This window comes from Dermochelys coriacea, chromosome 3 (genome assembly GCF_009764565.3).
Source record: "Dermochelys coriacea isolate rDerCor1 chromosome 3, rDerCor1.pri.v4, whole genome shotgun sequence".
NCBI classification, from domain to species: domain Eukaryota; kingdom Metazoa; phylum Chordata; order Testudines; family Dermochelyidae; genus Dermochelys; species Dermochelys coriacea.
This window is the reverse complement of record NC_050070.1, coordinates 52,270,578-52,342,666: the sequence shown is the minus strand read 5'-3', so window position 1 is coordinate 52,342,666 and position 72,089 is coordinate 52,270,578. Positions and strand designations below refer to the sequence as shown.

At 40.2% G+C, this 72,089-nt stretch overlaps 1 protein-coding gene across 1 annotated transcript; it reads left to right on the top strand.

The window, feature by feature from the left end:
* Positions 1 to 24,854: 24,854 nt before the first annotated feature.
* On the top strand, positions 24,855 to 71,471 carry LOC122459437 (fibropellin-3-like). The gene is made up of 5 exons (XM_043511473.1): positions 24,855 to 25,146; positions 30,280 to 30,383; positions 30,703 to 30,842; positions 41,376 to 41,542; positions 71,207 to 71,471. Exons 2-5 carry the CDS (start codon positions 30,380 to 30,382, stop codon positions 71,469 to 71,471), a joined length of 576 nt encoding a protein of 191 aa, XP_043367408.1. The 5' UTR covers positions 24,855 to 25,146; positions 30,280 to 30,379.
* Positions 71,472 to 72,089: the final 618 nt, after the last annotated feature.

Here is a 72,089-nt window from a genome sequence, read left to right as displayed (position 1 = left end):
GGAATCTCTGGATCTGGGGATTTGGTTGGCACTCAATTCTAATAATAAATAGCAATAACAATAATTAATAATAAAAAGATTTCAGAGAAAACACAAAGTTCCCTAATAAACTACTTGGTAAATAATCATGGCTTGGAATCAGTGAATCTTCCTAATATTGAAAGATATTTTTTCTCCTGAAAAAAATATTATTGAAGCTGGACTTTAAATTCTAGCTAACAAGTTTGCATGGGATGCAATTAATTTTAACAGCAGTGAGATTATTTTAATTAAAGGATTTTTCTACTAACTAAATGAAGTGTCTAACATGCCCAATCAATTCCTGCCAATATGATTGCTCTACTCACAAGGCAAGATAGTATTTAATTAGAGGAAGCTTCTTCAAGGACAATTGGTCTACTGTGCACAACTTGAGAAAGAGCTGACATGGACTGTTTCTTTTTAGTGTCATAATCTGTGTTAATTATGTGTATTATTATGTATAAAATTGTATCCAATTTTACTGTCACTGTGGAGAATGGCTTGCACAGCAAAAGAAAACATACATTGTAGGATGAAATCAAAAGTAGAAAAGACATGGCTTAGAATATGTTTAAACTATTAACTAAAGAACATCTGTGTCTAATTTTATCCTTTTTGATTCTTTCCTTTTAACCACATGATTAGTAGTACACACAGCTACAACACAGATATACTTATTTTTTTAGAGTTAATTAACCAACATGTATAAGCAAATACCAATCCAATTTCAATTAATAAAATACTGTTAAGTGTTGGCACTGATGAGCTGTCAAAGCTAATTCATTATAAAATTAAAATACAGAACTTGACCAGTAGTTAGTGAAGGCAATTGTGTATAGTGACTGAAGGCCACAGGCAACAGACAGTACAAACCTTTAAACATATTTGCATAATTTCGTACGACTGAGTCAAATTTAAAATATCCATTACTGCTTCTAATAGGAAGGCAAAAAAAAAGTCACACTTGAAAGTAGGAAGACTTGCTAGTCATTTCTTATTTAGCTAACTAGATAAATAATAATAAAAAACCCTGAGACAATACTGTAAGATAGCATCTGTATGTGTAGATGTAGATTGGCTCTTTAAAAAAGTTTTCTTTTAAAAGCATGTTAATTTATTTTAATGTTAGAACTCCTATGACAGGTTCGGGGAGCACTGGGTAAAACTTTCAACCCTAACCACTCAGTTATGGAGTCACTTGTACTTTCTATCTGCCCCAGTACGTATTCAATTGTTTATATAAAGTGGAACAAACTACCAGAGGAGACATTGTGAGAGACCTGCCCTGGAACAGCCCATTGGCTAGGGCACTCTCCTGGAAGATGAGTTTCTATCTCATTGCTACATCAGGCAGTAGGGGGAATTAAACTCAGAGCTCCCATATCTTGGGTGAGTTGTCTGACCAAAGGGCTAAATATTATAAGAGAGGGCAACACCTTCTCTTTATCAGGTTTTATTTTATTTTTTAATAATAGGAGATTCCACCACCTCCCTAGGTAACACATTCCAGTGTTTCACCACCCTCCTAGTGAAAAAGGTTTTCCTAATATCCAATCTAAACCTCCCCCACTGCAACTCGAGACTATTACTCCTTGTTCTGTCATCTGCTATCACTGAGAACAGTCTAGATCCATCCTCTTTGGAACCCCATTTCAGGTAGTTGAAAGCAGCTATCAAATCCCCCCTCATACTTCTCTTCTGCAGACTAAACAATCCCAGTCCCCTCAGCCTCTCCTCATAAGTCATGTGTTCAGTCCCGTAATCATTTTTGTTGCCATCCACTGGACTCTTTCCAATTTTTCCACATCCTTCTTGTAGTGTGGGGACCTAAACTGGACAAAGTACTCCAGATGAGGCCTCACCAATGTCGAATAGAGGGGAACGATCACATCCCTCAATCTGCTGGCAATGCCCCTACTTATACATCCCAAATTGCCATTGGCCTTCTTGGCAATAACGGCACACTGTTGACTCATATCCAGCTTCTCATCCACTGTAACCTGTAGGTCCTTTTCTGCAGAACTGCTGCCTAGCCATTCGGTCCCTAGTCTGTAGTGGTGCCTCTCAAAGGGGTTCGGCATTTGGTTGGTGGCAGCATCTTCCAATCCAAGGTCAGAGAAAAGCTGTAACCTTGGGAGTTTAATACAAGCCTGGAGTGGCCAGTATTAACTTTTAGAATCTTTGTAGGCCCCCACCTTCTGCACTTGAAGTGCCCGAATGGGGAATTAGCCTTGACATGGAGGCAGAGCAGTGGGATCATTTTGAACCAGAAGCACAGACCTTAGGATTGTAAAAGGACACATTTTTCCTTTTGGCAGCCTGCAAAACCAGGGAGGTCTTTTCTTTTCTTTTCTTTTCTTTTCTTTTCTTTTCTTTTCTTTTCTTTCTTCCTGAGGGGGAATGAAATAGCTATGCTAGAGGAGGGCAGCCCTGTGCATGAGGTTGCAGTTGGGCACCAAAACCCTAGAGCAACCAGTCTTCCCAAAGTGGCACACCATGGAGAAGACAGACCCAGATCAAGCCCACACATCCAGGTCCATGACAGAAATGCAGAGAGGGGATGGGGGATCTCAGATTTCCCCAGAGGGAATGGTCAGCCCTCCCCAACCCAAGATCTGGGTGCCAAGATGGAGGGATGCCTGTAACCCAGACTGAGTTCTAACTGTGGAAGACAGGAATTTCTTCCTACAGATGAAGTGCTTGGCGGCAGAAGCAGAGGAGAAGTGCTTGGGGGAGGAGGAGAGGAGAGAGGCGAAGGGCTTGGAGGCAGGGAGAGGAGAGGGGTGAAGTGCTTAGAGGCGGAAATGGAGCCGATGCATTTAGAGCTGGAATGGGCTAAGCTGGGCTATCCAGGTAGCCCTAACAATCTTCCTCTAGGTACGGCTCCCCATTCCAAGAAATACATACAAAGTAGGTGATGATACAGAAGCCTTCTTAGAAAATTTTGAAAGGGCCTGCCTTGGGTACAACATCTCTACAGACCAGTATATGGTGAAGCTGAGCCCACAACTCAGTGGACCCTTAACAGAGGTGGCATCTGAAATGCCTAAAGAACACATGAATGAGTAAGAACTTTTTAAATAAAAGGCCAGTATTAGGATGCGGCTAACACCCGAGCATGCCTGTTGGCAGTTCAGAGCTCCAAGGTGGAAACCAGATGTGGCATTTTGCCGACACGTCTACCACATTATAAAAAATTGGGAATGCCTGGATATCAGGAGCACATGTTAAGTGTCTGAGAGATCTGTCTCTCCTAATACAAATGAAGCAGTTCTTAAAGGGTGTTCCTGAGGAAATAGAAAGGTACATCCTAGATGGGAAGCCCAAAACTGTAATCGGAGATTGGAGCCAAATGGAGGTGGTGGAGCAGAAAAAAAGCTAGTAGCAGTTGGTGGGGACACAAGAAGGGCAACCCGAGATGACACCTGACCATCAGAGTCAGCCCAAGACCCCACCTTTCAAGGAGGAGCCCTCCACACAGCCAGGGAGACCCCAGATGCCCTCATGTCCCACCACCCTACTCTCCAACCACCCACCTTGATCCAGCCCACAGTCAACTGGGCGATGCTTTAAATGTAATGAGCTGGGGCATGTGAAGATCAACTGCCCCAAGAGCACCAGCCGATTACAACCCATCACCCCAGGAGCCCACCGAGACCCTTCAGGACCAAATACCTCACAAATACCCCCAGAGCGAAGGGAAACTGTGAGTGTGGGTGGGAGGAAGATTACTGCGTGGAAAGACACTGGAGCACAGGTGTCAGCTATCCACCAATCCTTGGTGGACCCCAAATTCATTGACCCAGAGGCCCAAGTCATGGTGCAACTCTTTAAAGCCAACTCTTTTAATTGCCTACAGCCAAGTTGCCTGTCCAGTACACGGGTTGGTCAAGTATATGGACTTTTGCAGTCTATGACGATTATCCCATTCCCATGCTGCTGGGAGAAGACTTAGCCAACCATATGAGGCTAACAAAATGGGTGGGGATGGTCACCTGTAGCCAGGATAAACAGGCCTCCACACCTAACTCCATTCCTGAGCCTCCTACTAGGACCCAGACTGTGTCCCCTGATACCACAGGCTCGGGAACCCAGCCAGAGTGTTGGAACCAGACCCCAGACCAGAGTCTATGGCTACGGTTGTAGATCCAGTTCCTGGCACCCAACCAGAACCAGCCCAAGGATTGGAACTGGCGGAGCAGTCAGCACCATATCCCATGCTTACAACCCCACCAAGTCAGGGGAGCCAGCCCCAAAGGGCACCACACAGCCTGCACCTGCAGCAGCAGCTAAACCGGTGCAAGAAGGTCAACCAGAACCTGAAATACAACCTAGTGCACCAGTGAAGTGCGGTTTATAGTCAACAGAGATAGCCTGATCACCTGCATCGCTTCCAGTGGGACCAAGCCCAAGTCCACAACCCAGTGAGGAACTAATGTCTCCAGCATCAAGGGAGCAGTCCCAGGCAGAGCAGGAAGCGGATGAAAGCCTCAAGGGAGCTTGGACGGCAGCACGGAACAACCCACCGCCTCTCAGCTCTTCTAATATGTCCACATTTGTTGTAGAAGGAGGACTCTTATACAAAGAAACCCTTTGTAGTGGACACAAGGAAGACTGGCATCCTCAGAGACAGTTGGTAATTCCAACTAAGTATAGGGAAAAGCTCTTGAGCTTAGTCCATGATCACCCTAGTGGCCATGCTACGGTGAATAGGACCAAAGACCATTTGGGAAAGTCATTCCAGTGGGAGGGAATGGGCAGGGATGTTACTACCTATGTCCAGTCTTGTGAGGTGTGCCAGAGGGTGGGAAAGCCCCAAGACTAGGTCAAGGCCCCTCTCCAGCCACTCCCCAGAATTAAGGTTCCATTTCAGCATGTAGTTGTGGATATTCTGAGTCCTTTCCCTAAGAAGACACCCAGAGGAAAGCTGTACATACTGACTGTTAAGGAGCTTATTCCTTCACCCACTTACTTCCCTGATCCTTCTCGTATGAACAGAGAGCAACAATATCCAAAGTCCAAAGGTGCAAACAATTTGATGTTTACTGGGGTGAACTTCCAGGAAGCATGATTCCAGTTTCCTTCCTTAGTGTCCCCCTTCCCAGATCTGACACCACAGAGCCTTACCTGTGTCCCTTTTCTCATTCCTGCCCTTAGCAGGACATGATTCCAATTTCCCCACCCCCATTCCCTGTTCCCATTTCCCCCACCCACATACTTCCTGATTGACTGCAGACTATATAGTAAAACTTGAATTCTGCTTAGCTATACCTTAACTAATCATTTTATTGAAATTTAACTAACCAATTATAACATACTGTAACATGATTATGTAACCCACCCAATTATATCCCACCACCTTAATTAGTTTATGTCATGGAGTCCCTGGACAATGCTCTGGAACCGCTCCCTACCGAAGCCAGTCTCTAGGGAAGTCTCCTTTCTGTGAGCAGACTGTCTTCAGGACACACAGCTCACACAACTTCCACCTTCCTGGGTCTGACCTCGGAGCATTCAGCATCTTCTGCCCCTCTGCGCGCTTCCCACAGCGAGTTCACCCAGGTGGGCTCCTGGGGAAGACAGAGGGCCCTGCACCCCAACTCTGCAGTCAGACGTGACTCTCAGCTAGCCAGTAAAACAGAAGGTTTATTAGACGACAGGAACATGATCTAAAACAGAGCTTGTAGTACAGAGAACAGGACTCCTCAGCAGGGTCCATTTTGGGGGGCAGTGAGCCAGACAACCAGGTCTGCACTTCACTCCATGTCCCCAGCCAGCCCCAAACTTAAACTCTCTCCTGCTCCTCCTCCTCTGGGCTTTGTCCCTTTTCTGGGCCAGGAGGTCACCTGATTCCTTTGTTCTCCAACCCTTTAGCTCTCACCATGCAGACGGGAAGGGCCCAGGCCGTCAGTTGCCAGGAAACAGGGTGTTGGCCATTTTCTGTGTCCAGACCCCTGCACATACCTGCCCTCTAGGGCTCTGAAATGATCATGCACCCTTATCCCACCACCTAGATACTTAAGAACTGCATAGGGGAAACTGAGGCACCCCCACAATATTCAGAGGAAACATTAAGAACAATCCCGCTTCATCACAGTTTACACCCAGAAAAATTAATTATACAGCAGACAGAAACAATCACAGAACCAGACAGAGATTATACAGACAAAGAGAAATGGGGACTACAGTGATAGAACAAATACAGAAATGAGGATTTCACATCCCAGTTATTGATAAGTGAGTTCTTGCCAGACAGGATGCTATCAAACTAAGTTTCCTATTACATCCTCTAGGCTCTTCCCTTTCTCTGGAGGTGATAGGCATTATCAGGACAGGATTGTATTCCTAACAGCCCAATAGCACCTTATTACAATGTGATTAGTTTGGAATGTGAGAATCTGACGATTCGCTTCCCAGCTTATGGCTGCCTCTGCTGCTTAGCCAAAGATCTTAGCCTGAGCACAGGGCCTCAGACTGTCACAGTAAGAGAAGGACCTTACACTGGCAGACAGTGATTTTGATTCTTTCTTTTATACCTCTATAACTAGCCAAGTGATAAAATACACCTAAATTCTTAGAGTATAGGCCTTTACAGACAGGCCTGAATATCTATATCCTAACACTGACCTTCATGGATTTTCCCACCCAATGGCCGGAAGCAGTAGCTCTAAGCAACACCAGGGCTAAAAGTGTGAGCCAGGCATTGGCAGACATTTTTGCCAGGGTAGGCTGGCTCTCCGACATCCTTAGAATTCAGGAACTAACTTCCTGGCAGGGACCATGAAACATCTTTGGAAAGCTCATGGGGTGAACTACTTGGTTGCTACCCTTTACCACCATCAAATGAATGGTCTAGTGGAGAACTTTAATGGGATTTTGGGGGCCATGACACGTGAAATCATGAACGAGCACTTCAATGATTAGGACCTAGTGTTGCAGTAGTTGCTCTTTGCTTACAGGGCTATACCACAACCCAGTTTGGGGTTTTCATCCTTTGAACTTGTTTATGGCCAGGAAGTAAAGGGGTCATTACAGTTAGTGAAGCAGCAATGGGAGGGGGTTACATCTTCTCCATAAACTAACATTTTGGACTTTGTAACCAACCTGCAAAAAACCCTCAAAGACTCTCTAGCCCTTGCTCAAGAAAACCTACAGGATGCTCAACAAGAGCAAAGGCCTAATATGATAAACATGCCAGAGAGTGTTCCTTCAGAGTAGGTGACCAGGTCATGGTCCTGAAAGCACTCAAGCCCAATAAGATGGAAGTGTCATTAGAGGGGGCATTTATGGTCCAAGAGCACCTGGGATCTGTAAATTACCTCATAGCATTCCCAGACCCGACTTTAAAACCTAAAGTATACCATGTTAATTCTCTAAAGCCCTTTTATTCCTGAGAAATCAAGTTTACAGCCCAGGAGAGAGATAACGCTGAGTGCCCTGAAGGAAAAGGATGTTATGACATTGTGTATGCTCTGGAGAAGCTGCGCCAATACATTTGGGGATGGTGTTTCCACCTGCAGACTGACCATGTTGCACTGAAGTGGCTTTACACAGTCAAAGAGACTAACAAAAAAACTTCTTTGGCGGAGTTTAGCTCTTCAAGACTTTGATTTTGAAATACAACACATTTCAGGAGCCTCTAACAAAGTGGCTGATGCACTCTCCTGGGAAGGTTTCCCAGAATTAGCTGGTAAAAATTTCTCTGTATTCTAAGTCATTGTAGTCCTTAATATGTGGAAAATACTGTTTAGTTCTTCATGTAATTAGTAGTAAAATTAGAGGTGCATGTATCGTATTAGCTCTGTTTTCCTAAACCTCCAGGAAGAAATCCCAGCTGGTGTAGACCTGACTTGAACCAGGCTGGCCAACACCGTCTGTGATTTGTGGGGCATGTGATAAAGAAGGGGGGGGAAGCTCCCTTTTATGGAAACCCACCCAGCCAGTAGCTATAAAATCCCTCTTATTAGCTGTTCTCTAATTGCTCTACCTGTAAAGGGTTAAAAAGTCTCACTGCTATGCATACATAAAAGGAAGTGAGTGGGCACCTGGTCAAAAGAGGCAATGTGAAGGCTACAACTTTTTAAAATTGAAACAAGACTCCTCTTTTGTCTATCTGTTATTGTTTTCCTGGGGAGAGGCGAACATGGCTTGTGGATTCCTCTGTGCTAACCCCAGGTGCTTTTGTTTTGCCTTGTAACCTTTAAGCTGGACCTCAAGAAATCTATTTTTGGTGCTTATTCCTTGTAGTTGTTCTTTTTAAATCTAGAATAACCTGAGTTCCCAGGTGTATTACTTTTTTTTAATAAAATTTACACTTTTAAGAACGGGATTGGATTTTTGTGTTTTAAGAGGTTTGTGCAACTGTTGTTTATTTAGCTGGTGGCAACAGCTGATTTCCTTTCTTTTTTTTCTTTCTCAACTCTTCCCGGGGTGGTGGTGCGGGAGGATCTTGACGGTACCCCACAGGAAGGAATTCCCAAGTACACCTTCCTGGGCTCTCAAAGGGGTTCTATACTTGGGTGGTGGCAGCATCTACCAATCAAAGGTCTTATTTGTTTGGACTAATTTAGTCTCTCTGTGTCTCTTGTACTTGTTTATAACGTTCTTATTGGAAGCAACTTAACTTATTTTTATTGACATTTGTTATTTTTGTTATTGTGACATTTTATGAACTTCCATATACTTTTTACAATTGAGCTTACAATTAAAGTAAATTTATAAGCCCAGTTATCACAATATAATGCTTCCATTTTATGAGCCAATTCTGGGATTAGACATTGGTTCATAAAATCACAATCACAATTACAAACAAAAAATCTTATTTTAGTTGAAGCTTATAAAGGAAAGGAGTGGTGGGAAGTACTTGGTTAAAATATATTATGTTATATAGTAGCAACAAATATCTCCAATGGCCAGTGATGGGACACTAGATAGGGAGGGCTCCTAGTTACTACAGAGAATTATTTGCCAGGGATCTTGCTGGTGAGTCTTGCCCACATGCTCAGGGTCTAACTGGATTTCCTTATTTGGTATTGGGAAGGAAGTTTTCCGTGGGACAGATTGGCAGTCACCCTGCGGGTTTTCATCTTCTTGTGCAGCATGGGTAAAGGGTCACTTACAGGTTTAAACTGGAGAAAATGGTGGATTTTCTGTAACTTTAAGTATTTAAATCATGATTTGAGAACTTAAGTAACTGAGACAGAGGTTAGAGGTCTATTGCAAGAGTGGGTAGGTGAGGTTCTGTATCCTGCAATGTGCAGGAGGTCAGACTAGATGATCATGATGGTCCTTTCTGGTCTTAAAGTCTTTGAGTTTGCACATTTCTTATCCCAAAACTGGGATTTACACATTTTACTTGATTACATATTACACAAATTACAATTAAACCTTTCAAATGTTAACAAAACTTAAGAACTTACAACTCACTTCATTTGTAGCTAAAACAAAACTCAAAACTGCTGCTGTTATATGTTCGTGTGATGTTTAAGAACAAACCAGCTCTTATCACTTCTTTGGCTACCTTCCAAGAGTATGCAAAGATGGAAAAACTTCTGCTCTCTTTTGCCGCTTATATAGTTAAAGTTGTACATTGATGCAAACCATGACAATTTTATGCATTCGTGATTAAGCTTGCTCATTTGGAGAAAAACTTTAGCCCTGATGGCATTCTTACCCAAGTGTATTGCTTTCTTTAAAAAGAAGCACGAAATGGATGTTCTTTTGGAACCACTTTTGATTTGTGAGCCATTTGCTACTCCCAAAGATAGCAAAAACAACAAGGAAAAAAACATTAAAAACAAAACAAGAGAAAATAATTGCAAAAGCATAACAATCAGAAAAAAAAATCACTGAAAAAGTTTGATGTTGCAAGAGCTCTTGGTACTGATAGTTTCAGACTTAGTTAAAACTTAATGTGGTAGCAGCCCTAAGTTAAGCTGCTGTCTTGTTAATAAGAAGATTATTCAAGATTTTATTTCAGTAAAAGACTCTATTAGTAACTTAACATTCAGCAATGTAAAACTTCATTTTTAACACTTTTGCTTTTTTTCTAAAAATATACCTTTACATTAAACCTTCAAAATTATTACCCATCACAGAAATGACAAACATAAAAATTAAAAAAAAAGAAAAGAAAAGAAACGAAGCACTTGTTAAAAGACATTAAAAAATAATATAACTAGTATTATTGCTATTTTATTTCTGCTAAGTCAGCCCATCTGCTTACTCCAGAAAAAGAAGTATAAAAGAGCATCAAGTTTTTATTTTTCCTTCAAATGCCTGGTCCACATCTAAGCTCTACAAAAATAATAAAACCAAAACAATCACAATCCCTACCAACCAAGAGAAATAACCAGTTTCCTTTCCACCAGAATGTGGGTATATGTTAGGAATATGTTTATGTACGTTGCTGAATAAGGGCCTAGAATTTGCTTGCATTATTCAAGTCTCCCCATGAACTTCTCCCAGCTACTTGGTTTTATCACTGTACATTCTTTTATACCTTACTGCTTTTTTTTATGCACTTATATCTGTTACCTTCTGTGACTTACTTCTGCTCTCCCCTCTCCTCATCTCCTTTCCACTCCCTCTTTGTCAGCCAATAACTCCAAATTTTAAAAGAGTTAATTTCAAAGCAAATCTGTTAGACCAATAGCAATGTCAGTACTCAACACTATTGAAAACCAGGCCTGTTTTTTATGCACTGATATATGGGGTTTAGATGCCTAACTACAGGCACATTAGGGTTCTTCACCCTCCAGGATTATCCTGGAGTCTCCAGGAATTAAAGATTAAGAGGGCTGTCAAGATATTAACAAAATTAATCGCAATTAATCAACCAATTAATCACGCTGTTAAACAATAATAGAATATCATTTATTTAAATATTTTGGATGTTTTCTACATTTTTGAATATATTGATTTAAATTACAACTCAGAATACAAAGTGTACAGTGCTCATTTTATTTTTGATTACAAATATTTGCACTGTAAAAAACAAAAGAAATTGTATTTTTTTCAGTACACCTCATACAAATACTGTAGTGCAATCTCTTTACCATGAAATTTGAACTTACAAGTATAGAATTATGTACAACCTCCCCATCTAGATTTGCAAGTTACACTTTCACGATAAAGAGATTGCTCTACAATACTTGTATGAGGTGAACTGAAAAATACTATTTATTTGTTTATCATTTTTACAGTGCAAATGTTTGTAATCAAATAATAATATAAGTGAGCACTGTACTTTGTCTTCTGTATTGTAATATAAATCAATATTTGAAAATATAGAAAAACATCCAAAATATTTAATACATTTCAATTGATATTCTATTGCTTAAAAGTGCGATTAATTGCGATTTTTTTCCATCGTGAATAATTTTTTTAGTCAACTGCGTGAGTTAACTGCAATTAATTGACAGCCCTAAACATTAACATTTAATTAAAGCTTATGTCATGTGATTCATAGATTTAAAGATTCATAGATACTAAGGTCAGAAGGGACCATTATGATCGTCTAGTCTAACCTCCTGCACAATGCAGGCCACAGAATCTCACCCACCCACTCCTGCAAAAAACCTCACCTATGTCTGAGCTATTGAAGTCCTCAGATTGTGGTTTAAAGACTTCAAGGAGCAGAGAATCCTCCAGCAAGTGACCCATGCCCCATGCTACAGAGGAAGGCGAAAAACCTCCAGGGCCTCTTCCAATCTGCCCTGGAGGAAAATTCCTTCCCGACCCCAAATATGGCAATCAGCTAAACCCTGAGCATATGGGGCAAGATTCACCAGCCAGATACTACAGAAAATTCTTTCCTGGGTAACTCAGGTCCCATCTATCTAATATCCCATCACAGGCCATTAGGCCTATTTACCATGAATATTTAAAGATCAATTAATTACCAAAATCATGTTATCCCATCATACCATCTCCCTCATAAGCTTATCGAGTTTAATCTTAAAGCCAGATAGATCTTTTGCCCCCACTGCTTCCCTTGGAAGGCTATTCCAAAACTTCACTCCTCTGATGGTTAGAAACCTTCATCTAATTTCAAGTCTAAACTTCCTGGTGGCCAGTTTATATCCATTTGTTCCTGTGTCCACACTGGTACTGAGCTTAAATAATTCCTCTCCCTCTCCTATATTTATCCCTCTGATATATTTATAGAGAGCAATCATATCTCCCCTCAACCTTCTTTCACTTAGGCTAAACAAGCCAAGCTCCTTGAGTCTCCTTTCATAAGACTAGTTTTCCATTCCTTGGATCATCCTAGTAGCCCTTCTCTGTACTTGTTCCAGTTTGAATTAATCCTTCTTAAACATGGGAGACCAGAACTGCACACAGTATTCCAGGTGAGGTCTCACCAGTGCTTTGTAGAACGGTACTAAAATCTCCTTATCCCTACTGAAAATACCTCTCCTGATGAATCCCAAGACCAAATTAGCTTTTTTTACAGCCATACAGCCACATTGGCGGCTCATAGTCATCCTATGATCAACCAATACTCCAAGGTCCTTCTTCTCCTCCGTTACTTCTAATTGATGCAACCCCAGCTTATAATTAAAATTCTTGTTATTAATCCCTAAATGCATAACCTTACACTTCTCACTATTAAATTTCATCCTATTACTATTACTCCAGTTTACAAGAAGAAAAGGAGTACTTGTGGCACCTTAGAGACTAACAAATTTATTAGAGCATAAGCTTTCGTGAGCTACAGCTCACTTCATCGGATGCATTTGGTGGAAAAAACAGAGGAGAGATTTATATACACACACACAGAGAACATGAAACAATGGGTTTATCATACACACTGTAAGGAGAGTGATCACTTAAGATAAGCCATCACCAACAGCAGGGGGGGGAAGGAGGAAAACCTTTCATGGTGACAAGCAGGTAGGCTAATTCCAGCAGTTAACAAGAATATCAGAGGAACAGTGGGGGGTGGGGTGGGAGGGATAAATACCATGGGGAAATAGTTTTACTTTGTGTAATGGCTCATCCATTCCCAGTCTCTATTCAAGCCTAAGTTAATTGTATCCAGTTTGCAAATTAATTCCAATTCAGCAGTCTCTCGTTGGAGTCTGTTTTTGAAGATTTTTTGTTGAAGTATAGCCACTCTTAGGTCTGTGATCGAGTGACCAGAGAGACTGAAGTGTTCTCCAACTGGTTTTTGAATGTTATAATTCTTGACGTCTGATTTCTGTCCATTCATTCTTTTACGTAGAGACTGTCCAGTTTGGCCAATGTACATGGCAGAGGAGCATTGCTGGCACATGATGGCATATATCACATTGGTAGATGCGCAGGTGAACGAGCCTCTGATAGTGTGGCTGATGTGATTAGGCCCTATGATGGTATCCCCTGAATAGATATGTGGACAGAGTTGGCAACGGGCTTTGTTGCAAGGCTAGGTCCCTGAGTTAATAGTTCTGTTGTGTGGGGTGTGGTTGCTGGTGAGGATTTGCTTCAGATTGGGGGGCTGTCTGTAAGCAAGGACTGGTCTGTCTCCCAAGATCTGAAGAGCGATGGCTTGTCCTTCAGGATAGGTTGTAGATCCTTGATGATGCGTTGGAGAGGTTTTAGTTGGGGGCTGAAGGTGATGGCTAGTGGCGTTCTGTTGTTTTCTTTGTTGGGCCTGTCCTGTAGTAGGTGACTTCTGGGTACTCTTCTGGCTCTGTCAATCTGTTTCTTCACTTCAGCAGGTGGGTATTGTAGTTGTAGGAATGCATGATAGAGATCTTGTAGGTGTTTGTCTCTGTCTGAGGGGTTGGAGCAAATGCGGTTATATCGTAGCGCTTGGCTGTAGACAATGGATCGAGTGGTATGATCTGGATGAAAGCTAGAGGCATGTAGGTAGGAATAGCGGTCAGTAGCTTTCCGATATAGGGTGGTGTTTATGTGACCATCGCTTATTAGCACCGTAGTGTCCAGGAAGTGGATCTCTTGTGTGGACTGGTCCAGGCTGAGGTTAATGGTGGGATGGAAATTGTTGAAATCATGGTGGAATTCCTCAAGAGCTTCTTTTCCATGGGTCCAGATGATGAAGATGTCATCAATGTAGCGCAAGTAGAGTAGGGGCATTAGGGGACGAGAGATGAGGAAGCGTTGTTCTAAGTCAGCCATAAAAATGTTGGCATACTGTGGGGCCATGCGGGTACCCATCGCAGTGCCGCTGATTTGAAGGTATACATTGTCACCAAATGTGAAATAGTTATGGGTCAGGACAAAGTCACAAAGTTCTGCCACCAGGTTAGCCGTGACAGTATCGGGATACTGTTCCTGACGGCTTGTAGTCCATCTTTGTGTGGAATGTTGGTGTAGAGGGCTTCTACATCCATAGTGGCTAGGATGGTGTTTTTAGGAAGATCACCAATGGACTGTAGTTTCCTCAGGAAATCGGTGGTGTCTCGAAGATAGCTGGGAGTGCTGGTAACGAAGGGCCTGAGGAGGGAGTCTACATAGCCAGACAATCCTGCTGTCAGGGTGCCAATGCCGAAAGGTTTTCCTCCTTCCCCCCCTGCTGTTGGTGATGGCTTATCTTAAGTGATCACTCTCCTTACAGTATGTATGATAAACCCATTGTTTCATGTTCTCTGTGTGTGTGTGTGTATATAAATCTCTCCTCTGTTTTTTCCACAAAATACATCCGATGAAGTGAGCTGTAGCTCACGAAAGCTTATGCTCTAATAAATTTGTTAGTCTCTAAGGTGCCACAAGTACTCCTTTTATTTTTGCGAATACGGACTAACACGGCTGCTACTCTGAAACCTGTGATTATGCAAGGCACTGAATTTAGCCGTATAGAGTGGAAATCTGTCAACTTCATGAAAAAACTCGCACAGATACAGACAGACATCATCTTCCTCTCCAAATGCAAACAGATGGACATCATACCGAAAGGACTGAAGGTAAAAAATCCATTACAATCTACATACCACACAAACTATGCTGACAGCTTGTGCCACACACTCTCAAGGAAACTGCGGAACCACCTGATCAACATCCTCTACAGCAAACAGGGAAAGATTAAGAATGAGCTCTCAAAACTGGATACTCTCATAAAGAACCAACCTTCCACACAAACTTCCTCGTGGCTGGACTTTACAAAAACTAGACAAGCCATTTACAAAACACACTTTGATTCTCTACAAAAGAAAAAGGACACTAAGCTATCTAAACTACTATATGCCACAAGGGGCCACAACAAGGGTTCCCGTAACCCACCCAGCAATATTGTTAATCTATCCAACTATACTCTTAGCCCAGCGGAAGAATCTGTCCTATCTCGGGGCCTCTCCTTTTGCCCCTCCACCCCCACGAACATGATACAGTTCTGTGGTGACCTAGAATCCTATTTTCGACGTCTCAGACTCAAGGAATATTTCCAACACACCTCTGACCAACATATTAACCCACAGAGACCTTCCTGCCAACACTACAAAAAGAAGGATTCTGGGTGGACTCCTCCTGAAGGTTGAAACAGCAGCCTGGATTTCTACATAGACTGCTTCCGCCGACGTGCAAGAGCTGAAATTGTGGAAAAGCAGCATCGCTTACCCCATAACCTCAACCATGCAGAACACAGTGCCATCCACAGCCTCAGAAACAACTCTGACATCATAATCAAAAAGGCTGACAAAGGAGGTGCTGTCGTCATCATGAATAGGTCGGAGTATGAACAAGAGGCTACTAGGCAGCTCTCCAACACCACTTTCTACAAGCCATTACCCTCTGATCCCACTGAGAGTTACCAAAAGAAACTACAGCATTTGCTCAAGAAACTCCCTGAAAAAGCACAAGAACAAATCCGCACAGACACACCCCTGGAGCCCCGACCTGGGGTATTCTATCTGCTACCCAAGATCCATAAACCTGGAAATCCTGGACGCCCCATCATCTCAGGCATTGGCACCCTGACAGCAGGATTGTCTGGCTATGTAGACTCCCTCCTCAGGCCCTTCGTTACCAGCACTCCCAGCTATCTTCGAGACACCACCGATTTCCTGAGGAAACTACAGTCCTTTGGTGATCTTCCTAAAAACCATCCTAGCCACTATGGATGTAGAAGCCCTCTACACCAACATTCCACACAAAGATGGACTACAAGCCGTCAGGAACAGTATCCCCGATACTGTCACGGCTAACCTGGTGGCAGAACTTTGTGACTTTGTCCTGACCCATAACTATTTCACATTTGGTGACAATGTATACCTTCAAATCAGCGGCACTGCGATGGGTACCCGCATGGCCCCACAGTATGCCAACATTTTTATGGCTGACTTAGAACAACGCTTCCTCATCTCTCGTCCCCTAATGCCCCTACTCTACTTGCGCTACATTGATGACATCTTCATCATCTGGACCCATGGAAAAGAAGCTCTTGAGGAATTCCACCATGATTTCAACAATTTCCATCCCACCATCAACCTCAGCCTGGACCAGTCCACATAAGAGATCCACTTCCTGGACACTACGGTGCTAATAAGCGATGGTCACATAAACACCACCCTATATCGGAAACCTACTGACCGCTATTCCTACCTACATGCCTCTAGCTTTCATCCAGATCATACCACTCGATCCATTGTCTACAGCCAAGCGCTACGATATAACCGCATTTGCTCCAACCCCTCAGACAGAGACAAACACCTACAAGATCTCTATCATGCATTCCTACAACTACAATACCCACCTGCTGAAGTGAAGAAACAGATTGACAGAGCCAGAAGAGTACCCAGAAGTCACCTACTACAGGACAGGCCCAACAAAGAAAACAACAGAACGCCACTAGCCATCACCTTCAGCCCCCAACTAAAACCTCTCCAACGCATCATCAAGGATCTACAACCTATCCTGAAGGACAAGCCATCGCTCTCTCAGATCTTGGGAGACAGACCAGTCCTTGCTTACAGACAGCCCCCCAGTCTGAAGCAAATACTCACCAGCAACCACACACACACACAACACACACTAACCCAGGAACCTATCCTTGCAACAAAGCCCGTTGCCAACTCTGTCCACATATCTATTCAGGGGATACCATCATAGGGCCTAATCACATCAGCCACACTATCAGAGGCTCGTTCACCTGCGCATCTACCAATGTGATATATGCCATCATGTGCCAGCAATGCTCCTCTGCCATGTACATTGGCCAAACTGGACAGTCTCTACGTAAAAGAATGAATGGACAGAAATCAGACGTCAAGAATTATAACATTCAAAAACCAGTTGGAGAACACTTCAATCTCTCTGGTCACTCGATCACAGACCTAAGAGTGGCTATACTTCAACAAAAAATCTTCAAAAACAGACTCCAACGAGAGACTGCTGAATTGGAATTAATTTGCAAACTGGATACAATTAACTTAGGCTTGAATAGAGACTGGGAATGGATGAGCCATTACACAAAGTAAAACTATTTCCCCATGGTATTTATCCCTCCCACCCCACCCCCCACTGTTCCTCTGATATTCTTGTTAACTGCTGGAATTAGCCTACCTGCTTGTCACCATGAAAGGTTTTCCTCCTTCCCCCCCCTGCTGTTGGTGATGGCTTATCTTAAGTGATCACTCTCCTTACAGTGTGTATGATAAACCCATTGTTTCATGTTCTCTGTGTGTGTGTGTATATAAATCTCTCCTCTGTTTTTTTCCACCAAATGCATCCGATGAAGTGAGCTGTAGCTCACGAAAGCTTATGCTCTAATAAATTTGTTAGTCTCTAAGGTGCCACAAGTACTCCTTTTCTGTTTGCGAATACAGACTAACACGGCTGCTACTCTGAAACCTCCAGTTTACAAGGTCATCCAGATCCTCCTGTATGGTATCCCAGTCCTTCTCTAAATTGGCAATACCTCCAAGCTTTGTATCATCCGCAAACTTTATTAGCACACTCCCACTTTTTTTGCCGAGGTCAGTAATAAAAAGATTAAATAAGATTGGTCCCAAAACTGATCCAGGAATACATCCAACCAAAATTGGCAACCCTAAGGCAAAGTTTAAAATTTTTGATCTTGATAGCCAGATGCAGTACTATGATGCTAAATCCTGTTAGCCTGGCAATGAGATGTGCCAGGACCAGTCACTTAATTTATCATAACCTTAGTGGACTGGAGTTCTGATTTGTCTGTTCTCAGCAAAAGTGAGTCCTGAATGAAAAATAGTTTGTCTTCTGTGACCAAACCAAAAGGCTTGAGAAGTGGGGTAAAATGAAGTAACAGAAAAACAACAGTCAAGATCACAGTGCAGGAGACAATCAAAAAGGGAATATGCTATGCTCTCTGACTGCAAGTTATCATTCATACTAGACTAGTCCTACAAGTGGGTATAAGACCAATCATGTGTCAGTAGACCTCTCTTATCTTTCACATATTTTTTTAATTATTTTAATATTTTGGTATGCTACAGCATGGATACCTACTACGTCCTGCCTCCTTGTTCCACATACACGTTTGTACTAATGGATACACTCACGCATTTGCTAACCAGCCATTCTGACAGTTGTAAAATGTCTCTCTAGGTGGTCCCATTCCCTAAAGAAAAATCTAAGTCCTTCATTCTTCCTTCTTCCACTCTGATTCTAACACATGCATGCACATGTGCACACACATACATTTTATAGCCCTTTCTTTAAAGAATGACTCTTTCAAACAAAGGTTTGCAGCATTTCTATGTAGACCAAAGCTTTACTACCTGCTGAACTCAGAGGTTAATGGCAAATGTTTGTTTTTAACATGATTTTTACAGAGTGACAGTGGAGATTTGCTTCTTCTGAAGACCCTGAAAAAAGTGTCATTAAGCATGCCTAGAAAACAAACTTGTCTATGGCAAAAACCATCTGACTATCATTGCACTGCCCAAACTCTGTTCAGATTCTTGACACTCTTCTGGCTGGAACACAGTTTTCCTTTAAACATTCTATCTGACCTGATCTGAACCTGAGTGCAGTCCCAGCTGCAAACAAGGCCTAAGCCTTGTAGTAGTAATTGTTATTCCGTAGTTGTTTCACAGATTTTTTTAAAAAAAAGTTTGCAACATAAACATGGTTAACCCAGATTCTCAAATAAATATAACTAAGTTTATAATTATTAACCCTTGTCAATCACAAAGCAAGTATTTTCATATCTGGTTTAGTACTATATATTAGAGATAGTCACAAATTTCCTGGGAAAACTTTTTTTTTATGACAATGATGAAAAATAACCTTTTTCTTAGTGATTTTTTTTTTATTTGAAATTTTCCGGTTTGACAAAAAACTGGAAAAATGGCAAGCAAAAGGAATATTTCAATGACAATTTGCAAAAAAAAACCCCAAACCAAACCAAAACAAAAAACCCGCACACTTTAATTTCTCTTGAATATTTTTGGGGAAAATATTTACCATTTTCCAACCAGATCAACTGTATATATCTTTAAAAGTTGCTTACAGGTCCTTGGCAGATTCACATAGCATTTATTGTCCTTGAGGAGGACATATTGTCCTAGTATGATAAGGAAATTGGCCTGTGGCTTGCTATCTTGGTTTTTATGGACAGGTGCAGAATATTTGATAAAAGTCATATGAACAGTATTGTGGAAAAAGCAATTGAGGAGAGAATAAAAGAACCTGCTAAAGAGAGAGAGAGAGAGAGAGAGATGACTAATTTGGCCAAGTGCTCAACCTCTAAGACCAGATCACTAGCAAATTTATGGATAGATCCAAGAAGGAGGACAGATAATTTATTATCATTTCAGGAGCCAAACCGGACTTTCCAGAACATTCAGCTGCATCATAACTCTTGACTAATACAACAGGCAACAAATTATTTAAAAGGGCTCATCTCAAAGTGACTTAGATGAGAGAATTAGTTGCTAAAGAAATGGTCAAGTAAAAGACTTTTACAAGTTCTTGAATAATTTGACTATAAACTGGGAAATGATAAAAAACATTTGTGTGTTTATTGTACTTGGGATTGTATCTCTCCTTATAACTGTAGGCATTTGGGGCCTGATACAAAATCCACTACAGACTGCTATTCCTAGCTACATGCCTCCAGCTTTCATACAGACCACACCACATGATCCATTGTTTACAGCCAAGATCTACAATACAACTGCATTTGTTCCAACCCCTCAGACAAAGACAAAAACCTACAAGATCTCTACCAAGCATTCTTACAACTACAATACCCACCTGCTGAAGTGAAGAAACAGATTGACAGAGCCAGAAGAGTACCCAGAAGTCATCTACTACAGGACAGGCCCAACAAAGAAAATAACAGAACACCACTAGCCATTACCTTCAGCCCTCAACTAAAACCTCTCCAACGCATCATGAAGGATCTACAACCTATCCCGAAGGATGACCCATCACTCTCACAGATCTTGGGAGACAGACCAGTCCTTGCTTACAGACAGCCCCCCAACCTGAAGCAAATACTCACCAGCAACCACACACCACACAACAGAACCACTAACCCAGGAACCTATCCTTGCAACAAAGACCGTTGCCAACTCTGTCCACATATCTATTCAGGGGATACCATCATAGGGCCTAATCACATCAGCCACACTATCAGAGGCTCGTTCACCTGCACATCTACCAATGTGATATATGCCATCATGTGGCAGCAATGTCCCTCTGCCATGTACATTGGTCAAACTGGACAGTCTCTACGTAAAAGAATAAATATACACAAATCAGACGTCAAGAATTATAACATTCAAAAACCAGTCGGAGAACACTTCAATCTGTCTGGTCCATTACAGACCTAAAACTGGCAATTCTTCAACAAAAAACTTCAAAACAGACTCCAACGAGAGACTGCTGAATTGGAATTAATTTGCAAACTGGATACAATTAATTTAGGCTTGAATAGTGACTGGGAATGGATGTGTCATTACACAAAGTAAAACTATTTCCCCATGTTTATTCTCCTCCCCCAACACTGTTCCTCAGACATTCTTGTCAACTGCTGGAAATGGCCCACCTTGATTATCACTACAAAGGGTTTCCCCCCTCCCCCCACTCTCCTACTGGTAATAGCTCTTAAGTGATCACTCTCATTTCAGTGTGTATGGTAACACCCATTGTTTCATGTTCTCTATGTATATAAATCTCCCCACTGTATTTTCCACTGAATGCATCCTATGAAGTGAGCTGTAGCTCATGAAAGCTTATGCTCAAATAAATTTGTTCTTCTCTAAGGTGCCACAAGTACTCCTTTTCTTTTTACAGTCAATATGAGTTTTTCTATTGATTTTCATAGGCTTTGAATCCAGTTCTAGATGAGGAAAAGATAATAAGTGGTTAGAGGTTAGGAATTAACATATTAATGTTTATTTGCATGAGAATGTGATTGTGTTAAAGTTTAGAAGTGCTTACATTACATAACTAGTCGGTAATATGTGTGCTATTCACTGTGGAGTATTTAGCAGCCAATCTTTTCCAACCCCCAAATAGTCATCTGCATCTCCTGTAAATTTTTTAGTATGAGCAGATAACATCATATCCCTCTAATTTAGATCCTAATCAGTATAATCCTATCATTAGCAAGTCATTAGTGTTACATTTTCCTTGTGTTATCTCTTGGAATCCCTCCCATTGAGAAAAAATAAGATATTATCAAGAATACAAATTTAAACAGCATGTCAATATTAAAATTAAATAAAAGAAAAAGTCAAGATGCTGGAACTGTGCTAAGAGTTTTGCAAACCATTTTAAAGAAACAACTAATTAAAAAAAAGGAGACAAACAGAAAAAAAGTTTTTTAAATCACAAATCAGCTACTGAAGGATAGCATTCTGATATTAAAAAGAATTGCTTACCACCTTTACAGACTTCATAATTCAATAATATTCTTCTTTAAGAGTTTCTGTGATCAGCCTACATAAACTTCCATTGGAAAAATATCTCTGAGGGAAACAGCTTGCCCTCTTTTAATCATCTGCTTGTATATCAAAAGGAATAGTCTTTGCTGGAAATAGGAACCATCTCCAATCACAACTACCAAACTGAAACTCAGTGCCCCTCTGCCATGTACATTGGGTCAAACTGGACAGTCTCTATGTAAAAGAATAAATGGACTCAAATCAGACGTCAAGAATTATAACATTCAAAAACCAGTTGGAAAACACTTCAATCTCCCTGGTCACTCGATTACAGACCTAAAAGTGGCAATATTACAACAAAAAACTTCAAAAACAGATTCCAATGAGAGACTGCTGAATTGGAATTTAATTTGTAAACTGGATACCATTAAAGTAGGCTTGAATAAAGACTGGGAGTGGATGGGTCATTACACAAAGTAAAACTATTTCCCCATGTTTATTCCCCTCCCACAACACTCTTCCTCAGACATTCTTGTCAACTGCTGGAAATGGCCCACCTTGTTTGTCACTACAAAAGGTTTTTTCCCTCCCGCTCTCCTGCTGGTAATAGCTCACCTTATCTGATCACTCTTGTTACAGTGTTTATGATAACACCCATTGTTTCATTTTCTATGTGTTTATAAATCTCCCCACTGTATTTTCCACTGAATGCATCCGATGAAGAGTTAATTTAGTTTTGGTTTATTTATTGGATTGTTAAACCTTGCAGGTTAAAAAAGGTTGTGTTGATTGATTTTTGAATGGGAGACCTCTAAAAAATTTCCGGTAATTTAGGAAGTGAACTTGGTGATTCAGGAGATTTCTTCTCTTCAGATCAGTGGTTAAGCAATGCCTCCATAAAGTGATATGGAGAATTTTGGATTGCATCTGAAAAGGAAATCCTGACTACTGAGGACCATCAAAAACTTTTAATAATAATAGTATTGTTTTAAAAAGAATTTAATACCCATCAGAATCTATTTCAAGCTGTGGTCTTGGTCAAATATGGATTAGTGTAAACAGGTGTAATTCCCCTCAAAAAAGTTTTTTTTTTTTAAAGGTTACTGGATGCCTGTTCCATGGCTAAGGCATTATTCATATTAATGATACAACGTTTAGTGGCAGCAGAGGTAAATTCTGCATATGGAATAATGGACCACTTAACTCAATCACTACTTACACAATTTGTAAAATGAAGTAGTAGTAGTAAAGAGTTATATTTTGTGGTAAAGGCCCCAATTGGGATTAGGACCCCATTATGTAGGGTGCTGTACAAATGCAGGAAAGGGACAATATTTTCCCTGGAGGGTTATATGACTGATTTATCTTCCATCAGTGCATATAACAGACAAATAATAAAGGATTCTTTACAGTGGACACCCAGAAATTATGGCACTGATGGAAGCAAAAGAATTCCACTATATTTGGTGGGAGGAAACCTTTTTGGTCTTCACTCACATTTTCATTAATCACACTAGCTGAGGAGTTTTCAAGACAATGTTTTTTTCCCCTTCAGAACATTGATCAAAGGAATCAATTTCCAGAAAAAGTGAATACTTTTAGTATTTGTTTCAAAAGTCTGAAGATGAAGTGCTCTCATAGAAGGATTTTACTCACATGGCTGCTAACCTGAATATCATATAGCAAATTGCAATTGCACCATAGCTAGCAGCCTGTGTTCAGCAGCTCGTTAATATTTTGTGGGCTGTGGGAGTGGATTGCCTATATTGCACATCTCTAGCTTGTTTTGTTCACAGCTAAATTAAACCCTTAATATGATACAGACAGAAATGGCTGAAAGTGAAACTAAGTTCTACATTACATGCAGACGTGGGCAAAGCATAGCTGAATTAATAATGGTTTATGTGCAGCTGTGTAGGTTGTTTGAGGTTCATAATGTTGGTTAGCCAGCTGTGTGTCTTGTTCTGAAGCAGTCGGGTTCAATGATCTTTTCACCTTTTGGCTTCAGTTTCAAAGCGAGTTTCATACTGTCTGCTCACTTCATTCTCCAGAGAGCTGATTTTCTTTGAAAGAGATAAAGTATAAATAATACTACCGTTAGCTTCTTGACATAAATGGGCAGAAAAGTAATGGCTATGTGTATGTATTTTAATCTAATGGGATGGGACATGATTATTATAAAACAAGAGAACAAAATCCTGAATCTTGAAGTGGGAAAGCAGAAGTTGCCAAAATAGCTTTCGTTTTATAAATTAAAATGAATGATGTTACAGAAGTCCAAATATTGTAGTACTGCAGCTGAGAAAACTCTTTGGTGGCTTGACAGCTTTTGTCTGTCTGCTTGCCATTTCCTGCTGCTTGCTGCCTTGTGTGATGCAGGCTGGTAACTGTTTAGTGTACTCTCTGTGTATACAGCTATAGCCAAAGGTGAAAGTAAGCCGGTACGCCCTGGTACAGCGTACTGGCAAGAGCCGGTGCGCCGTACCGGGGTGGATCAGTTTCCCCAGGCACAATTTAAAGGGCCTGCGGCTCTCAGCAACAGCTGGAGCCCCTGGCCCTTAAAATTGCTGTCAGAGCCCCACTGCCGGAACCCTGAGGTAGCGGCGGCGGGGCTGGGGTGGCAATTTAAAGGGCTCTAGCGGTGGTTTAAAGGGCCCTGGGTGGTAGCAGCGGCTGGAGCCCTGAGCCCTTTAAATCATCCCTGGAGCCCTGCCGCTGCTTCCCCAGGGCTCCGGCAGGCTCCGGGGATGATTTAAAGGTCTGGGGCGGTAGGGGCGGCTGCAGCCCCGTCCTCGGAGCCCTGCTGCCGGAGCCCTGGGGAAGCAGCGGCAGGGCTCCAGGGATGATTTAAAGGGCTCAGGGCTCCAGCCGCTGCTACCACCCAGGGCCCTTTAAACCACCGCTAGAGCCCTTTAAACCTCTGACCTCCCCCAGCCCCACCCCTTCTGCCCGAGGCCCCGCCCCTTCCAGGGGCCAGAGCCGGCCCCAGCCCAGCCCCGTACTCATAAGTCCCTAGACTTCCTTCCCCCCTTGGCTATAGCCTATGCTAAATATCGTGTTAGTGAAATACATTGGGCTTGTATGTTTTTTCTATCTAAAAGTGATTAACAGTGTTCCAGCAAGAGTGGAAATGCAACAAACAGGTCAATAAAGTAAACTACAGTAGAACCTCAAAGATAGCAACACCAGAGTTACGGACTGACTGGTCAACCAGACACCATGTGAAACCGAAAGGAACCAGTCGGGCAACAGCAGAGCCAAAGAAACAAAAAAAGCAAATACTGAACTGTGCCTGCATTGCTTCTTAAAGGTAGGCACATCTAGGCTTCCTGTCCCTACCCTGCACCTCCACGCGAGGGGCAGCAACGTACAGCAATACACTTGGGCTGCCAGCCCAAGGCAGCTGCAGAGCAGGAGCAGCACTGGGGGTCTGCGCTGCTTTCACCCTCTTGCCCCCCCCCGGCCAGGAGGGGGACACACAGCCCTTTTTAACCTTTCTCCCCACAGCCAGGTGAGGGACATGCTCTGTTTCTCCCTCCCGCCCCCCGCGGGGACAGGCTGTTTTTACACATGCACACACACCCCCCCCACCAGAAGGGGCAAGCTTGCAAACATATGCCAGCACTGAGTAGAGAGCTCAGCTGCTACTGAAACATGGCCTGGAGTATCAGCTGCTGGATCTGGAGCCCGAACTGTGCTTTATTCAGAGTTACAAACATTTCAGAGTTAGGGACAAGCTCCATTCCGCAGAATCTGAGGTTCTACTGTATCTACAGAACTGCCTTTGTAATCCAGAACCCACTTTGCCTGCTTTTAGAGCCAGTGCTGTATATGTTGGGCCTAATATCTTCCCAGTTAATACTGAGCACCTTTTACAGGAATGTCTCGTTCAGTAAACAATTCCATTCTGGATTCTTTCAAACACATAATTCCCTAGTGCAGAGAGTAGCAGGTAAATGTAAAAAAAGTGTAATAATTAAAAAAAAGAAGAAGGGAACTGGAGAAGGAGAGAGATAATGAGTGGTGGGGCAGAGCATGCATCTTCTGATCAGTTTGCTGACTTTCAAGTTAGGAATCAAATCATGGAGAGAAAAGAAACAAAGAACAAAACTGGGGAGTTTTCTGGGACATTTCTGAATGATGGTTTTTAAAGTTATTAAATAATGGAATAAAGGAACATAGGGATTGCCAGACTGGATCAGACCCAGGGTCCATTTAGTCCAGTTTCCTGTCTCTGACAGTAGCCAGTACCAGATGCTTAAGAGAAAGGTGTAAGAATCCCACAGTATGCATTTGTGGGATAATCTGTCCCCAACATTAAGGCTTTGTCTACACTGCCAATCGAATGACAAAAATGTTGTCATTCACAGGTGCCTTAAAAGTTACCCCCCCCCCCGCCAAAAGACAAAATTTTTGCCACAGCAAGTGGCAGTGTAAATGGCTCATTGTCGGCAAGAGCACTCTCCTGTTGATAACATAAACTCCGCTAAAAGCTGTGTAGTGTAGACAAAGCATAAGTCTTATGCTAGTGTTTTATAGTTAGAGATTGTCTTAATTCCTGAAGTATGAAGTTTAATATCCCTTCCAGTTTATTAGCATTTATTACTACAGTTCTGGCTATTTCTTTTAATCATGGAAATTTTCAGTCACTTTTTAAATCTTGCTAGATTCTTAGATATAACCTGTACCTTTCCTATCATTCCATTTCTCCCATTTTTTAAAAAACTGGTTTCCCTGCTTTCTTATCTGTTTGGATAGTAAATAGGTAGATTCTTGTGTGTTTATTTTATTTTGACTTGCTTTGCCTTATCCAGTACCTGGGGGTGGGGCTTTATAAATAATTATTATTAAACAGTTTCACCTGGAGACGAGATAACTAGGTACTGGTCATTTAAATGCATAATTGACAAAGCAAAAAACTGTTTAAAATATTTTTCTCCCCAATTCTATTACTTTGTTATTTCTCCTTTGTTCTCTGTACCTGTTAAACTAATTCTTGATAGAGGAATAACTTGCTTAATTGCATTCAAAAATCCTGTTAGAGTTCTTTAAATGTTGCAGTTCTCAATTATTCAACCTTCACTCCACTATGAAGTGATAATCAGGCATCCAAAGTAGATTACTGTGGAGATCTCTCCTGACATCCATTTAACACTCAATCAGATCTTAATACCATAAATTATGTGTTTCTCAGCAGTATTCAGATCCTAATAAATTTTAAAACAGTTTGGAGTTACTAGTTTGTTGACCTCATTCTGGCAATGAAAAGTTGTAAAGTTTGTTTAAAGGAATTGGCCACTTAAAGGATTCAGAATTTTACCTAATACTGATTCCTTTACATAGGTTGATTGTGCTGATATTTATTTATAAAGTAATCTGAACAGATAATACTTCCAATTCCCTTTTAGGAATAAATGTGTAAGAGCCTACCCACAGGATAAGTTACAAGGGTAAAACAGGAGCTGGAGTTAAGTATGATTTTATTTTTGTGGGATTCCATTTAAATGAAAGCAGCAAAACCTTCCGTTAGAAGATTCCACTAAAAGTGATCTTACTTGCAGAATTTACAGGTCACATTAGCTTGGTTTCCCAGTTGAAATAGCTATATGCTGTTTGACATCCCCCCTACCCCCCGCAATCCCCCCAAAAAAAGAATCATTGTTAATACTTGGTATATATGCACATCACAGCCTGATGCAAATGTTCAACATGATGGTAAACAGGATCCATCCTCACAAACAGCAGATGAATTTGCTTACTATTTAAGTCCATAGGATGTGAGCATGCTCAGAATCTTGCAGGTTTCAGTTCTACATAGTTTTAGATATAACAGGGATTTACTGTTGCATGATGTTTGTATTTTTGTTATTTTACAATCATCTCTGACTAGTCCCATTTAATTTCATTCTTTTCAGCTCACTTAACTTTAATCTAGTTTAAACAAAACCCATTGTTTGAGTCATTCGAAAGCATACTGAGTAAAGTACAACAAAATATATGGTAAGGACTGAAGGATGGAATAAATGAAAAAGGTTGTTGAATGAAAGTAAACCCCCATTGACTTCAATGGGATTCTGCAAATGCAAAATTGCCACCTGCACAGGTCAAGGAGTTTGTCCAAGTTGCAGAATCAGGCCCTAATAGGTTAATTCCTCCTCACACTCACAGGAGTCTATAAAAGTTAAACTTCAGGCCTTTACTCAACAGTCCATTAAGAATGATCTTAAGTGCTTTGCTGAAGAAGGATTGACTTAAGCACATTCTTAAATGCTTTGCTGAAATGGAACCTCGGATAATTACCACACCCTCCCCCGCCAATTTCACAGGTTGTTAACTTATGTTCTCTAAAGGGCAAGCACCACAGAGCAACATAGTGATAAAAAAGAGCTGATCAGAACATTTAAAAAACAATTCCACAAAAAAAAAACAAAATTTTAAATTTGTTTTACATTTGCAGGGTTTGAAATGGAACATTTTTTTTCTTATCTTTTTCATAACATGTTGAATTTCTGAGCTGTTCTTCTTACTTCCTTTCTTCACCCCTTCTTACTACTTTGCTTTTGAGTGAAATCAAATGATTGTGTCCATTTTATTTTATTTTAATTTCAGTTTTGAATGTCATGAATGTTACATGAATTTCACTTTATAAATATCATTTCAGATTTGGAATTTGTCTAACATTACACTTGACCTAGAATGTCTTTTGGATCACTGGCTCTCATTTCTGAGTAGATTGCTCTATCCTTCGTATAACTGCCTACCTCACAGAATAAACCTTAAAGGAAAAGATAAAATCAACATCTCACAGTATAATCAAGCATAGCCTTCCTGGTTTATCTCTGTCATTCAGATATTTATGTTTTCCTTCAATTCCTTAATATCAGCCTTGCAAATTTGCAACAAAATTTTACCATACCAAGTACAAAAATATACTTGTCCAAATTTGGATGATAGAAAAATACTATTTTACTCAGACATAAAAAAGAAATTACTCCCTGTGGTCCAGTGGGCACGTACACTTCCATACAAATGTGAATATTTAAGTAGGACTAGTAGAAGTTTTCCTGAACTGTGTTGGATGGAAAAAGTGAGGTTTTGGATGTGCATTTTTCTTTTTCACAAAAAGTGTGTGCTTTCTTTGGGAATATCAACATTTTGTCAAAAAGCTAAAAACAAAAATTGGACTTTTGGCTATAAAAATTGTCATTTTTTTTTAAAGATGAAATTTTACAAGGAAAAAATGACAGTTTTCTGCCACTTTCATTAACATTTTAATGATTTTGCATTTTTATCATCTGCTCTGCTTCTGATGATGCAGAAGTGCAGCACAATTTTAAAGGGGGAGGGAGGAAGAGTGGTGCAAAGCTGAGAGAAGTACTAGAGTTTCCAGAAAATAGTTTAATGTTGCATATTTTGCAGCGATGCTTATCAGGTGGATTCCCTGCCCCCCCAGTTTTTATGAAGTTTTCCCTTCATTTTATTTTTCTGGTAAATAACATATGGAAAATACATTTTGAAATCCCATTTACATGGTGTTACAATTTCTGTGTTTACATTGTAACATCTTTTTTGGCTTTTTCCTGACTATGGTAGAGCTGACAGTCCTGTTGTTAGTTGAACCCTGGCATTCCATGATTTGAGTGCTTCTCTCTTCTCTAGGTGGCTTTACCAAGTGGCAGTTGCTAATGCTGTTACTTCTTAGTGCTGATAAAGCCTTAATCAGCTAATGGAATGATCCTAAGAGCTGCTTCAGAAAGACTGGAAAGCATTGTTATTATTTACTATTTGTATGATCATAGTGCTTAGGACAGCTAGGTGCTGTACAAACATAGAACAAAAAATGGTCCTGTCCACAAAGAGCTTACAATCTAAGTATAAGACAAAAGAGAACAGATCAGTATGACAGGCCATATTTTTCCTGGCCAAATGGATCCTACCACAAGATGAGATACATAAAAAATATGGGTCACAAAAAAGAAAATCCAGAATATAGATCTGGGCTGACCCATGCTCAAGATTCTTTTTAATCCTTGTCAGGGAAGAAGAAGAAAGGTAGAAAGGCTTTCAGAAGTTATTGTCTCCATTTCTGATGGCTTTTTCCTTTGAAATTTCCTGCACTTAAGCCTCAATCCTGCAACTAGATTAATGTGCCCGAGGTCTATTGTACTGGATCAAACTGCAGGATCAGAACCTTAAGAGACTTACTCTGTAAAGCACAGAGCACTTTTCCAGTCAGTAGGAGGTGAGGGCTCTTGGATCCTTACAAGATAAGTCCTTAGGTTCTAGTCCAATATTCCATTGGTTTTTTTGACTGTTTTAAAACCTTAAATATTTATTCTGTAAACTATTTGTCCCAGTTTGATATTTATTTATTAAGAATCTGTTCATCGTCCCTAACTTTTTATAGGGAGAAATAAACAATCTTGTTTGGATTTTTACCCAGGAGCGTTCTGTGAGATGGAAATTGATGAGTGTGGTTCCAATCCATGTAAACACGGAGGAACATGCATTGATTCCATAGGCCATTTTAGTGTACCTGCCTCATGGGTAAGTCATTCCAATAAATTGTACTTCTTTTAGTAACACCAATATTAATAAGAGAGAATTTAATTTAATTCACCTATTTAAATTCTCTTTCAATCATTTCCTTATATAAAAATGGCCATACAGCTTGACTTAATACATCATTAACAATGCATAATTTTTTGCAGACTCTCCTTTCGTGCTTTGTTTGAAGTGTCCTTTCAAAACATAAAAATGATCCAATTACTCTTAGAGTTATGTTAACTATAGCGTCATGGCTAGCCCCAATGTCAATGTATGTGAATGAACTGTGATTAAAAATTTTCTCTTTCTTATGGTATAGGATTTGAAGGTGAAAAATGTGAACTGGATATCGATGCCTGCTTATTCTACAATATAAGCTGCACCTCAGAGGAACTGTGTGTGGACAGACCTCATGGACTTAATTATACATGTTTGTTACCATGTATTGAAAATACAGAGGTAAGATAAGTAATATGTTCACCCAATACTTTATGAAAGTAAAATATTATAAAACCACAATCAAGTAATGATAGTTGAAAATATTATAAATTTATTAAAAAAAAACCCATAGAAATTCTTATTGTAAGTATTAAGTACCTGCATATATAGGATTGAATTAAATTTGGTTCACATTCAGAGTATCTCAAAATATTTTATGAAGTAATGAGTTATATAATAATAATGCAATGACTGTTCAGGCAAATATAGCATCCATTATAAACCCAGAAATCACTCCCAAACACCTAGGATATTAGAATCCATTTTTATTATGTGAGGAAATGCTTCCCAAGAAAGAGAGTAATCCCCAATTCATATTGAAAAAGTACAATGGAATCCTATGCATCTGTTTGGACAATGAATGTGTGGAAGAAGCCTTAGTTCTGCATGGTATCCAAATGATAATACTACTGTTGCCCCTGCACTCCAGTGCCAGTATTATCCGTCAGACTGATTCCATGTGTAGAAATTGTATTCAGGATCATTTGGTCCAGAAGCTAGAGTACTACAAATTGAATTAGACCGTATAAAGAAACCTTCAAGACCATGTACATACCTGCAAGATATACTGATCTGACTTTAAAGGCTCAGCAGTCAATTGAATTGGTGTAAATTACGACATAATTTCTTCCTTTCTGTATTACAGGACAACTGTATATTTACTTGGCTATTTTCAATATCATTATAAACTCTGTTTTAAAAACAACTCAACTCATTTCTAAAGAAAGATGTGATGAGATCTTGAAACTGTTAACTCATATGAGTAGTCCATTCAATAGAACTATTTGTGTGACTAAAATTTACCCACATAACAAAGAGCTGCAGACCTGGGCCCTTAATTTTCAATTTTTAAGATATTTTTATTGGCGGAAATAAAATTCTATTGTATTTTTCAAAATGATATTTATTTGAAAATCAATGTTTATGTTCTAGTCATTTCCAACAGCTGCCCAGACATGATAACCTGTGCTTAAAAAGACTTGACGTAGTCAATTATTTTACTGAAATATACTTATCACAAAAATATACTGTACAAAGCAGGCAATGCGTTTACAAAGAAGCAATCAACATTTATTTTGCCTTGAAGTCCATGGGTACCACATTCACCAATGAATATGAAATATAACACAGAAATACTTACTGCCTTAAAGGTTTAAATTTAAATTGTTCAGCATCTGGTAAATTTTAACATTTTTATGATGTAAAGTGCTATACTGAGTGCAAATGTACTGTACCTTGCATAACACTATAATGATGCAATAATCATTATGGCTAGTTAGGATGGAAAGTGATGATGTGCCAAGGATGCTGATGGGAGCTACTAAAACATTTTATTGTAATATTTCCTTAAAAGCCTTAAGATATATTTAATTTATTCATACAAACATTATAGAGACAGTCATAAATTTATGTGGACTGTATATATATATATATATATATATATATATATATATATATATATATATAGTATGAGGCATTTAATTTGCTCATAATGTGATAAACTACTGTTTTCTCTAAGGTGAAAGAAAACAGAAATAAAAAGTGTGAGATATATTTTCTTTAGCTCATTTCCTTAGTGTAGAGATTGGTAAATTAATATCATTTGCTTTGTGAAAATGACTTAAACTCTGAACGGTCTTTGGTGTAGTTTTAGTAATATTGTAAGTGATACTACAATTTCCATTAAGGAATTAAATTAAATAATTTCTTAAACATTTAAAGCCATTATTTCTTTTTGTAGTTATGAATAGAAGTATATATATATAGATATAGTGGCAAATTGCTGGCACTACTATGATGGGTCTAGCGCTGTCTCTTTTTTGGGGGGGGTCAGGGCAGCATTTCTTGCCCCTGAAGTGGGGTATTAACTGCCCCACTAGTGTCCTAGAGGAGGGGAGTGGAAAGGGAAGGACCTGGGCCGGCCCTCTACTCCGGGTCCCAGCCCAGGGGCCCTAGGAATAGCGGTAAACCACTAGAACTAGCGATTTCTTCCCCTGGGCTACTTCCCTCTCCTGCCCTTCAGCTTGTGGGGATTCCTGCCCTCCCTCTGGACAAACCTGGTGTCCCTTTACCTAGGGTCTTGGTCTTCTTAGGCCACCACAGTACTTCTCCAAACTCTCCTCTGCTTCCATCCAAACTGCTCTCTGCTCCAACACCAATCCACTCTGCTTCAACTCCTCCTCTTGTCTGATTGAAGCAGAAGTTTTTTATCATGTGACTGGCTTCAGGCGCTCTACTTGGCTTCAGGTGCTTTAATTAATCTATAGCAAACTTTCTTCCCTCTACAGGGAATAAGGCTCCCTTCTAACACTCTCCTGCTGCCCTCTGGCCATGCGGTATATATATATATATATATATATATATATATATATATATAAAACTTCATTTCCTGTTGAGAGAGAGAATTCCTTTTCAATCTGACACAATTTGCTATTGCCTCACAACCACTGCACTACTTTACTTGCGACCTAGTATTAAACACAACAAATTAGAAGAGTTTCTGTATTTTCAGCGTTTTTTTTAATATAAAGTGTGCAGTATACATTTTAGTCTGAGCAAATTTCCTTTTTTATAAATTTAAAATAATAATAATGCATAAAACTAAAAAGAAAAGGAGTACTTGTGGCACCTTAGAGACTAACAAATGTATTAGAGCATACGAAAGCTTATGCTCTAATAAATTTGTTAGTCTCTAAGGTGCCACAAGTACTCCTTTTCTTTTTGCGAATACAGACTAACACGGCTGTTACTCTGAAACCTGGCATAAAACTAAGTAAATGTGTAGTTAAACTTCCAAAACCAACCACATCTTTGCACTTATAATTATGCCTGCCTAACTTCCACCTGAAAGTTGGGGATCTACAGTAACACAAATCACTCAGGGGCCTTGTTAAATATTTGCATAATGATATCACAGTTCGATGATTAGCTGCACGATGTTATAAAACAGATTCATCTTTCCCCCTCTATCAGGAAGAATGCAATGATGAATCAAGAATAGTTCCCTGTATCCTGGGAATTTGGGCTCTATGATACAAAGGAAACTTTCTTTGAACCATACCTTACTATATTTTTGAGCAATACTGAAATCTGAGTGTGTAAAATCATGTGAAATGAGTTTGTGAAAGACTTTGCTCAGATGTTCACAAAAATACATTTTGCCAATATCACTCACATATATTTACAAGTCATATGATCCATTTGAAGAATAGGTTTTGGAATAAAAAAACATAAGTTGCTTCAAATAGGCAAAAAGAAAAGGAGGACTTGTGGTACCTTAGAGACTAACAAATTTATTTGAGCATAATCTTTCGTAAGCTACAGCTCACTTCATCAGATGCTCACGAAAGCTTATGCTCAAATAAATTTGTTAGTCTTTAAGGTGCCACAAGTCCTCCTTTTCTTTTTGCGGATACGGACTAACACAGCTGCTACTCTGAAACCAGTCATTTTTGAGTTATAAGTGGGGAAAAAGAATGGTTTTCAAAAACTAAAACCCACCCATTTTTCAAAAAATGGCTTTTCTGATTTATCTCAGACTTGTCCCCCATACAAATAATTCTTCTCTGGGCAGACTGTTTATTACTGGTGATGTATGAGCCTGAAATAGCATGGCTTGGCTTTTAGATTCCTGGTTGGCTTTGCAGGTCTGACATTTAGAAAAAAGCTATACTTGCAATGTAAACAAAACAGATTTGATCTGGTTTCAATGAGACACGGTCAATGGGTGTAGATTTTTTTTTTTCAATTTAGGAGCCACTTTTCAAAGTAGAACTACATTTTATTGTTTAAAGTATGAACTAATTATAAACCCTCAAGTCTAAATATGTTCAAACATGGTATTCACCTTATATAGTACATTGGGCTCCTACAAGGACTGTTGTGGATATAAAAGATTAACAATGTATACTTTCAAATTGTGTGGGATTTTAGCTTGGGCCATTCTACCCCAGAGAAGGTTGGTATTTTAGTGCTATTGTACAATACTTGTACAGACATGGATCCTTAACATTCTACCTACCCTGACTATCATTTATGGGGATTCCGTAATCCACTTTTGCGGGAACAGATATCCTCTGAATAACAGGTGGAATTTTAAAACTTCAGGATTGTAGTTTGAGACACACTTTAGGGTGAAGTATCAGGGGGTAGCCGTGTTAGTCTGTAGCCACAAAAACAACAAGGATTCCGGAGGCACCTTAAAGACTAACGGTTTTATTTGGGCATAAGCTTTCATGGGTAAAAAACCAATTCTTCAGATGCATGAAGTAAAAGTTACAGATGCAGGCATTATATACTGACACATGAAGAGAAGGGAGTTACCTCACAAGTGGACAAACAGTGTTAACAGGGCCAATTCAATCAGGGTGAATGTAGTCCACTCCCAAAAATTGATGAGGAGGTGTCAATTCCAGGAGAGGCAAAGCTGCTTTTGTAATGAGCCAGCCACTCCCAGTGCCTATTCAAGCCCAAATTAAGGGTGTTAAATTTGCAAATGAATTTTACTTCTGCAGTTCTGCATATTTAGGATGAAGATCTCTGAATAAAGGTAGTAGCTCAACAGTTAAAACTGTCAGTTTTCATTGTAAGCATAAGTTTTAGACACCACCAGCAACCATCATAACTTTCTCGAAAAAAAGGTCTTTTCTGTGTATTTCTATACATTGTCATGATATATTGAGTTTATAATCCAAGATCATTTCTTAATTTGAGGATGGATATTTATATCATTGTCTGGGATCAGAGGTAAAACACAGCAAAAAGGTACATTTGTTTCATTTCTAGAAGAAAAAAACAAACAGAATCCTGCTTTCTACCCATTATGTCTCCCATGAGTCCAGAAGAGAATATCGTCACTTGTCATCTAGGACAAATTAACTGGTCATTTTCACTTTATTGCATTTTTTGGTTGCCCTGCCTGCAACTATGAGATTGGCTTTGCAGTGATAATGCATGAGATAATCTGCAATAATATGATTAGGGTTTACTATAAAAAGGGACAATATTGTTTATTAAAACTGTAACAGGAAGCCAGGCAAAGTGGACTGGGAAAAATCCTGGCAGAAACTGGACAGTGAAGCAGAGACAGAGAGAGAGAGAGTGTTGCGTAGGGAATCATACTGTTTCTTTAATGTAAGAAATGTTCTCGTTCAGTTTTAGAGAAAAGTAATTGCCTGTATTTCTTTATCATTATCACATGACAAGGCATTTAAAAAAAACTTTATTTTTGATATACAAGCCTTGGGAAGATTCTGGTATTGGAGGAATGAGGAAAGGTGGCTCATCAAATGATCTCACTCTTATCAAGGGCAGATTTTGATACCCTTACTTATACTTAATAGTATTTTACTCCACAGTAGTCTAATAGGTACTACTGAATGTAAGAGTATCAGAATTTAGTTTTAATTTGCAAAATGAAAGGGTTAGAAAACCATTTGTATAGAGGTCTTTTTGTGATTTGAATAGTATCTTAACAATTGTATTTATCTTAAATTCCTTCTAAAATTATTTCTGTTTCTATCTAAACTGGAGTATAATAATCTAAGGAAGTAGTGGGCAACCTGTGGCCAGTGGGCCACAACTTCCCACAGCTCCCATTGGCTGAGAATGGCAAACCATGGCCACTGGGAGCTGTGGGTGGCCGTGCCTGGGGATGGTCAATGCAAACACTATCTTGCAGCCTGCCAGCAGATTACCCTGATGGGCTGCGTGCGGGCCGCAGGTTGCCCACCGCTGATCTAAGGACTTGTCTGCACTGCTCTGCAGTGCAGGCTATGGGAGTATGGATTGCATAGTGCACCAAAATGTTTCACTGTACTACTCTGTGTGGGTGCTGATGGTGTGAACTAAAAGGTACCTAGCTTGCATTAACATAGTCCTCTTTCAAACAGGACTATGTTAACGTGTAATCCTGTTTGAAAGAGGACTATGTTAATGCAAACTATGCACTTTTTATTTCATACCAGCAATTAGAATGCAACATTTATGTGCACTCTGTAATTCATACCCCTTTACTCAGTTTCAGTTGTGATCTCAGTCCTGATTTGAATCTAACTGAAGGAAACTTTCCTAACAACCCCTCCCCCACCCTTCAATCCTCTTTTCTTAGTTCCTATGGAAAGTAAAGCCACACCCAGAGGAACAGGTGACTCAGGGAACTGGTCATGGGATCTGGAGACTTTCAATTCTAGGTAACTGGTTGGAATCCAGCCCAGGTTGGTAGTCACCAAAAGACATTGCCATATGATAACCCTTGGGAAATAAGCCCAGTCTAGTTCCCAGTGTCACCAGGCAGCCACATCACAAAAAAACACCACTGTAACTGGCATTGACTTGCACTCCCTTCTGAAACTGCCTCTGAGGGTGCAAGAGTGGACAGGGCATGAAGCCTTGACTCCCCTCTAGGGAGACCATAGACATATGTTCCAATGGAACAATGAAAGTGTCAGCTGATATGGGGAGGTACACAACTGCAAAAAATCATATCCCATCCCCCGAATCCCCCCAGATGAGCCTAGACTCTGGAACTCATTGCAAAAGAATGATGAATGAGGAACATACAAAAGCCAATAGGAGAACACTTCAATCTTCCTAGACACTCAATAACAGATTTAAAAATAGCCATTCTTCAACAAAAAAAACCTTTAAAAACAGACTTCAAAAAGAAACTGCAGAGCTACAATTCATTTGCCAATTTAACAACATCAATTTGGGTTTGAATAGGGACTGGGAGTGGCTGGCTCACTGCAAAAGCAATTTTCCCTCTCTTGATATTGACAGCTCCTCATCAATTATTGGGAGGTGGATCACATCCACCCCGACTGAACTGGCCTTCAACATTGGTTCTCCCCTTGTAAGGTAGCTCCCTTCTCTTCATGTGCCAATATATATTTATGTCTGTATTTGTAATTTTCACTCCATGCATCTGAAGAATTGGGTTTTTTACCCATGAAAGTTTATGCCCAAATAAATCTGTTAGTCTTCAAGGTGCCATCGGAATTCTTGTTGTTTTTGAACTGTATCTAATCTAGAACATTGAAGCAGGTTGCTAGAATAGGTTATAGTACAAGTGGGTCAGTGTACCCATACTAGCTTAGTGGAGCCTCTCACATACAGAAAGTTACTCATGTGAGTAAGTGTTTGTAGGCTAGGGGCTTATGGATCATGTGATTGTTAAATGAACATTAAAGGGAGGCTGTCTGTTGTCAAAGTAGGCTCATTTGAACAATATACATTTAATATAGTCAAATGCAAGGTCATATATCTAGAAATAAAGAATTTAGGTCACATGTACTGGAGGGTAACTGCCCTGGAATTCAGTGAGAATAAACAGGACTTAGGGGTTATTGAAAGTACCAGCTGAACCTAAGTTCCCAGTGTAGTGCTGTAGCTAACAGGACAAATGTGATACTTGGTTGTAAGAGCAGGGGAGCATAGAGCAGGAGTAGGGAGGTGGAACTATTACCTTTAGATAAAGCCATTAATGGATACTGTATCCAGTTCTATGGGCAGTCCACACTTCAGCAAGGATTTTGACAAAGTGGCAAGGGTTCAGGAAAAAGCTACAAGAATTATTTGAAATGTGGGAAACCTGCCTTATAGTAAGAGACTAAAAGAGCTCAATCGATTTAGTTTATCCAAGAGAAGGGGTAAGAGATGACTTGCTCATGGTCTGCAAGTACCTAAATAGGGAATAGATTTCTAACAGTAGTCAGCTCTTCATTTGAGCAGAAAAAGGCAGTACACAATCTAATAGCTAAATGATGAAGTTACACAAATTCAGACTAGAAACAAGGTGCACATTTTTAACTGGAGCTCAGGTTCAGTTGGAATTTGCAATGATCTTAACTCCTTTTCATTGTCACTGGATTCCAAGATAACCACTGAAACAACTCACCAAGGGACATCGTGGACTCTCCATCAGTTGGAGTCGTTAAATCAAGACTAGATATTTTTGAAAGGTCTGCTTTATCTCAAACAGAGTTTACAGGTTTGATACAGGAATCACTGGGTGAAAGTGTCTGGCCTGGTATATGCAGAAGGTCAGACTAGTTGATCATAATAGTACCTTTTGGCCTTAAGGTTTTGTACTCTATAATTGGTGAGGAAGCACACTTGCACACATATGTACTATACTCATAATGCTGCTGTTATCTCTGACCAAATATAGAGAAACACCAGTGGTCAGACTAGCCTTATATATATATAGGTATATTGGGGATATAAAGACCTTATTTTGTTTTATTCCTAAATTCAAACACACTCTGCTTTTCTTAATGTTTTATTTATAATTTCCTGATGCACAATTCAATAATGAACTTTGAAATCAAGGCAAACATTTTATATGAGATCCAATAACAAAGGGAGTGGGAAAGAGCATTTAGAGCCTTGAAAATTTAGCAAAACCTCAGGAAATACCCAGACAAAATAAAAGGGCAAGATATATACATTTATATATAAAAGGGACAAGATATTTCCATAACTGTAAAGAGGGCTTGATTCTATCAACTTTATTCAAGCTGAGTAGTTCCCTCCATCAAAAGTAGTCACATTGAGAAATGAGCCCAGCATAATTCCAGTATTTAACACTAATAGCATAGCAAAAAGATCCAATTTTAAGGTCAGTTTAAAACTTAATCAAAGACAAATTAATATAGCGAATTTCTGGCAAGAATTTTTATTGCTACAAATCTTGATAACATTTTAAATGGATTCAGACTTAATCAAACTGAGGTACTAGGGAGCTACATAGATCATTGGCAGAGCCCAACTCACCATTTTCTTTAGAAGTCAATAGACTAGTGAGAAAAGCCTTAGTTTCATATTTTTTAAAAGTAGTTTTTCCTATTTTTATGAAGGCTAAGTTTTCATGAAAGCTGAAAAGAGACCTTAAAAGTTAAAAATTGACAAGAAAAGAGGATACATTTCCTTCTTAGAGCTCAGGTGATCTTTGATACATTGGGAAATGCATGAACCTTTTTGTTTAAAGAAAAAAAAAAGAGTATTTTTCCCCAACAAGATTTATTAATCTTTCACAATCAGCAGATTACAAAATGTGCTAGTCCTTGCCAACCCTGTAAAATATTTACTAAGCATCAGAACAGGTTCAAAACTATATACAGGGTAGATTGAAGACACTAGCAGAATTTTAAAGGTTAGTCATAGAATTATATTAATTCCTCTTCCTGACAACCCTTGGAAAATCCAGAATATACAAGTCATACAAACATTTTCATTTAAGCATCACAAACCTGCATTTTCATTAAATAATACTGTAGGTGATATATTTGTATCTGCTAAGTTTTACTTGCCACTCAAAGCGGAGTATCCAACAACTAAGCACAAGAGAAATGTAGAAAGATGCATGTAAGAAACTACTTCTGCTCTTAAGTTTCAGTGGAGTTGCCCTGGTTTAAGTAAGAGCAGATTTTGTTTCAAAAAGTCTTACTCATCTGTTTCAGTGCTTCTCCTTCTATGCCCCCAAAAAGTGTGTTAGAATAATTACATTTGTCAGTCTTCACATTGTAATGACCAGCTAAAGTAGGAATCCCCCAAATTGCCTATAGATCTTTCAACATTCAGTGGCCGGCCAGAGAATTAGTCTTCCTGACAAACTGTTCAATATTATGTCTATAGTTACTAGTAGCTTATTTTCTCGACGAAACCAGCAACTTTGTTTTAAAGAGGGTTTACCATAGCAAGAAATGTCATGGCTACCTGAAAATTATATTACTACTTTGTTTTGTTTTTTTCTTTCAAAGATAAGTATATTTAACTCCCCCCCCCCAAAAAAAACAATTAGAATTCTAAGTCCAAAAACAGATGAAATTTGATGTCCTTGTCTCATTCAGTCACATAGGGTTTTTTTTTAATACCCATATTTTAGAATATAACAAATACTCATATTCTAAAGTGTGCCCTTTGTTCCTCATACAGCCTTTTGCTTCTTCTAGCTCAGTGGTTTCCAACTTATGGTCTGAGGACTCCTGGGTACACAGACTATGTCTAAGATTTCCAACTTTTTGTTCAAAATTTTTTAGGGGCCTGCAAATGAAAAAAAGGTTGAAAACCACTGTTCTAGTTAATCATTACCGAACCAGCAAAAATGTTCACATCTTCTGACTAGAGCTTTATTCTAAGTTAAATTATAACTATGCTACTGGCTGCAATGCTTTTATTTTCTACATTTAACAGAATAGGCTATTTTATTATTTGTCATCTTATCTAAAATACGTGTGTTTATAACCAATTATAACAAACTTTATAGTTACACTGTATCATAACATTGTACACAACAATAGATTCAAATGTTGGTTTATCTTCATTGCAGTTTATATTTTAATTCACTGAGATTTGTCTTTGACCATATTATTAGAGAAAACTGTCATACTCACAGTTATTTTCCAAAACAGTTTATTTAATCAAATTTCTTAGGTAATGACAACCCGTTGAGATGAAACCCTCTTCTTGTATGTGTGTAATTCTCACTTTTAGTCATGTGCAAATGGAGGTAGCTGCTTCCTTGATGAAGACAACCAGAGTTCTCAATGTGTCTGTGCTCCTGGATGGACTGGGCGAACATGCCTGGAGAATATTAATGACTGTGAAGAGAACTGGTGCCAGCATGGAGCCACTTGTGAAGATGGAATCAATGAATACAGGTACTAACATAACACTTTAAGTGTATTCATAGAAGTTTGTGCAGGCTAAAGGCAAAGCTGAAATATTATTCCCTCCTGTTAAAATTAAAATGTGATTTGCTATTGCATTCCTGTCCTCCTTCAAATCTTAAAATATCATGGGCACGAACTTGTAATAAGTGCATACCTTCAAAAATATAGTGTTCAGATTGAAATATTTCACAGGCTGGTCTCATAACTATACATATCTTTACTTGACAGGAGGCTAAAATAACTAAAATACATTCCCAGCTAAACGGTTCATCTTCGCTTACAAAATGGTACATAACTTTAGCCACATGAAGTGACAAATGCAGTAACTTTTCGTATTAAAATATAAATAAAAATAACTAAATGGATAATTAAAATGCTGAGTTATTGGTGGCCTTTACTTGAGGATGTTCAGACAAAACTGTCCAATGTGTTCTAGTTTCCTTGGTAAACTGTAAACACACTACACATATTTTAAAACCAGGCTCAGTGAAATTATGGAGAAAATAATTCTATGCACAGACACTGTGCAGTTGTGCTTGTGAGCACTGAATTATTTTTTTCTGTCAGGAAAAAGTGAAAAATAATCTCTATATAATCTCTATTAATATTGTTTTGAAGTTGTGGTTTTTATGCTACCTCCAGTTATAGTGAGCATATATAATTAATATGCTTTATAATTAGTATTATAAAGCTGATGATAGAAACTATTAAAACATCTGAAATAAAAATATGCTTACTCTCAAGAACTACTGTCCTAGAAGCCTCTAATAAAATATGTAACTTAAATAATAATTGAAACCACCCAACCCATACAAAATTAGATAAGTATACCCTACCAAATACAGCTGTCTTTGAGGGGAGCATGAAGGAGGGGAAAGAATAGAAGAAAATTTTTTTCACACACACAAAAATCACAAAAATGCTTTTTTTCAAAATATTTGGAATTTCAATTTTTTTCCGACTAACTTTAATATCAATTAATTGTGCTATCTTCAATTGTTTAATAATTTTAAAGGGGGTAAACATGTGATTGTATATAGTTGGCAGGCAAAATATTCAACAGTTTTAGTGTGACATACACATGGTACTATGTAGACTGATGAACAGCTGTTGCATCTCAGACCTATTACCTCAGGTGCCTTTGACACCACCACTCTGGTTCTGTTCACACACATTCTTCAGCATGTAAATCACTCCCAGCTATATTGTGAGAGTGCTGCAGTCAGCCACTCTGGAATTACGTAACAGGGTGACACCAGTACATTCCCAGTCCCAGATTTTTCCCCAGAAATGTGCGTCTGGTACTGTTCAGCCTTCTCCTGGACAATACAAGTTCATATAAAGTCTGTTATTTTATTAACAGAAATACACAGATCCTGTTATCCCAAATGGATTTTCTCAAACACTTCAATTCAAACACACTTAGATAAAACAACAAGTTTATTAACTACAAAGAGATAGATGCTGAGTGAACACAAGTAATGAGGCATAAAGATCAGACTTGGTTACAAGAAAAATAAAGAGAAAATGCAACTAATGCCTAACTTAACAAACTAGGCTAAATTCAAAGCAAAGTCTCTCTAACCACATTTCAGAAGTTCTACTTGCTGAACTTCTATCAGTCAGGATCCCTCCCCCACTCCAACACTGATTTATTTGTTCCTCAGGTGTTGTGAATGCTCTGGATAGAGACACAGAGAGTGTCTTTTCTAGTCCTCTCTCTCCTTTGAGAAGCTTCTCCAGCTGGGAACAGGGCACCAGGCAGTCTCCCTGGACAGGAACTCTATTCTGTATCTTTGCTCTGATGGAGATTTTCACCCATGTCCCTTTCCCTTCCAATGAATAGCCCACTTAGTTGGTGATGGCCCATTTGACCTTGCTTACACCTGGCTGAGGTGTCAGCTTGCCCTTTGTCTCTGAGGAACTGGTTTGGTTGCTCCCCAGACTTGGAACATGACTTAGTAACACCATACAGTGGAATCTTGCATACAAAGTTGCCACACATATTTTACTAGGACAATGAATCAGCAAATTATGAGTTTTCAAATGATGCCTTAAAGACATTATTTGCACAGAGATTATTACAAGAGTGTGTAAGGGATGAATTCACAGGTACAGACTGTCACACATGGATCTGTAGAACAGTAAACAATGATATTATATGGCTTTTGGCCATTTGTCCTACAACAATGCTAACAAGTCTCAAGGGACTGGATGGCTTTGGAAAATAGTAATGGGCTACAAGGCGTTTTGCATCTAGGTTATTGGTTTAAATCCAGTTCAGAGTCAAAACAAAAAAAAAACATACTTATCATTTGCTGGCTTCCCAGTCGTTAGAAGGCAAATGATGTTGATGATCAAACCAGTTTCTGTGGAACAAGTACACACATCACTAAAAACATCAGCCCAACACTAACTGACAGCTTCAGTAGAGAGGCAAAAGCTTGATTTAATATAGTCCTCCAAAACAAGGTGGCGGCAGATTACAGGAACAGTGTGTGGAAGTTACAGTACAATCCTGCCATGTGCACAAGGATTTCTGCTTCTAGGTGGCAATCCAAGCATTCTTTATGAAAACTGAAATATTTCTCTTTCAAAAATTAATGGATTTCTCAGGAGTACATGTTCTCAGTAGGTAAAATAATGTAATTTGTAATTTTGCTTTCCCAATCTACCTTTAAAACTAAAAGACTAGAACAAGAACTACTGAGTATAACTACTCCAGTTATACAACTTTTTAAATAGATTCTTGCAATTTGAATGTCAGTCATAAAGGAGGTATCACTTTTGATAAGGGATATGTCAAGAGCCTTATTTGATATAAACTAGCTTAAGAACAAACAGATAGCAACAAACTGTCAATGTGATAAATAGAGAGTTAGATGTGTAACTCTAATTAACAATCATACTATGATCCATTTTAAACCTAGTATATTAATTTTAAAAGATTACTTACCACTATGGTCTTCATGCATTAAGTTTGCACCTTGATTATTCTCTAGAATTCCACAAAATGTGAAATATCATACCAGATGATGTATTTCATGTATGGACATTCAATTTAAAATATCTTATCAAATGTGTTTTTCCTAATTTAAAAAAATGAAATTCTTGTTAATCATTGGCATGATTTGTCATATTGGGACTGCAGTGGGATCGGAAAGCTTGTAAAGCACTCAGGCTAGCTCTAAGCACCTCGTCATGCCCTTCTATCTGTCCCCTCTCCCTGCTATTGGCTAGACCGGAGCTGTTTCCAAACAGCTAACAGGGATGGCAGAACCAGAATAGCTGAAGAAAAAGTTGGTTGAATTTTAACCAAAACTGATTTTTTGTTTTGTTTTTTTTTCCTGAAAAAACAAAGAACAAACCAAAATAATTTGTGTTGAACAAAAAGTTTCAGCTGTTGATTTGAAATGACATTTCAAAACAATGTCAATTTGGAACATTTTAAAAAAAAGCACTCTGTGTGTTGGCTGAAACCATTCACTGAATTCACAAAGTTTTGATACCCTGAAAAATCCATTTTTCTGCAAATTTACTATTAGCTGAAAAACTTTTTCTCAGCTCCAAATATGATTCAAACTCCTCTCTGGTGGAACATTACCAGGACATCTTCCAGCTGCCTACTATACTCTAACACCCAATCAGAGCCCCTCCCCCTCATCTATTTCTCTTCAAGGGTTAGGAGTACAGAAGAACTAGCTGTGCACATCACAGATAAAATGTCAACTGTATATTTAATTCAATAGGACTGTAGTCTTCTATTTCCATGAAGGCATAATTCAATAGCAGACCCTTTTCAGAGAGAGCTGTGTATCTCAGGGTTTTAAGCTGTTGCCCATCACTGTAATATCTAAGCACCTTCCATGTAAAATGATAGCAGTAGGAAGTCTCTGGCACTTCTCCTTTTTTTAGGTTAAAAGCTCTACTTAGGTAGTGGTTTTGTTAAGTGTTTCTTTCAGGTTTTATAAAGATTTTATTAATTTTAAAGATATTGGGTCTAATTCCCCTGTTGCACTGGTGTAAATCAGGAGTACTTCTATTATAGACAGTGGAGTCACATAGGCATACAATCATTGTAAGAGAAAGGAAAATAAAGGCCTTGCCCTTTATTATTCCTTTTGGGCACTTTGTGAAGATCTTCAGCATATGTAGCAGTTCTGGCTGAAGCAGAGAGGGACTTTTACAACTTTAATGGAAGCAGGAATCATGGTCATTGGTATATGGTTGGGGGCAAAAGGGTCATAACAATGTTCCCTTTAAGTTTTGCATGCCTTCCATTGACATGATGGTGTGCTAAATCAGGGCTTCTGGAGGCAATGCAAACTCTTATTAATTAAAATAAAGTGCTGCATTTCCAAGGGTGTCAGTTCAGTTTGGATGAGTTATTATACCTGTTGGAAGTCAGCATGTCTTATTGAAGTAATCCATTGTCAAATGCATATTGACTGCATTATCATACAACTGCATATACACGCCAAAGGGAATAATAGAACTTTTGACCTTTTGTTCCCCAAAACTAGTGAGCAAAAAGAACATCTCCAGTGGTTGGGCCATTAGGGAACTGTAACATATACACATGTTTGAGATATCCCTTTCAGCTATACATACACATCTTTCAATTATATCCTTTGCAGAGGGGGAAATATATAGGACTGATTTAACATGGCCTGTGGATAGGTATTTATTTAATTATTCCTCAAAGAGAAAGATCCCTCCAAGGACAGGAATGTTTTGGAGTCTGCCTTGAGAGGGAGCCATTTCATTTTAGGTGTTGGATTTCTTTGGTATGTATGTTCCTGACATTCTAGTCCTGATTAGGAGAAGAACATAAATTTGGGGGGAACTATACATTGTTACTAGAGTTCCAAAGTAGCTCTTTAATCACACTCTAATCAGTAAGGGAGAGTATCTTGTACTTACATAATTATGATCAACTAACTGTAGTTTTAATTAAATAAACCATGGCCCTGATCCCACAATCTGATTTATAATGGAGAGCTCTCACCCCTGCAGAGAGCCCCACTGAAACAGCACAATGGGACTCCACCCAGGTGCAGCAGCCTCCCTACATGTATCAAAATGCTGTATCAGAACCTAATAGATTATTTATACTTGTTGATACCCTGATGTATTATGATGATTACAATGTTATGATAAACTAGTTTTATGCTTAAAACGTATCCTACTTTATAGAAATAGTTTTGAGGTCTGCATTTCAGAAAGTTATGCCAAAAAATCTTTCCCGTAAAGAAAACTGATTAGGTTGATACTAAAGCCTAAATATCATGCTCATTTTCCAGTATTCTTGACATATTCCATGTAAATTCTTAAACAGTATGTATAATTTAATTTTGAATTAATCTCACTAACAAAGAGTAAAGCTTTACTTACTTAAAATTGCACGACAAGAGAATGGTTTGGAATATGAAACAGTCTATTTGTGTGATGCCAGTGTGATTATAAATGGTAAATATATGTTAGTTACGTTTTGAGAAGCAAAAAACCCCAAAGCTGCTGTTGGTATATCCTGCCTTTTGCTCAAAACTAGCTGGGAAATTTAAGGAGTTGGATTATATTTTTTGCTTCAAAGGTCCATATTTTTCCATTCTCTTGTACATTTAGAACCTAACTGGCATCCCTGTTTAAAATGGTAGTTCTGTGATCTGCATACCCTTCTGTAACAATAATAGGCTTCTACTGCTAGTGAAAGAGGTGACTACTTTCCCCTACTTTGCTGTAGCTCTAGAAGGTACGTGGATATATGTTGTAATTTCTTAAGGAGTATTTCTGTAATAATTTACATAATATCTTTTCTGTAGAGACAACAGGTGCTTACAGAAACCACAGTGGAACTAAATAACCTTTTAATCCATTTATGAATGTGTGTACAGTTCATATTTCTGTTAGTATTTGAAATAATTAACACTGAGCAAATATAGTTAATCTGTTCAGAGTATTATTATAAATAATATTTAATTTTAAAAACTCACTTCAGATACACTGGGAGGAATTCATCCTGTGCTAATGCTGAACCTGACTGTTTCTTGTGCTTCCCCTATCAGTTATTGGAGGCTGATTCAGGTACCAGCACCGGTTAGAGTAGCTACAGCACATGTCTAACTTGATCATTGTCTGCAGTGATTGCTATGGGCTGTGCCAAGAGCCAGGAATCATGCATAGGAACTGTCATACTGGTCTGTTTAGTTCAGCATCCTACCCGACAGTGGCCAACACCATATGTTTCAAAGGAAGGTGTTAGAACTCCACAGTAGACAGATGTGGAGTATTCTTTCCCTATAGTAGGTCTCATACTGATCTCTAATAGTCAGAAATTGGCTTAACTCCTGAATCATGAGCTTTATCATCCATTCCAAAATGTTTGTTAGCATCAACTATGAAAACCCTGGTTATTATTATGTTATCCATGTAAATGTCCAATCACTTTTTGACTCTTGCTAAGTTCTTGGCCTAAACAACTTCCTATGTCAGTGAGTTCCACAATCTAATTACACGCTTCCTGAAAAAGCATTTCCTTTTATCAGATTTGAATTTGCCACCTATCGGTTTCATTGACTATTCCCTTGTTCTTGTGTTATGAGACAGAACACAAGCTCCACAACTAACTTCTCTAGACCATTCATTATTTTATATACTTTTATCTCTGACTTTTATTTGTCTCTTATTTATCTCAATAGGTACCCCTGCACTGAGATTCCTGTAGGGGATGTGTTAATGTCAGATATGCTAGATCTGTCTCTGTGAAGAAGGATACTTATGCTAAGGGAAAAATGTCTGGGGTGCAGGGCTTAATAACAGAGCCGTCTTCAATGAAGTGTAATGCACCAATAAATGTAGCTGACTGTCCTAGCTTACGAGTTCAACCTTTTGCCCACTGAAGTCACTGCCAAAGCTGCCATTATATCAGTAGAGCTGGATCAAATCATATGAGCTCATTAACACCAGTCTTATGTTGTTGTAAGTCCAATGATTTCCATGGAATTACTCTTGGTTTACAGCAGTGTACTTGAGAGCTGAATCAGGATCTTGCCAGCTCTTGTTTTACTTTGCCTTTGTCTTTCCCTTTTCCTTACACTTTGGGTCTCACAGCTCTTTCTCTGCCACTGTCCATCATCCTTTGCAAACCAACAAAAATCTCCCACATATCTTGAAAAGACATTATTAACCAGGAGAAAGGGGAAACCAAGACAAGTAAACTTAAAAAAAAGACAAGCAACAAGCAGTTTTTCACGTCTGGTTTAATCTTTGGATTTATCTCTGGTGTCTATTCTTGGGGTGAATTAATTGCACAGCTTGAGCCTAATAAGTAGAGATGGGCAGACAATGAAATGCCAAGTTGGACAGGAGTTGTAAAATACCTGCAGGTGATCTTCCTGGAACCCAGTATCAGTCATGTATGTGGTCAACCTTCTGACACTGGACAGAGAAACAACAGCAGCATAATTGATAACAGCGTATCCCTCACACTCAAATGTAGAGAAATCAAGGTAGTGGGATGCCCTAAGTGCAGTCCTCTTTTATAATTTTTCTCATTGATACTGGGTTTAGTTTCTTGAGACTGTTACTTGGTTACAGAGTGCTGCCTCATGGTAATAGGCTGGTGAGTTGGTACAGCTCTTTCTTTCCCATTTTTCCACACATCCAAAATGCAAATTACAATCTCGCATTCTCAGCTTGTTGTTGAAATATAACAAAAATAAATCAGTGCACAAATATACCTGCCTGGTATAGAATAGTTAAATGAAACGTGTTTCTTCTCCCTTTTCCTTTCTTCATTTCCTAAATTAATGGGAAATAACTCTGCCATCCATGCAATTGTATATAAAACTGTGTCAGAGAACACCTAATATGGCCAGTCCAAGACCCTCAACTTTGAAACAAACCAAATAGTCTGTTTGTTTGTCTGGCTTTCTTCTTATTAATGTACCCTTTCAGAGTACTGCAACAAAAAATGAAATCTCAGACTGTACTCAAAATGGCTAATATACTTTACCTAACCTTGGGAAAGACAAGATTTGCAGTATCAATGAACATTTAATTTTGTTGTTCCCTTTTTAAATGGGGGATCTGTCCAATCTTTTATTCTCATTCACAAAGAGATGTTTTCTGCTTCACCGAGGCTGGCTTTTAGAATAACTCAGCCTGGCTTTTAGAATAACTAGAGTATGTTGTAAACAATATAAGAAATGAGAAACCCTGACCACCTAATACAAGAAGGGGAATATTCTAGTCCTATTACAGTTAAGGGAAATTTTTTCATTGATTTTATTAGAAACAAAATTAGGCCCTAAAAGCGCATCAAGTACAAATGATTCAACCTCACAATTGCATAAATACATTATTTTAGGTATCTAATACTGAGGGTGATGATGCCAGGTGATGTGCTGAAGAATCATATGATCAATGAAAAGTATTACATGGTTCTCTTCATAATGAACCAGCCTGCAGTGCTGTCACTGTTGTTGTCTGTTCTAAATCTGTTCTTTGGAAAAAGAGGACATTTGCCTGAAGTGTTGTCAATCTGATACCTTTCACAAGCACATGGTTAATACAAAAAAGGATTTTCAAAACACATTGCTATTCCCCTCTAACCATTTGTGATTTTTTTGTATTGACTAGTATTTATGTGACAGATACATAGCTTATGCTCAAATAAATTTGTTATTCTCTAAGGTGCCACAAGTACTCTTTTCTTTTTTGCAAATACAGACTAACACGGCTGCTACTCTGAAAATTGTTCCTTAGAAAATTCCTTGTAAAAATGCTTCTAAGTATTACACAAAAGTAAAAAAAAAATTAAAGTATTTTATAGAGAGGTCCCCTTATTTAAATGTTAATCTTTTTCCTTTCAAAGTACAGAACATTCCATTTAATTGACACATGTTTGATTGGGATAAGGCTGTTTTACAGGGACTTCTCCCAAGGAACTAATTTAGCCTAATGATGAACAGCAATGGCTGCTGTTTTATCATAACAGAATTGGCATAAATTCCATATATTGAGGATGCATTTGACCAGAACAAAAAGTGTCTGTTTCCCAGATAGGAACAGATGGTGCCTAGACTATTTTTGGGGTGCAACAGGGAATAGAAGAGAAACAGTGATAGTAAGGAAAGCTACATGATCTAGAACAACCTTACACCTTCCTCCACACAGCAAACATACTTCTACTACTGTAAGTGAAGTGGAAGGTAGCTCCCTGATCACATAAAGGCCCTTAATGTAGCTGGCCATAGAAGATCACATGTATATGATTCAGCCAACAGCCAGCCAATCCAGATTTCTCTTTTCTCATTGCTTTCAGTGGATGGGATAAATGGATGGTTGAGCAGCCTATAGCCTTCTGATGGGTAGAAGAATGGATCTGCTGAGTTACCATGGTGTGAAAGAGAGATGTGGGAGTCCAAGGGAGGGGGATATATATGTATGTATATATATGTATATATATATATATATAAAAAGAAGAAATGGAGGGAAAATATTTTTAAAGAAAAATAATACACTAAAAGGAGGAAAAGAAAACAGAAGGAGAGAGAGAAAGGAAAGACAACCGCACCTCTGATAAGGCATGGTATGTGGTGAGACTGAATCACTGGGTTAAGCAGTACTTAACTAAATTTTGAAAAAGTATTAAATGTTATATATTAACATAAATACTTGTAATAGTTTCCAGATTCAAGGCATATCCTGTGCTGCATTCTGACCATTTCACAATTGCGTAAACTCCCTTTTGATGGTTTAGTCCATCATAGAGACTCCAATGTACTCTCTTCCTCCTTCTCTCCCTTCCCCAGTGTATATTGTGTGACAGGGGTGTTCTTGTTCTTCTATGATCCTTGGCTACCTAGACAGCATCTTGGAGGCATAGGTAGTGGATGTGTATTAGTGCTGCTTAGAGGCTGCTCTAACTTACACCAGTGATTGGGCATTTGCAGTAGTGTAAAGATTGCTTAAAGCCACTTTTAAGTCCTTCCTTCAGTCTGCAATTAGTACAGCTCTATCACAGCAGAGGATCCAGCCCTAGAAGTTTTAATAAAGAGCAGATCAAAGTGAATATCATTTTTGTTCTTGTATTTATTTTTTCAGTATCCTATTTTATTTAATTTAAAGAACATTTAGATAGGACCAGCTTGAGACAATAAGCTTCCTGCTGGGATGTCCTAGTTACATTAAGATGGTTCTATTGTACTATGCAGGGGACTGGACTAGATGATCACTCGAGGTCCCTCCCAATTTTATGATTGCATGTGAAGCTGTCAGAATATTTTAAGGCATAGATTTTGAGAAGAGAAATCACAGTAAAGGAGAGTTTAATGTACAATAGTCAGGGTCATATCTAATACGACCATCACAATGATAACTGAATGAAGCCATGTTTTCTGTCAGCATATTCTTCATGATCTTCTCCATAGACTCATACTATATGTGTAAGCAAGTTAAAGGAATGTCACAGGTTCAATCAACACCTTCTGGGCCTCTCACCAGCCACTGGAGCCCATGTGTTTTATGCCTCCAGAGTCTGGACAGAACCCAGACAATGCCCCTGTCTTCGGGTCCCCAGGAAACTCTTGGGGTGTAGATCCTCTATCTCTCATGCATTCCTGAGAGTTCCAGCCCATATATTCAGTGCTGATCTCTCCAACTCCCACCCCCAATAACTTAACCACATCCTCTCCCAGAACTCCACCTGAAGGTGTGAACCTTCTCATTTATCTCTTCCAGGGGGCACATGGTAGATGTAACATACAAACACACTTTGCTTGGGATTCTAACATACTATTACTATATCTTTAATAGCACTAGAAATATACACATCTATACAAAAATAGTAAACCCTACATAAATTTGCTTGCTTCAATTTCCTCACCATTCCACATTGTTTGGGCTTGAGTCAGGGTTGCCTAGGGCTCTCCAGGGACCATTGCAGTGCATGGCTTAGACTCTGAAACATGGAGTCTTTTTACATCCAACTCACCTCTTCTGACCTTGCGCAATTCATTGTCTTCACTTCTCATGCTCAAAACTTGCATATGTTTTTTGGAGTCTTTTTGTAATCTGCTTTGTCACCGCTGTCTCTTTGTTCTGCTTGGGGAATCTCCTTTGTCTCCACTTCCACACTTTCTTTAGACAAGAGGAAAAAGTATCTTCTCTTAGCTTCACGAAAGTCATTGTCTTAAGGTGTCTCACACTGAGTTCTAATGACCCACAATTGCCCCTGGTCTGGCAGAGACATGACACATCCCTGTCAACCTATGGTGACAAAGCAGCATGTTGTAATTATTGGACCTAAAATTTACCCTAAACAACTGTGAAAAAGGATGTTAAAGTTCATAAGATAGCAACCTATGACTTTTTGCCTGCCTAAAAATTAACCATGGAAAATAGGTCACATTATTTTCAATGAATAAATGTAATGAACAGGTGCAAGAAAAACAGAGAGAAGAATTGAATTAGTCCAAACAAAAATAGCCTACTGATATAGGTCAAGGACTATGGTGAGATCATACTTGGTAAACAAGACAATGGGGAAATGAGGTTACCTATTCCAAGTTTGGTCTTATGGAGATGTATTTAATCAGTGGACAAAATAATGAGGGTAAAATAAGCCATCCTTTTTTACTCCTTTTAGGGATTTTTAAAGAGATACTTTGGGTGAAAAAAAAGAATAATCTTTCCCCCAGCTCATCTCCCAACCTGCCGTCATTGCAACTGACCTCAATTCATTTCAGCTTCCTTGACCTAAAGTTAAAAGGAGCACACCAGAATAAGGGACTTTCTTACTGACAGGAAGGCTGGCTGGCCTTGCTCATGGAATATTGTTTTCATCTGTGGGTGCTGAAAGTCATCACAATATCATGACATCCAGTCCTCAGTCCATCAGTGGGGATTATTAAGTATATACATCACAGAGGACTGTAAGATCCTCTATTGTTTTCCTTCCATTGTTCTGTTGCTTTCTGACTGTCCCTATGCTATCTCTCATTCCGTTGGATTTTCTGAAATCATCTATACTGTATTCATTCATGCCTACCTTGTTAAAAAATAAAGTATACAATCAGATGATATCCTTGACCATGATGTCAGCCAGGGTCCAAAAACCAAGTATCATGATCAACTTGCCAGGCAAAGCATCCACTAGTAACTAAACAGCAGTCCAGTGCTCTGAAAAAATCAACAAAAAACATATTTTACCCATTTTTTTTTCTTTCTTGCTACTCCTCTGCCTTGTATCTGTCTCTCAAAAACAGAATAAGTAAATGAATTTGCATAACAGGACTAAAAGTAAAATTAACCCTTTCCACTTAATCAAAGAAAGGTTATTAATGAAAATAAGAAACACTGATAGGGTTTGACTATGTTTGTTTTGCATAATCATTCAATCACAGTTTCAATGTAAATGCTTATTTTAATTCATTGTTCTTTGTGTGTTCATGTTTAAATCAATGAACTTTCAACTTTGTTGCTGGCACAAAAGCCCGAGGCAAGCAACAGCTGGATTCGTTGCCTGGTATGCGTCGCCCAATAATCACAACGGGGTGGAGAAGTAGAAAAGTTTATTTGAAGCTTCAAGCGGTACAGGGAGACAACAATCTCAAATCCTGCACACCAGTGCAAGCAGTTACACATATTTTATACATTCATTCTTTAGCATACTTATCCAATAGCAAGCAGCCCCTGAGTGTCCATATAGCCAATCCGGTATACCAACCAGTTCCCCTTTTTCCTCTTATCATCTATTCCCCCATATATGGAGTTGTTTGTTCAGCATTATCTAACATTCCTGTCCTGCTTGACCTAATCTTGCTCCAGCCAGTCTGCGCCTGCAATACACTGTTGCAAACTTCTCAGCGTGACTGCTGTGAGTGTCTCTGGGCAGAAAAGGGAAGGGGGGAGCATCTGGGCCTAGAGCGAGGGGGCTTCATCTACACTCATGGTCTTCCATCCCCTTGAGTTACCTAATGGCCATGCCCGGTGTCCCCAACAACTTGAATGAATGCTTTTGGATGTTTGTCAAGTAACCAAGTAAATCCAAGGTCTCTGTAAAAAATAACTCCAAACCTATCTATCACTGTTTAATGTTGGACAGAGAAAGAGACAGAAAAACACTGTTAGCTCTTGTGGCCTTTGCCATATCATGAATGCCTGTTGTATTGATATTGATCTCAATTTTCTTAGAAACAACTTCATAATTGCTTAATATTATCAGCCAAAATTCATAAGTCATACATCATTATCCCAGGAACCAAATCAACACAAGGAACTTCACAGGGAATTTGTGAACAATCAGTTATCATTATTGACATAAAATTCCATGAATTAGTTTGGGTGGAATTGCTAGAACAACAAAAGTAACACAAATTGTGTTTAAAGTTGTAATAAAATTATCTGATGCTTTTTGAAAATGTTTTACTTTAATTCTACAGAATTCTTGTCAAATAAATAGTCATGACAATTTTAAAAGATCTTGGTTCAGTTAAAAATTAGTTTTCTTACCATGGTATTTTGTCACAAAGCTTCTGAGAAAGTTTGAAAATGGTCCTCTAATGCTTGACATGCTTTAGATAACATAGTTTTAAGGAACTGACCTGAATTCTGAGGCCCTATCTGTGCTAAAAAATCTATATTTATGTATTAGGCCCTAATGTCTGGTCTTACCATGATTAGTTCTTAGCTCTTTACCGTAGTTTATTGTATTAAAATAAAATTATAATCAATAGTTGTAATACAGTTTTGTCTTGTTTTTATCAGCAAGATGGACCCATGTTACAATGTTTAGGTATCACAACCAGATATAAGTTCTGTGCTTAATTGTGGTAGGTTCTGTAGGTCATACAGGGATTTAGAAGATGTTTTTTTCAGCAAAACAAAACAAAAAGCTATTGTGATTAAGTGTAAGCTTATAATTAGTCACTTGGACACAATGAACATTTCATTAGTGTAGACATTAGATATGGTTGAAGTGATAACAAGATGGTATCAACAGCATACGTTACTACTGAGACATTAGAACAAACATTAGGAAGATCATTTATGTAGCGGACAAGACCGGTACAAGATGGGACAAAAGAATCAATCATGATAGACTCCAGGAAATGTAGGGTGCAAGCCAGATTTACAGTCATGAAGTACTCCTGATTAATCAGCAAAGTGCTGATCTGCTTAACATCTTGTGAAATCCCATTTAAATCTATGAGATTGCACGGGGAATAAGTTGGTATAGAATGTGTCTGACTACTAAACCCTGGTCTACACTACGTGTTGAGGTCGAATTTAGCAGCGTTAAATCTATGTAACCCTGCACCCGTCCACATGACGAAGCCCTTTTTTCGACTTAAAGGGCTCTTAAAATCGATTTCCTTATTCCACCCCCAACAAGGGGATTAGCGCTGAAATCGGTTTTGCTGGGTCGAATTTGGGGTACTGTGGATGCAATTAGATGGTATTGGCCTCCGGGAGCTATCCCAGAGTGCTCCATTGTGACCGCTCTGGACAGCACTCTCAACTCAGATGCACTGACCAGGTAGACAGGAAAAGGCCCACGAACTTTTGAATTTCAATTTCCTGTTTGGCCAGTGTGGCAAGCTGCAGGTGACCATGCAGAGCACATCAGCAGAGGTGACCATGATGGAGTCCCAAAATCGAAAAAGAGCTCCAGCATGGACTGAACGGGAGGTATGGGATCTGACCTCTGTATGGGGAGAGGAATCCGTGCTATCAGAACTACATTCCAGGTTTCGAAATGCCAAAACATTTGTGAAAATCTCCCAGGGCATGAAGGACAGAGGCCATAACAGGGACCCGAAGCAGTGCCACGTGAAACTTAAGGAGTTGAGGCAAGCCTACCAGAAAACCAGAGAGGCCAACGGACACTACGGGTCAGAGCCCCAAACATGCCGCTTCTATGATGAGCTGCGTGCCATAACTCACAGCAAACAAGCGGAGAAACCGGTTTTCCCGACAGCCAGGAACTGTTTCTCACCCTGGACCTGGAGCCAGTATCCCCTGAACCCACCCAAGGCTGCCTCCCGGACCCACCAGGCGGAGAAGGGTCCTCTGGTGAGTGTACCTTTTAAAATACTATAAAAGGTTTAAAAGCCAGCATGTTTAATGATTAATTTGCCCTGGCATTCATGGCTCTCCTGGATATACTCCCAAAGCCTTTGCAAAAGGTTTCTGGGGACGGCAGCCTTATTCCATCCGCCATGGTAGGACACTTTACGACTCCAGGCCAGTAGCACGTACTCAGGAATCATTGTAGAACAAAGCATTGCAGTGTATGTTTGCTGGCGTTCAAACAACATCCGTTCTTTATCTCTCTGTGTTATCCTCAGGAAAGTGATATCATTCATGGTCACCTGGTTGAAATAGGGTGCTTTTCTTAAGGGGACATTCAGAGGTGCCCGTTCCTGCTGGGCTGTTTGCCTATGGCTGAACAGAAATGTTCCCCGCTGTTAGCCACGCGGTGTGGGGAGGCAAAATGCGACCTTGTAACAAAAGCATATGTGCTATGTATGTAATATTAACAGCAAGGTTTACCGTGAAAGAGTGTACCCATTGTTCTGTAAAATGTGTCTTTTCAACTGTCCCTTTTTTTTTTCCTCCACCAGCTGCATGTGTTTCAAGGATCACCTCCTTCCCAGAGGCTAGCGAAGATTAGAAGGTGAAAAAAATGCACTCGTGATGAAATGTTCTCTGAGCTCATGCTTTCCTCCCACACTGACAGAACACAGATGAATGCGTAGAGGCAGACAACGTCAGAGTGCAAGAAAGCACAAAATGACCGGGAGGAGAGGTGGCGGGCTGAAGAGAGGGCTGAAGCTGAAAGGTGGAGGCAGCGTGATGAGAGGAGGCAGGATTCAATGCTGAGGTTGTTGGAGGATCAAACTCATATGCTCCAGCGTATGGTTGAGCTGCAGGAAAGGCAGCAGGAGCACAGACCGTCGCTACAGCCCCTGTGTAACCAACCGCCCTCCTCCCCAAGTTCCATAGCCTCCTCACCCAGATGCCCACGAACACGGTGGGGGGGCCTCTGGCCACTCAGTCACTCCACCCCAGATGATTGCCCAAGTAACAGAAGGCTGGCATTCAATAAGTTTTAAACTTTTAAAGTTCTGTGTGGCCTTGTCCTTCCCTCCTCCACCACCCCTCCTGAGCTACCTTGGTAATTATCCCCCTATTTGTGTGATGAATTAATAAAGAATGAATGAATGTGAAGCAACAATAACTTTATTGCCTCTGCAAGCGGTGATCGAAGGGAAGTGGGGAGGGTGGTTAGCTTACAGGGAAGTAGAGGGAACCAAGGGGTGGGGAATTTCATCAAGGAGAAACAAACAGAACTTTCACACCATAGCCTGGCCAGTCATGAAACTGGTTTTCAAAGCTTCTCTGATGTGCACCGCACCCTTCTGTGCTCTTCTAACCGCCCTGGTGTCTGGCTATGCATAACCAGCAGCCAGGCGATTTGCCTCAACCTCCCACCCCGCCATAAACGTCTCCCCCTTACTCTCACAGATATTGTGGAGAGCACAGCAAGCAGTAATAACAGTGGGAATATTGGTTTCGCTGAGGTCTAACCGAGTCAGTAAACTGCCAGCGCATTTTTATACGTCCAAATCACATTCTACCACCATTCTGCACTTGCTCAGCCTGTAGTTGAACAGCTCCTGACTACTCTCCAGGCTGCCTATGTATGGCTTCGTGAGCCATGGCATTAAGGGGTAGGCTGGGTCCCCTAGGATAACTATAGGCATTTCAACATCCCCAACGGTTATTTTCTGGTCTTGGAAGAAAGTCCCTTCTTGCAAATTTTGAAACAGACCAGAGTTCCTGAAGATGCGAGTGTCGTGTACCTTTCCCGGCCATCCTACGTTGATGTTGGTGAAACGTCCCTTGTGATCCACCAGTGCTTGCAGCAGTATTGAAAAGTACCCCTTGCGGTTAATGTACTCGCTGGCTTGGTGCTCCGGTGCCAAGAAAGGGATATGGGTTCTGTCTATGGCCCCACCACAGTTAGGGAATCCCATTGCAGCAAAGCCATCCACTATGACCTGCACATTTCCCAGGGTCACTACCCTTGATATCAGCAGATCTTTGACTGCGTTGGCTACTTGCATCACAGCAGCCCCCACAGAAGATTTGCCCACTCCAAATTGATTCCCGACTGACTGGTAGCTGTCTGGCATTGCAAGCTTCCACAGGGCTATTGCCACTCGCTTCTCAACTGTGAGGGCTGCTCTCATCTTGGTATTTTTGCGCCTCAGGGCAGGGGAAAGCAAGTCACAAATTTCCATGAAAGTGCCCTTACGCATGCAAAAGTTTCGCAGCCACTGGGAATCATAGAATCATAGAATCATAGAATATCAGGGTTGGAAGGGACCCCAGAAGGTCATCTAGTCCAAACCCCCTGCTCAAAGCAGGACCAAGTCCCAGTTAAATCATCCTAGCCAGGGCTTTGTCAAGCCTGACCTTAAAAACCTCTAAGGAAGGAGATTCTACCACCTCCCTAGGTAACGCATTCCAGTGTTTCACCACCCTCTTAGTGAAAAAGTTTTTCCTAATATCCAATCTAAACCTCCCCCATTGCAACTTGAGACCATTACTCCTCGTTCTGTCATCTGCTACCATTGAGAACAGTCTAGAGCCATCCTCTTTGAAACCCCCTTTCAGGTAGTTGAAAGCAGCTATCAAATCCCCCCTCATTCTTCTCTTCTGCAGACTAAACAATCCCAGCTCCCTCAGCCTCTCCTCATAAGTCATGTGCTCTAGACCCCTAATCATTTTTGTTGCCCTTCGCTGTACTCTTTCCAATTTATCCACATCCTTCTTGTAGTGTGGGGCCCAAAACTGGACACAGTACTCCAGATGAGGCCTCACCAGTGTCGAATAGAGGGGAACGATCACGTCCCTTGATCTGCTCGCTATGCCCCTACTTATACATCCCAAAATGCCATTGGCCTTCTTGGCAACAAGGGCACACTGCTGACTCATATCCAGTTTCTCGTCCACTGTCACCCCTAGGTCCTTTTCCGCAGAACTGCTGCCGAGCCATTCGGTCCCTAGTCTGTAGCGGTGCATTGGATTCTTCCATCCTAAGTGCAGGACCCTGCACTTATCCTTATTGAACCTCATTAGATTTCTTTTGGCCCAATCTTCCAATTTGTCTAGGTCCTTCTGTATCCTATCCCTCCCCTCCAGCGTATCTACCACTCCTCCCAGTTTAGTATCATCCGCAAATTTGCTGAGAGTGCAATCCACACCATCCTCCAGATCATTTATGAAGATATTGAACAAAACGGGCCCCAGGACCGACCCCTGGGGCACTCCACTTGACACCGGCTGCCAACTAGACATGGAGCCATTGATCACTACCCGTTGAGCCCGACAATCTAGCCAGCTTTCTACCCACCTTATAGTGCATTCATCCAGCCCATACTTCCTTAACTTGCTGACAAGAATGCTGTGGGAGACCGTGTCAAAAGCTTTGCTAAAGTCAAGAAACAATACATCGACTGCTTTCCCTTCATCCACAGAACCAGTAATCTCATCATAAAAGGCGATTAGATTAGTCAGGCATGACCTTCCCTTGGTGAATCCATGCTGACTGTTCCTGATCACTTTCCTCTCCTCTAAGTGCTTCAGGATTGATTCTTTGAGGACCTGCTCCATGATTTTTCCAGGGACTGAGGTGAGGCTGACCGGCCTGTAGTTCCCAGGATCCTCCTTCTTCCCTTTTTTAAAGATGGGCACTACATTAGCCTTTTTCCAGTCATCCGGGACTTCCCCCGTTCGCCACGAGTTTTCAAAGATAATGGCCAAGGGCTCTGCAATCACAGCCGCCAATTCCCTCAGCACTCTCGGATGCAATTCGTCCGGCCCCATGGACTTGTGCACGTCCAGCTTTTCTAAATAGTCCCTAACCACCTCTATCTCTACAGAGGGCTGGCCATCTCTTCCCCATTTTGTGATGCCCAGCACAGCAGTCTGGGAGCTGACCTTGTTAGTGAAAACAGAGGCAAAAAAAGCATTGAGTACATTAGCTTTTTCCACATCCTCTGTCACTAGCTTGCCTCCCTCATTCAGTAAGGGGCCCACACTTTCCTTGGCTTTCTTCTTGTTGCCAACATACCTGAAGAAACCCTTCTTGTTACTCTTGACATCTCTTGCTAGCTGCAGCTCCAGGTGCGATTTGGCCTTCCTGATATCTTTCCTACATGCCCGAGCAATATTTTTATACTCTTCCCTGGTCATATGTCCAACCTTCCACTTCTTGTAAGCTTCTTTTTTATGTTTAAGATCCGCTAGGATTTCACCATTAAGCCAAGCTGGTCGCCTGCCATATTTACTATTCTTTCGACTCATCGGGATGGTTTGTCCCTGTAACCTCAACAGGGATTCCTTGAAATACAGCCAGCTCTCCTGGACTCCCTTCCCTTTCATGTTAGTCCCCCAGGGGATCCTGGCCATCTGTTCCCTGAGGGAGTCAAAGTCTGCTTTCCTGAAGTCCAGGGTCCGTATCCTGCTGCTTACCTTTCTTCCCTGCGTCAGGATCCTGAACTCAACCAACTCATGGTCACTGCCTCCCAGATTCCCATCCACTTTTGCTTCCCCCACTAATTCTACCCGGTTTGTGAGCAGCAGGTCAAGAAAAGCGCTCCCCCTAGTTGGCTCCCCTAGCACTTGCACCAGGAAATTGTCCCAAACCTGCAAATCTATGCGGTCCCACCAGTCTGTGCTTGTTTCCCGAGCCCAGAATCAGCGTTCCACCGCATGAACCTGCCCCATTAGCACCTTGATGCCCACATTGGCAGGACCCGTGCTTTGAGAGAAGTCTGTGTCCATATCCTCATCACTCTTGTCACCATGCTGATGTCACCTACTCTCTCGGTTTCGCTTTGCCAGGTTCTGGTGTTGCATATACTGCTGGATAATGCGTGTGGTGTTTAATGTGCTCCTAATTGCCAAAGTCATCTGAGCAGGCTCCATGCTTGCCGTGGTATGGCATCTGCACAGAAAAAAGGTGCGGAACGATTGTCTGCTGTTGCCCTGATGGAAGGAGGGGCGACTGACAACATGGCTTACAGGGTTGGCTTACAGGGAATTAAAATCAACAAAGGGGGTGGCTTTGCGAGAAACTGAATGACCGCCTCAGGGATAGAACTCAAAACCTCAAGGATAGAACTCAAAACTGGGTTTAGCAGGCTGTCCATTTCAGAGGGAGGGAGGAGAAAATGAATACAAAACAAATCTTTCTTGTTTTGAGCCACTTCATCTATTTTTATATATCATACTGGCAGCAGACTGTGCAGTACGACCGCTAGCCATCGTCACCTCCTGGGTGCTCGGCAGAAGACGGTGCAGTATGACTACTGGCCATTGTCTTCTGCTGGCTGCAAATTAAAAGACAGTAAACTGCCGGTAGGACTCAATCGCCATGTGACAAAACAAGGGAAATGACCTGGCTGAGTCACTCCCATGTTTGCCCAGGCGCCCGGTTAAAAGAGCACCCAGGACTACGTCGACGACGGCTACCAGTCATACTGCACTGTCTGCTGCCAAAAGGGAATTAACTGCTGCTGTGTAGCAATGCAGTACCATGTCCACCAGCACCCAGGAGACATATGGTGACGGTTAGCTGAGCGGGCTCCATGCTTGCTGTGGTATGGCGTCTGCACAGGTAACTCAAGAAAAAAGGTGCAAAACGATTGTTTGCCCTTGCTTTTACGGAGGGAGGGAGGGAACGGGGGCCTGACGATATGTACCCAGAACCAGCTGCGACAATGTTTTAGCCCCATCAGGCACTGGGATTTCTACCTAGAATTCAAATGGGCGGTGGAGACTGCGGTAACTCTGGGATAGCTACCCACAGTGCAAAGCTCCAGAAGTCGACTGTTGCCTCAGTACTGTGGACACAGTCCGCTGACTACATGCACTTAGAGCATTTGTGTGGGGACACACACACTCGACTGTATAAAAACGCTTTCTACAAAACCGACTTCTATAAATTCGACCTAATTTTGTAGTGTAGACATACCCTAAGAGAGACAACATGAGTGTAACTACCAGGAAGTTGGGGTGAAGACTCAACTCAGTTTCTTCTGATTTCAAGTACTAGGCAAAATGTTACCTTTCTGCCATCAGCCAACAGCAATTTGTGAACCGTCTGCCTCCATTCAGTAGAGATTAACTATGTGCCGTAGCCAGATCAGGCAATTTCACTTCCTCCAAGCCTCCCTCCACTGTTTTCTCCTTTCAGATTCGCATTGGACCTTGAAGGGGAAATCTATGGATACTAGGTTATTGGAGAAGATGGGAGGTACTCCTAGAGAAATTGGCCTGAATGTGGGAGAGATCTGTGTGCACTGTTGCTGACCTAACGAGTCCTGAATCTAGCCCAGTCTTAGAATCATAGAAGATTAGGGTTGGAAGAGACTTCAGGAGGTCATCTAGTCCAACCCCCTCCTCAAAGCAGGACCAGCCCCAACTAAATCATCCCAGCCAGGGCTTTCTTAAGATGGGCCTTAAAAACCTCTAAGGATGGAGATTTCACCACCTCTCTAGGTACCCATTCCAGTGCTTCACCACCCTCCTAGTGAAATAGCGTTTCCTAATATTCAACCTAGACCTCCCAGACTGCAACTTGAGACCATTGCTCCTTGTTCTGTCATTTGCCACCACTGTGAACAACCTAGTTCCATCCTCTTTGGAACCCCGCCTTCAGGGAAGGCTGCTATCAAATTCTCCCCTCACTCTTCTCTTCTGCAGACTAAATAACCCCAGTTCCCCCAGCTTCTCATCGTAAGTCATGTGCCCCAGCCTCCTAATACTTTTTATTGCCCTCTGCTGGAATCTCTCCAATTTGTCGACATCCCTTCTGTAGTGGGGGGACCAAAACTGGATGCAATACTCCAGCTGTGGCCTCACCGTGCAGAATAGAGGGGAATTATCACTTACTTTAATCTTCTGGCAATGCTCCTACTAATGTAGCCCAATATGTTGTTGGTCTTCTTGACAACAAGGGCACACTGCTGACTCATATTCAGTATCTCATCCACAGTAATCCTCATGTCCTTTTCTTCAGAACTGCTGCTTATCCAGTTGGTCCCCAGCCTGTAGCAGTGCATGAGATTCTTCCTTCCTAAGTGCAGGACTCTGCACTTGTCCTTGTTGAAGCTCATCAGATTTCTTTCTTTCTTTCTCCAATCCTCCAATCTGTCTAGGTCACTCTGGACTCTATCCCTACTCTCCAGCAAATCTACCTCTCCCCCGAGTTTAGTGTCATCTGTGAACTTGCTGAGTGTGCAATTCATCCCATCATCCAGATCATTGATAAAGATGTTGAACAAAACCATCCCCAGGACTGACCCCTGGGGCACTTCGCTTGATACCAACTGCCAAGTAGACATTGAGCTGTTGATCACTACCCATTGAGCCTGACAATCTAGCCAGCTTTCTATCCACCTTATAGTCCATGCATTCAATCCATACTTTTTTAACTTGCTGGCAAAAATACTGTGGGAGACCGTATCAAAAGCTTTGCTAAAGTCAACATATATCACACCCACCATTTTCCTCATTGCCACAGAGCCAGTTATCTCATCATAGAAGGCAATAAAGTTAGTCAGGCATGACTTGTCCTTGGTGAATCCATGTTGACTATACCTGATCACCTTCCTGTCCTCCAAGTGCTTCAAAATGGATTCCTTGAGGACCTGCTCCATGATTTTTTCAGGGACTTAGGTGAGAACAACTAGTCTGTAGTTCCCCAGATTCTCCTTCTTCCCTTTTTTTAAAGATGGGCACTATATTTGCCTTTTTTCCAATCATCTGTTACCTCCCCTGATCACCATGAGTTTTCAAAGATAATGGTCAATGGCTCTGCAATCACATCAGCAAACTTCCTCAGCACCCTTGGATGCGTTAGTTCTGGACCCATGGACTTGTGCATGTCCTGCTTTTCTAAATAGTCCTTAACCTATTTTTTCCACCACTGAGGGCTGCTCACCTCCTTCCCATACTGTGCTGCCCAGTGCAGCAATCTGGGAACTGACCTTGTATGTGAAGACCGAAGCAAAAAAAGCATTGAGTACTTCAGCTTTTTCCACATCATCTGCCACTAGGTTGCCTCCTCCATTCAGTAACAATCCCACACTTTCCCTGACCTTCTGCTTATTGCTAACGTACCTGTAGAAACCTTTCTTGTGACCGTTCACATCCCTTGCTAGCTGCAGCTCCAATAGGAAGCGCTCTTTGAAGTTCAGGTGTATGTCAAAGCTACATCAGAGCAGTGTTTAACATAAAATACTATTTAAGCCTCATAAAAGAGTGAGCTGGGATAAAATAATAACATACTTTAAACATCTTGGATTGTTCACAATCTTAGAAGAGTGTTAATGTTATCAAAACATGCAATAAGTTAATTGCCACCAAATCCCACAAGATTGGATTTATATTATATTTTATTCAAGCTGAGACATGTACACTATGTCAATTAAAACTGACCTCACTCAGTGAAACTAGAGTAGTTCCTAACAAGCTATTATATGTACCTGGCACTAAGTTAAAAGAAATTTCAGTGGATGGAAACATAGGCCCAGATAAACAAAGGGACATAGGCACAATATTTAGCATTTCAATGCCTAACTTTCAGGTGCCTAGGACAGTAGTTCCCAAACTTGTTCTGCTGCTTGTGCAGGGAAAGCCCCTGGCGAGCGGAGCCGGTTTGTTTACCTGCCAGATCCGCAGGTTTGGCTGATTGCGGCTCCCAGTGGCTGCGGTTCGCTGCTCCAGGCCAATGGGAGTTGCTGGAAGTGGCGGCCAGTATGTCCCTCGGCCCGCACTGCTTCCAGCAGCTCCCATTGTCCTGGAGCAGTGAACCGTGGCCACTGGGAGCCGCGCTCGGCCGAACCTGCGGACATGGCAGGTAAACAAACCGGCCCGCCAGGGGCTTTCCCTGAACAAGCGGCAGAACAAGTCTGGGAAACACTGGTCTAGGATATCACTGGAACAAAACTGGCATCTGCAAATCCTGAGTTGGATGCCTAAGCTCCCTGTACAGTGAATGAGGAGAGACAGATGCCTAAGACTAGGATCCACAAAAGCCAGCATACTAGGCTGGAAACCACATAAGCTAACCAATTGGAGATGCTGATGAGAGGGGTTCATACTGAACCCTGTGTCTCTCATGTAGTTTGCTGCCTGAGTCTGTGCTGCAGGGAGATGCCTATCTCTGTTGCAGTCCGCAGCCAGGAACTCTTCTTCTGCAGTTTAGGTACCAAAGCTGTTTCTGGTGAGAATGAGTTTGGCAGCTGCCTATCTCCACACAAAACGGCCAGAAGGGAAATAGGACTCCTTTGTAAGCTTTATCCCCCTGGTTTGAGTAATCACCCAGACTGTGGCAAAACCCGGTTCAAATCCCTTTTTCTCATTAGGGGAAGGAGGATATTGAAGATGGGTTCCCTACCTCTTAGGGGAGTTCTCTAATCACTGGTCTATAGAGCTCCCTTTTGTTGACCTAACTAATATGTCATTGTTCAATTATTTAACCAAAACAGAAAAGGAGTACTTGTGGCACCTTAGAGACTAACAAATTTATTAGAGCATAAGCTTTCGTGAGCTACAGCTCACTTCATCGGATGCATTAGATGAAGTGAGCTGTAGCTCACGAAAGCTTATGCTCTAATAAATTTGTTAGTCTCTAAGGTGCCACAAGTACTCCTTTTCTTTTTGCGAATACAGACTAACACGGCTGCTACTCTTAACCAAAACAGAACAGCTTCTACAAGAGAGATTCACCTTGGAATAGTCCATAGTGCAGTGATTAAGACCCTCCCCTCAGATGGGGAGAACCCCTGTTAAAGTTCCTTTTTTCTCATCAGGCAGAAAACAGAATTAATCCAGAGTCTTCCAGATACTGGGTGAGTACCCTAACAACTGCACGAAAAAATTGAGGGAGTATGCCTATTCCCCACATCCAGACATTTTATATCTACTGAATTGACCCTCTCCCCAGTCTCCCCACCCGCTGTGGTATAGACACTACTTTGCCTATCTTCCCCAATCTGTAGATTAGGCTGGGGACTAAAGCAGGAGATAGGCATCTGGATGTCTAGAGCAGGGGTTCTCAAACTTCATTGCATTGTGACCTCCATCTGACAACAAAAATTACTGCACAACCCCAGGGGGGGGACTGAAGCCTGAGCCCCCCACATCCCCCAGGCTGCAACCCTTGGGCCCCAGCAAATCTAATGCCAGCCCTGGTGGCGCCATTAAAATGGGGTCATGACCCACAATTTGAGAATCTGTTGGTCTAGAGTGCTGCTGCAGTGTACGTGCCCAGAGGCTGAAATTTAAAGGCATAAGGAACTTTTGCAGCTGAAGTTTAAGTGCCAATTTAGTTTAAGTGCCTACAGGCATAGCCAGCAGCTGGGGTGGGATGGGAGGGTTAGGGTAAGGGTGTGGATCACAGTGGTGTCTAAAACTGGGACATAGGCACCTAAATCTGGGGTTTAAGCCATAAATCTCTTTGTAGATCTGGGCCAAAGCTTGTACAGTCTAGATCAATTCTGTTTAAAAAAGTAAAATGCAGCCAATTTTTGATGACATGTAATAATATATTCAGCACTTTACAAACCAAACTCATTAATATTCATTGTTTGATACTTCAAAATATTTCTGTCCCACTTTATTTTACAGTTCCATTTATAAAAGTTTTGTAGAGGGTTAATAAATGATTAACAGATGTTATAAGTATGTTACAAACATGAATAGTATGTGTTATAGATGAGTGTAAGCACACCGTTAGAAGATGATAGATAGATAGATAGATATAGATATAAATTATGGCTAGAGCGACCTGTTGAATTTCTGGAAGCTATAAAAAGTAATATCATTTAAAAATCCTTTATAATCTATAAATGACACCTTAAAATAAAGGGTGACCAGTATTTCACTGAAGAAACATAATTTTATATAAAGAGCATTACAAATACTTCTGTTTGTATGACTGTATGTACACAGCAAATGTTGATTGAACAAAGGCTGTTTCAATACCATGAGATTGTGGATTTTACATTGGAAATGTTAAATACAATTATGGGCATGAATAGCTATATATCTCAGCTACTCTGTTCCATGTAGTATGGAGAGTCTATTCTTTATAATGCTGTTTTCTAATCATGTTTTACACATAGAAAATAATTAGCAGCTAGTGTATATTTGAGAAAGCAGTGATCTGTATTTAACAGCCTGGCTAAGCAAATTTTTTGTATTGAAATGGCAAGGCTAAGCTCTTTTTTTCTGTGCAATATGTAAAATGAAGAGTATATCCATGCAAATGATAGCTGGAGCTATCTGGTGAAGTGGATCTGTTTCATTAAACTGAAGGCATCCAGTTATAATGATAACACTAGGACAAATATAGGACATAGATATTCATTCCAGCCTCAGTTTTTCTGGATTTGTGCACACCCTTGAAGACTGAAATATGATACTTATAATAACATGAGTTTTATTATAGACCAAAGAAACACAATAATGAAACCACCAGCATGGTAGTTATTTCTCTTCTCCTGTATAGCTGATCTAGGGTGTCATAAAATTAGAATAAAATCAAAAGCAACAGAAAATATATAGGAAAATAAACAATTTAGTGATAGGATTAACAACAATTAGGTGAATCCCTTTTTTCTTGAATTTCTCTTTCTCCTTAATTAGAGTGAAAAGACCCCCAAAGTTAAATAATACATCTTTTCAGTGTTAACACAGAAAGTTTGGCATTTTCTGTGAATTTCTTGAAGTCTAACTATATTGCAAATGTTTTAAATAGTAAGAGCCAACTTTTCAAAGATTGGTTCAATAGCTGCATCAACAAAATATGCCCACAGCAACTGGTCCTGCAAAAACTCATGTTTGTGGCTGAAAAACAGGCAACTGTGTAACTAAGTGTGTAACTGCAACCTAAGTACTAATCTGAGCACATGTGTGGATTTACACAAATAACCAGTTTATAGGCATAAAGGTGTCCTTTGTTGGCTCAGTGAATACATATTCAGTGTGAGGTCATCAAAATTGCTCCCACTGTTGAATATTTCTGTATTATAAATGTGTGAATGATACTTAAATTAGCAGGTATATTTACTTGTATAGAAACAAACAATTAGAAATTGACATTATATTGTACTGAGCAAATTAAGGGTTTATGGCCCAAGTCCTCCCTCCCTGTGCACAATCCAAATAAACTAGCTTTGTGCAGGGGCTCTTTGAAGATGACAAGTGAAAAATATGTTTCCACCCACTATTCCCCACAAGCTAGAACATGAGTAATGTTCATGGCTGTTCCTGCAACCCAAGGTTGTGATTCCACTAGTCATGCCACCCTCCTTTACTCAATCTGTCCCCTCCACAATATGACCTGAATTTTTATTGAAAAAAAATACACTGGGAAGCGGGAGAAGAAAAAGGGGAACTCTTCCCTTTAAACTCCTCTCCTTTTTAGGCTTTACAGTTTATGTATTGTCCTCTAAAAAGTCTAATAAACACAAGAAGAATCTTGATATTCTCCTCACTTGTTAGAATAGTTAAACTTTTCATTCACAGACTGAAATTAGAGTCTATGTTTCTGGTATCAAAAACTTTTCAGTCTATGTTATGGCCATGTAAATCCTTTTGAGTAAAACAGAAAATAAAAAAATTAAAAGACGGGTGGAAAAGAAAATAAACAAAAAATATTAACCCTTATCCCACTCTTTCCCCTCCAAAAATATGAACCCCTTACTCACTCTACATTATTTCCTTTCTGAGGGCATAAAGAACAAGAACGAAGGTTTTTTCACAACCCTAGAGTCCTGAGTCTGTTGAGGGAATTAAAGAAAGATCCCATATGATTCCAGTTCAACTGGAACCAGGTCCTGCCTACCTTGGAATGTTCCCTGTGTAGCCAGGGCTCAACAGTTATAGTGACCCTATAGTACAAAGAACCCTTACTAGGGCCACTTGCACACCGGAGGGCGAGTTTGCCCAAGGGGTAACCCCACAGAAAACGGAGAGAAAGAGAATCCTATTCTAAATTCACCTGCACGTCATTGGATTACAGCTCACAAAGATAAACATGACTATAATAGGTTAATCCAGTGGTATCTAGGGCTCTGTGACTACTTCCTGTAGGTGGAATTAATACACTGAAATGATTGTTATTTGTATTAAAGCATTTTCAGATTTCTGTTTTGTTTGGTGTACATTGTATGTAACCAGGAATCCATGTTACTGGTCCTCCCTATGCTTCCCCAATAAATGTACCAATGTAGAGCATTCCACTTGGTAACTTTTGAAATCCAATCAAATTGCCAGCAGGGTTTTGTTCTGTAACTCCTCAGCTCCCACACTAAGTAATATTTGTTTATAGTCTGAAAATTCCCAGATGGAGATGCCAGGAGTTAGTTTAGATTGAAAATGATTATTATAATGTTTGTATTACATTAACATCTACAGGCCTCAACTGAAAAGGGGGACCTATGGTTCTAGAAGCTGTACAAACATCCTACAAGAGACTGCTACTTACTGTGAGAGATTACAGTCTAAACAGACAGAAAACGGGAGACAAAACAGAGGCACAGAGCGGAGACGTGACCTGCCCATGTCACACAGCAGCCCTTTGGCAGATTCAGGATAGAACCCAATAGACAAGATTGTTTTTAATGGAAATCTTCATGTGTTTTGTGAAGCACAGTTTTATATGTGCAGGATCAAGTGAACAGTCCAACGGATGTCTGTACTATTGTTTCTAATACAGCATGGACCATATTTCCAATACAGCACGCAAGCATTCTGTGAATATATCTAGATAATAAAGAATGCAATGTTATAATGGACACTTGAAAAGCACCTGGGTGGGGGGTGAAAGGGAATCCAAATTCAAGTGATTTTGCTTTGACTTTGTAATACTTTTCTGTTTGTTTTCCATAGGTACTTGTGCAAGTGAGTTTATGGCCAGGAATACTTGCCAAAACAATACATTTTAAATGACTACTGCCTAATATTTCTGGGAAATTAATTTTCAATTTGTAATAGTTAATATTATTACTGCAAATCTGACTCTAAAACTTATTTGCAGTGTTGTTTTATCTGTGTTGGTCCCTGGATGTTAGAGTGGAAAAGTGAGTAAGGTGCTATCTTTTATTGGACCAACTTCTGTTGATGAAAGAGAGAGGTTTTCAAGCTATACAGAGCTTTTCTTCTTCTTCAGCTCTTTGTAGCTCAAAAAAGTTTTTCTCTCTCACCAACATAAGTTGGTCCAATAAACCACAATACCTCATGCACCTTGCCTCTTTAAACGTTATATTAATCCAATCAGGGAATAGAAACATACTACATGACCTATGTGACTAGTTTAAACAGCCATGATTTTGATTTTCAGATACTTCCAATTAACTATTGCAAGAAAACTACTGAACCAGAATTATTCAGTGAATAGTCTCAAATAATAAATAAAATCTGAGAAAATCACAATCCATTCATGGAATGTTTCATAGTCATAAGACTCACAGTTAATCAAATTAAAGATCATTTACCTACTCTAGTTATGATGCAGAGAAGCATTAGTAGCTAATTTTGTTAATTTTCCCTTGTGTATTTCAGGTGCATGTGTCCTCTGGGATACACTGGCTTCTTCTGTGAGCTTGACATAGATTACTGCATTGGAAACCAGTGCTCAAATCATAGCTTCTGCCAGGACAACTTGAATAATTATAGCTGTCGCTGCATGCCTGGATATGAAGGACCTTTCTGTGAAGTGGAGATTAATGAATGTTCAAGTTCACCCTGCAAAAATGGGGCCACCTGTATGGATTTAATTGGCCACTTCTCATGTCAATGTGTCGCAGGCTTCAAAGGCAAGTTTTAAAATAGAAATATTCACCTTTGATTGGAAACATTTGGTTGTCTAGTTCTATCTCGGTAAAGTTCTGATCATTATTATTTTTAATCATGTGTATATTCCTATTTTGGAGCAACATTAATTTTATTTGAATGCCTATAGAATTTCTTAGATTAGCTGTTCTAAATTTCCCGCTACTCCTCACCACATCCCCACTGTCAGCTTCTTTGGGTTAACTGTGGTGCTAATAAAAATGAAAAATGGGGAGTGGTCAGATTGTGGGAAAAATCCCTCTCCCATGTATGTGTAAGGCCCCAAAAGCAACAAACATGCATTGGGCCCACTGTCTTGTGTGCTAGGGTATGGAGGGCCCATGCATGCATGAGGATTCTGCACCCACTGTGAGCTGCTGAGTACCACTCTATGGTTGCTGCCTCCATAAGCGCCAACTCTCTGGGTGCTCTGGGGCTGGAGCACCCATGGGGAAAGATTTGTGGGTGCTCAGCACCCACTGGCACCAGTAAACTGTTTACAGGGCCCGTGGGCCCCATCAGCTGTTCAGCAGCACTGTCTGGGGACTGATCAGCAGTTTTTTGCAGAGCTGGGAGCCACTGCCGATCAGCTGTTTCCGGCTCTGAGCTGTTG

Excerpts from the sequence above, each read along its gene's own strand:
- LOC122459437 (XM_043511473.1), top strand. Across the intron at positions 30,843-41,375 it reads CATGTATTGAAAATACAGAG|TCATGTGCAAATGGAGGTAG; the intron begins GTAAGATAAGTA and ends TCTCACTTTTAG. Across the intron at positions 41,543-71,206 it reads GATGGAATCAATGAATACAG|GTGCATGTGTCCTCTGGGAT; the intron begins GTACTAACATAA and ends TGTGTATTTCAG.